This window comes from Dermacentor variabilis, chromosome 2, assembly GCF_050947875.1.
Source record: "Dermacentor variabilis isolate Ectoservices chromosome 2, ASM5094787v1, whole genome shotgun sequence".
In the NCBI taxonomy this organism is placed as follows: Eukaryota; Metazoa; Arthropoda; class Arachnida; order Ixodida; family Ixodidae; genus Dermacentor; species Dermacentor variabilis.
Genome location: NC_134569.1, coordinates 47,917,318 through 47,978,265, shown reverse-complemented (window position 1 = coordinate 47,978,265; position 60,948 = coordinate 47,917,318). Strand labels below are relative to the sequence as shown.

At 46.6% G+C, this 60,948-nt stretch overlaps 1 protein-coding gene across 3 annotated transcripts; it reads right to left on the bottom strand.

Annotated features, from left to right (window-relative positions):
- Positions 1 to 549: 549 nt before the first annotated feature.
- On the bottom strand, positions 550 to 59,587 carry LOC142571794 (aquaporin-9-like). 3 transcript variants are annotated; one of them, XM_075680411.1, is made up of 8 exons: positions 59,181 to 59,587; positions 33,562 to 33,688; positions 32,052 to 32,186; positions 26,445 to 26,563; positions 23,538 to 23,758; positions 20,662 to 20,792; positions 9,520 to 9,606; positions 550 to 3,755 (listed from the first exon to the last, which is right to left on the bottom strand). In XM_075680411.1, the coding sequence occupies exons 1-8, from the start codon at positions 59,244 to 59,246 to the stop codon at positions 3,652 to 3,654; spliced, it is 990 nt and encodes a 329-aa protein (XP_075536526.1). In that variant the 5' UTR covers positions 59,247 to 59,587; the 3' UTR covers positions 550 to 3,651. The 3 variants fall into 3 exon arrangements, with proteins under 3 accessions (XP_075536526.1, XP_075536527.1, XP_075536528.1); XM_075680412.1 differs by lacking the exon at positions 9,520 to 9,606 and having other exon boundaries at positions 59,181 to 59,584; XM_075680413.1 differs by lacking the exons at positions 550 to 3,755; positions 9,520 to 9,606 and adding an exon at positions 13,300 to 14,151 and having other exon boundaries at positions 59,181 to 59,586.
- Positions 59,588 to 60,948: the final 1,361 nt, after the last annotated feature.

Sequence of the window (60,948 nt, the reverse complement as noted above, 5' to 3'; positions counted from 1 at the left end):
CCCCAGGTGGTCAAAATTTCCGGAGTCCTCCACTACGGCGTGCCTCATAATCAGAAAGTGGTTTTGGCACGTAAAACACCAAATATTATTATTATCTAGCATAGCATTTACGCTAACGAAAAGCACGCCAAGTAAAAGGGTGAGATCTGCAAACGTTGAAGTACGTACTGGCTTCTGTAGGGAAGGCTTGCCGACTAAATAGAGAATTCTTAAAACAGCGAGCTTAAGTTCGGGTTAATAACAATTTCTAGAGTCTTTCGCACATACGCGGAAGATTACTCGAACGCTTTACTTATTGTCTGTGTAGACAGGATCCTAGAAATTTTGCAAGCTTCATTTCGGGAGTATAATGGATGCTTTGTTACATTTGATCTCACTTTCGGTGAAAAAATGACGCGTTCAGCAATTGCATCAGATGCGGAATTTTTTTTTCTCGAATCATTCAGATGTACTTAAGGATTCATTCAACCTTTTAGCAGGTATCCTTTTACCAAGTTTTTTTTTTATCCTGAGCGTAATGAAAACGTGACACCATTGACAGGTCCTCTCTTATTCGTTGGTAGACAGTTTTATTACGTGGGTTTACAAAGAATTGGTTTCAGCAAAAATGGGCGCTACAACCACCACCGGTAACAACACTTTGATAAAATAGCACATGAGCATCACCAGCGACGGCTCATTCATCGCTCTGTCGTCCACAAAAGAGAAGACAAACATACTATAAATTCAAAGTAGCAGGCGCTGCACATAACGATAGGCTTGACAAAATTCGCGACACTTGCGACCAAAACGAGTGAAACGCTTTATGACCAAGCTAAATCGTCACCAACAAAGAGGCGAACGCACGGAAAGTCTGCCGGGTCTCGTCGCCCTGCACCTTGCGCTGTCTCACTGTATAGGCAGACACGAGTGAACCAGCCCGAAGCTCATGTTTAACGACACTGTAAGCCTTCGTCATGACGTCATTAAGACACAAACATCATCGCACGCGCAATACACGGTTGGTAACACTCATACACGCACTTAAGTCAAGGGCCACACGCACAACGATGTTCGTGCGTAGGATCGCCTCACGAGGGCCGCCTCGACAGCCAAGTAAACGGGAGTCAAGGCGTCAGCCGAACGCTGCGTCGATCTTACGTACGAAAAAGCTTTCCTAAAGTGGCTTCGGATGTGTGCATGCTGGTGTTCTTGCGCTGTCCTCATTTACATCCCGCAGTTACAATTCAAGAAACAACGTCAGGTGGAACTCACTTGCAGTCTACACTCTTTCTTCAGCCTTCCAAGTGAACACTGTACGCACATTGCGCAACCGGCGTCGTCCAAATGAAGCACAGGACAGCCGTTCATGTAGGGCATGCTCAAAGTTTGTATTGATACAAATGCAATTGATATGTATAAATGCAGTTGATATTTCTTAAGACACAATTCTGGCGTTTCACGCTTCATTTTGGTGTACTAATTTCGGTCTCATTAAGCAGAATCTGATCTCGCTGTCCAAGTCTGTTTCATTTGGACGACATTCATTATCACCTATTCTGGCGAAATGATTTGGCACTTATTCTCTTAACGGCGAGGCTTATCGTAACCTTGAAAGAGCCAGCGCTCACATAGCATTTTTCTTTCTTTGATAACAAACGTTATTTATGTATACCGGTGACACCTCACTGTTCTGCAGTATAGCTCGGATCGCGCTGCCTATTAACCTCACTGTCGATAGGACTTTTTAAACAGACTGTTGCCTAGGGTTGGCAACTACGACAAAACATGTCTTCTATCACATCAATGATGGAACTATTGCAGATTATTGAGAAACTGTAGTTTACTTGAGCACGAGCCTTCCTCACTTATTTCCATGATAACAAACTTATCTATTTGCGAAACTTTCATTACTCTCGCATAAACGTTAATTTACAAAAATCAGAGATCTTCAAACGATACAAGTCTATGAGCATTATTATTGCGCTTTACGAAGTGACCGCTCCGATTTATTAGCATTCTGAGTAACCATTTCCTCTGCTCACGCGTGGAAACCAACCTGACGCTGTCGATTATATAGGAAGCACAGATCCGAGGTATGACTGTACCTATGACTGTACCTCTTCTGCCATTTGCTTTGGCAAATTTATGTAGAATTTCAGCCAGGTTTACGTTTATGAGTTATTACTGATATTGCAGCGCACATAGGCAAATGGTGCTGTAGATCGGCTTTTCCATCAGAATTGTTGGTCAGAGCGGCACCGGCACAATTTTTCAGACCATTTCACCCCTATACACGGTGTCAAGAAGCAAACTTCAAATTTTAGCAGGACCTCGCTTATCCATAATATTGCTGAATTTTACTTAGTCTCCCGCGGTGTTCTATTTAGTTCGCAAAATGCAGTCGTGGTTGTTCTGTATACGCTTTCTATGTTCACTGGTAGCATTGCTTTGTCCGGAGTTCGAGCTGTGCTTGACTACTGCCAAGTTGGAGTAGTCACAAAGCTCTCAACGTACGCCTGCAGAACCTTAATCTCTCTTCAGTCAAGTTATCCTGTTCAACTCTCCAGGCAGTCCACTCACTCTGCAACAGATTGCATGGAGACTGTGCCTTTCTCGCGTGTCGTAAAGAAACAAACGCAATACTCACCGAGAAGCGAAATAGCCTGAGCTGACTTATTACAAACACAAGTATGCATCGACATTTTGCACCAATAAAGCTCACGCGTGATTTGTCAGGCGCTGTAGTTCATAAACCATGTCCGCAGACATTGCCGGTGTGCTCTAGTCCTCCGGCGGAACTTTATTTTCGCTGTGTTTTTCCCAGTCAGACTGGAAAAACAAACCGTCTTTAAGCAAGTACTTACGCACGCATAGTTTCTATATAAAGAAGGGTGAACCAGAGTGAAGGCGCTACAAACAAGCTCGTCAATATTTCCATAGGCGAACCCCATCTTCGTCGAACGCAGCCTTGTTATCCTTGGCGTGTTATATGTTGCTAGTGGAGTTGGCTCCCGTCGCGTCGCTGGAGCCTGCGCCAATCTGCAAATCAAGATTCTCGAGGGGGGGGGGGGGGGGGGGGGGGGGGTTGGAGTTGCTGGTGTGTTGCGCCACTGACACCAAGTGACCTCACTACGATCATCACGTAAAACTAACTCCAAAGATGACGAGGTCACCTTTGAAAAACACCTGTCGAAACGTCGGACAACCCGCCTGCATCGCTTTACCCGATTTATTCCCTTTTTATTCCTAAAGCGTTTCTACCCCTAGCTCTTTTGTTTAGAAGCGTCCGCGATAGTCTTGTGTCACGTAGGGCTCCCAACACTCAAAATACGCGCTGAAAATGCCGGGTGACGTGTACGGGACCAGCAGTCGCGATGACCCTCCTGGCCTAGCTGCAATGCCTCGCGCGCGCACCTCGCGTGTCTTTTCACTTTCCCGTGCCACCGCCAGTTCAGGGGAGTAGCTCTTCGTGACAGGGCCGCCAGGGGTCGTTCGGAAGGATAGCTCGTATGAGTACAAAAGGGGGGCGAACGGCTTGCGTTGTGTCTAGAAGGGAGGAACACCGCCATCGAAGCGACACCTGTTGGCCCACGTGGACCGACAAAGGCGTAACGCTGGCCGTTCGGCGCCACTCCGGCGGTACTGCAGAGCGGAGGCACGCACGAGGTTTCACAGCTTCTGGTGCTGGGTCGGTTCCAGCTCGAGCACCAGCTTGTCGCCGTCGACCTTGTACAGCGTCTCCACCAGCTCTTCCTTGGCCTCCTTGCCGTCTACTGCAAGGAAATTGAGAGAACCAGGTTCGTTCAAACACGAGTTCTGGTGCACAACCTGGTCTTCGACATCATCTCCTATGCTAATCAGAAGGCCACCACCCAAGTATTAGAATGACGGTAATCGATGATGGTGGTGATAAATAGGTGAAATGCAACAAGAATGGCAGAGCATAAGGAAAAAGAAACCGTTTAACCTCAGCACAGGTCTGCATCACATAACCAGGCCTGCACAGGCCTGGTTAGCCTGCACAGCCTGTACTTCATAAATATATTAGTTTCTATCTGATGAGGCGACGTCTGTCACCATGGCTTGCTCACTATAGCAACGGGAGTTTGTTGACCTCGGATTAATGAACTCGTAGCGGCACAGCCATCGACTTCATAGCGTCTGAAAAGACGACGACGAAAACAGAAAGCTCTGAGCGAGGCTCAAGTACCGGCGTCACTGTTCATTTCGCTGAAATTGATATTCCAAAATTCTTTTTAATGTGGTATTTTACCTCTTCTTCGTTACTACCTTTCTCATAATCTTGTTTAGGGTTAGCCTGACTGCTCAATTTCATTTCTTCCCTTTTCAATGCTCTCTTTTGTTGCATTTTTAAAGTTTTTCTTTCAGAATAAATAATCCTCTTAAGCTATTCTTGGCTTATCCCACTTAGTGGGTACGTGTCTTAAATGAAGATCATCATCATCATCATCATCATCATCATCATCATCATAAGCGTCATTTTCAGTCCGCTCTCTCAAGGCTCACCGCGGCCGATCCTGGCCAGACACTTCCATCATAAACGACGTCTCACCGCTTAGAAATAAACAAAGAGCATTCCTCTCAAATTTAACCGCTACGCGACGTGAAAATAACCGTGACGAGAAGTGTGCCAAGTAGCAAGTTTATTTCGCCGTGTATGCTTCCTCCGGCTTAGCTAATTGAGGCGGGCTTGATCGGCTTGGAAGAAGTTCTTTTTTTGCTCCCTTTCCTCGATGCTTTATTATTCGTACCTGCCTCTGAGCACTCTTTACTCGCAACAAACCTCTCCATTGTCGTTTCACGCTTGAGCTTCAATTTCAGCTGGTGTTTCGACGTTCAGACGATTGCTGCCTTGATAGCACCGTCGTGGCTAACGCTCCTTTCGCAACAACACCATGCCGCCAACAGAGCTACAGCGGGCCTTCGCTGCACATATATACTGCTATACTCCGTTCTATACATAGCAGTCAACGTAGTGAAGGTTAGAGAGGCTCCTTACAGTGGCTTCGTTCGTACTTGGATATAGTTTGATGTGTTTTGACCGCAATTGTGCGCGACTGTTCTTTTACATAGGCTCAGTATTGAATGAAACAACTTTTAATCCTTAAAAGAAAACACACTGTATATACGGCCGCTAATGCGCTGTTTTAAATCATTTTAGAACGATAGCTTTGCTACACCAGGTATAAGCTCAGAAAACACCTGGTTTCGTAAATCTGACCTTCAAGCTCAGCCAAGATCAAACTGGGGCTTAGCCTGCCATTACCGGTGGCTGCAGCGTACGCCGCGTGGGCGCCCGTATAATCTTGCAAGCGACCTGCGATGTCAAGAAAGTGCGCGGTCGCGCGGGCCTCGTCTTCGAAGCTATCTGCGATGTTTACAAAGTGCGCCGAGCGCTATTAGCTTCGTATGCGCTGTACTTTCGGCCCTTAGTTCGCGTTGAAGCGAGACGCAGCATGAAGGTCAGTGCGCTCGCTGCTGCTGCCGCACCGGGCAGCGCGTGTGTTGTCTTAAGATGAGGTGGTTGCTGACGGCGCCGAGTAGCGTCTCTGTCCTCTCCCAAAGCCAGCAAAACCGTGCTATCGCTCGACAAACTTGGCTTAACCGCGTTCAACCACGGTAATTTTTTGTTTTGGATGTTCTTTCCGGGTCTTTTATTTGCAACCCGTTGCGAGGAGCATCACGTGTATGATCGTGCGAGCGAACACTTTTGAAGCGCAGCGAAGCATGGACGGAACGCGCAGAGTGATAACTTTTCTTGACCGAACTTCTTGCGCAGCTTCCATAGCGTTGGGTGCTATGTATGGAACGGAGTATAGACAGATTGATTCAGAAGATTTTATGTTTTAATTCGGCCTACTTTAGTTTGAGTTGAGCAGGTCGCATACGCCACCGTATGCCTCTCGGACCGGTGGGCTTTTATATAGGCTGCCTACAGGAACTCGCAATTTCAAGGGATCGTGCCATTAACTCAGTCAAGTTACGTCATCGCTGAAGGGGCCGCAGTGTCCTTTGTCTCAACTGCTTCGCCCGTTCCGTAGCAAACGCAAATATATAACGATATGTTTGTGTATTTGAAGAATATACAACCATAATATAATCAAATGTAGCCCGTTCACGCCGTCAAGCGTCGCTAAAAAGAAACACTAAGCGAATTTTGATGTCGTATAGCGACCTGACAAATCTCTCGTGGCCTTTATTTGCCAGAAAAAAAGATTGTTTAGCGGAGAAACAGAACTTCAATCACTACACTTCTAAATTTAGCGCGAAACAGTTGCACAAATGACATTAGTGCGAGGTCAATGATTTCGTTGCATTTTCGCTTACTTGGGCCAATTTTATACTTTTAAGTTTCCCGAAAGTTGTCTAATTTAGCCCGACAATGACGAATAGGCCTCACGAACTAGAAAATTTGGGAATCTGGGTCCAAATTACGAAACTTTTCGCTCTTACGGACGGTTAGACATTGGCTGGCCACTTTCGCTAAGAATACGTTCTATTGCCGTTGCCTTTTCTTACGAACAGTTCTATCGTACGAACTTTCGTGCGAATGCGTTATGAAAACCGGCCCCGGCAACATGAGGAATTTTATCGCCCCTAATGCCTGATTCTAAGTTTACTGTGAGACGACAACCTTGTCTAGCAATTTTCTCGAATTACACAGGTTGTGCGTCCGCCAAGTAGATTTTGTACGCATGAAAATTAAATTTCCCAATTTCCCTATACTTTGCACAAACCTCTACAGCCATCGACTGTGTTCTTCTTTTTGTGGTATCCGTTCTGTTCTTCTATTAGACTGCATGTTATTCGTGAATTTTATAACCTGTCCAAGTGCGCTTCATTTCATTTCCATTTCATTTTATTACCTTAAAGACCCCGTTCGGGGTATTACATAAGGGGTGGTTAACATGTGAACATAGGAAAAGGCAGGTGTTACATTGAAATACAAGTTTCAACAGTTTCTAGAAATTGTGAATGACATGTGATGGCAGCGACATTAATGGGTAGGTCGTTCCAGTCCTTGGCAGCTCGAGGAAAAAATGATGATTGAAAAGTGACAGTTCGTGTTCGAGGACGAGAAACTTGGAGTTGATGGCTGGTGCGCTGTGACATGCGTGAAGATGATGGCGTGACGTAAGGCGGGCGGCTTAGTGAGCTGTAAAAAAATTTGTGATAAAGAGAGAGCGTGGCGATGCGACGACGAAAAGCAAGAGATGCCAAGCTAGATTGTGCCTTTAAGTGTCATTTAAGCTTCATCTTAATTTCAAGAAGAATATCTATCCGCGTCTACCGCCCACATACTGCCGTAGTCTTCCTAACTATGAATGTAATGCCCATAATTTTCCGTTATATCCCTCGATGCTTGGTCCTTAGTTTAAGATTGTCATGCTCGAAGTTTCAACCTTACAGCTTAGTACCGCCAGAACGCGGTAGTTATATATCTTTCACGCATATTGGCATATCACTGGCATTGGCATAGTCTATGACCTCTGGGTGTCTGCCAAAGTAGCTCCAACACATTTTTATTCTTCTGCATGCTTCCTTCTCGGATCAGAGTCTTCTGCGACTACCTGGCCTAGATAAATGTGCTCCTCCGCTGCTTCAACACAAATGAAAGGGGACATATCCCATGGCGACTTTTCTACGATAAGAGCGATTTTTTTTTTTTAGTGTCGATTAGGCGCAAGCAAAAAGAAAACACCAGGGGCGTTTCTCTTAGCAGGTCAAATATGCATATGCCAGGAGGCCCCTCGTGAAACAAAACGCCCTCCGATTGTCCCTTGTTATCAACCAAAGCTGGGACACAAACAGAATCGGAGACAATGGGATGCGTGTCGGAGCCGCCTTGCAATGATGCGTGGCAGGTACGGAAGTAGCACGTAGTCGCCGAGCTCTCAACCGCTTCATGCGCAGTTGTGAATAACACCAGAGATGCTCGCGGCCTGACGCCGCTATTGCTTTTTTGTTGTTGTTGTTGTTGTTGTAACAGGCGTACCCGTCGAGGCGTAGTTACCTGCGAAGCTGTAGTATTTTACTCTTTTCTTTTCACGCTTTTCGCGCTTGAGTCACGCACTGCTGTGGCTAAAGATGCCGGTTTCCTTTTTGTCGCCTTCGAATTGAACAGTTTTTCCGTGGCCGACGGTTATGGCAGCCAGCCAAAGTACTTTTAAACCACATTGGTTGCGAGACGACTTCTATATCCGTCCATCTCTTATTACCGGTTTTGGGAAGTAAACAACCACCTCTCTCTCTAACCTCTCCCCCTCATCTACACCCCCCCCCCCCCCCCGCCCACACACACATAGCCATCCTTTATGACCGATAATGAATTTGCATATGTCGCGAACAGGCATCGTTTAATGGCGGCAATTTGTTGGTGCTTCATAAATGTGGCTCTACAGTTCTTTGATATATTGATTAACTTTAACAAATAGAAGGTTGCAGTGGCCTCGGTTGCTGCAGCTCGTATGAGGGCACTTCAACCTTCTGTGGTGCGCAGCAGAGTAGTTTATAATTTTATGTGCGACAGCGATCGCTACTCCCAATCGTGACTTAACTACATTATCTGCAGCGTTGTTTCGAGTATAGAGTCACTTACCTTTTGGAGGCAACAATGCACACTATCGAAAGTTTGACACCATTAAAGAAATATGTGTCGTTCGCAAACGCTGTCTGCAGTACCTCTCACAAGACTCGAAAAGGACACACAAAAGGTGTCGTATGGTGCAAAACAGCAAATAACCGTGCGGGTTAGTTTGGGAAGCCACAGCACGCCAAGTGCACGAGGCAAAAGTAAAGCGCATGCGGTTTAGTGTCGCCCGAAAACGGTCAGCAGGCAAATCGCACTCGTGCGCAGAAAACGCATGCGCGTCAGTATTTCAACACAGATAACTTACAAGACTAACGCGAGCTAAATAATATTCGAGGTCGGGCGGCGCGCTGCGTAGCACGAGCTCTCAGCGGGCTGCTGATAACGTAATACTCGCAAGGTTCGTGCCGATATCGGTAGGTCCTCTGCGGTATAGGTCGCTTTACCTATATGCCGGTAGCTCGTGACGCAAATGTGAGTGCGGAAACAAAGCGACCCGACGGAATTAGAACGGCTCCCTTCACCCGCCCTCTTGTGTCGTTGAACCAGCGGTGTGCACGAGCACATGGTCACAAACAAAGTGCTTCTCCAGCAAACATAGACCAGGAAGTGAGAAAGTAAGCTCGAGCAGCACAACGATGCCATGCTTGAAATCACTGGCGCGAAAGAAAATTGTGCTAGTCGAAACTAAACAAATAAATAAGAAATAATGAATAAATAAATAAATAAAAGCTGGAGTGTAATGGAATAACAAGACGAATGAGAATGAGCGCACTTTTCTTGGTTATGTGCGTTGTGCTTCCATTCAGCAGGGATTGACGTGCGATGGAAACCGGGAGCCGGGCCAGCGCGAAGCTTGCGAAGGCAGGTTAGCAGGCGTGTGGCGCTCACACTGTGCTTGTGTTTCTAATGTATGTCATACTTACGGCTGCCCACCACCCTAGAAGTGGACACCTTGCGCATGGGCCAACAGTCCGCGGGTCTCGATCTCCCGGTCGTCGACTCCCCGTTAGCTACAAAGAGATGTGACATTGTCCAGTTCTACGGTAACCGAGGCAGACCATTGCAGAGGTTCAACTTCTTCCCGGCGCTTCTCGCGCGACAGGACAGAGGACGAGCCCGGTTTTCGAAAGCGCCAGCATCTGTTTCAGTGTGTTCTCTTTCAACGACGCTCGAACATGTTTCTGGTTACAGTAAGACAAATTGAGTCCATGCAAGGCCCTTTGTTGTTTCTCTAGAAGAGTTCCAAGCAGAGCGAACATCTAACCGTTGTGGTCAGTTCGAATCGTTGCAGTACTGCGCATTTGAGCAAATGCACGGAGTTTGGAAAACCGATGCCAAACTTCAGGCTGTTCTTGGACGCTTGCAGAAGCATCGGTGCATGGATATTTATAGTGCATTGCTACAAGTATGCGAACGCGGCGACTCACAGGCGGCCTTTTTCATGTCCAGTTCACTAAACGGTTCATAAAAAACCGCACTAGTGTTGTGGTGGCGTGTGAGTAACATAGCGCCTTTTAGTTTTATCGGCCCCGTAAATGTAGTGCCGCGGTTAGTGTCATGTTTTGATAATGTGCAATTTTCCGGCCTGGGCTCTTGGGAAGGCTGAAATTCACGATCAGGCGTTCCCTGCTGCTTCGACGTTCTGGGTGCAAAATGAATCGATTACGAACGACGTTTGCGTTTGTGTTGAATGGGAGCTATTACGCTGCGATTTCTACATGCAACGATGAAAGCAACGGCGCAACGATGAGCATGCGTTTATTTTTTTTTAATGTTGCGGACGGCTCTCTCCAGAGGTGTGGTCTATCAGTCGGTAAGTCACTGCATTGCGAATGTTTTCTATATATGGCATGTATACGACGTGCATTCGCGAAGCCACTGAGAATCAGTATTCGCAATGGAACAGCACGTTCGGTGCGCCCGCGTTTTCTCGCAGTAAAGGAACGTGCGAACGTAATAAAATGCGACTGCCGTCACAACCCGTCGTAAATAAGAGCCGAAAATAGAGCAAGTTGGTTAACATTCGTGGTTGGGAGTAGCACAAGGGCCGAGGACGAAGGACGCGAGACGACAAACACTGTCCCTTCACAGGGACGTCCAGAAAATGAAGTGCAGCGAAAGGCAAGGGTTGACATTTCTCTCGTCAGTGTGACGTCGTTCACTCGATTCCTTTTTTTTGTCTTGTCCTCGTCGGCGAAAGTGGCCGTTATTAGATTAAGAGCACACAATAGCTCCCTAAAGGGATTTCCATACTCGCATCAGTTCACTGCCACGACTGTAGGTGCAAGCCGCCTTTTGAAGGCACCGAGGTTCATGCATCGGAATAAGATGTCTAGTGAAATTATGGAGACCTTTTAGATAAAGAAAAAGGGCTCCATCTGTTTGAGACAGTTATTACTATCATTGCTTGAGTGGGCGGTATCTGTTAGATTTGGAATTATGCCATCTTAGCTTGTACTAATCATTGCTGTACCTTCATAACCTCTCATCACCATTGCTGCCGGCCTTGCTTTCTTTTTTCCGCTTCCTGCCCCTAGCTTTTTATGTAGTGCATCACGTGATGCACTCAGTGTATGTTTTTTTTTTTCGCAGTAAAACCTTCAGTTGCTAGTTAAGCATTGCGGATGTTCGTCTCGCTACCTTCGTCTTCGTCCCTTGCGTCGCCCCCCAGCCGTGCAAGTCGTACGATCTGCTGATCGAAGAGCTAGTACGCCGTTTTCATTACAACGAAGAACTAAAAAGCAAGACAATTTTCCCACGATATAAAATCAAGGACCGAGTCGGTTTCCCTTTGACGGGGCGCTACAATTCATTGTACTTAGCATTCATGAACGCAACTGATCCAAGGTGCTTAACATCGCAAAGCAACAATCGGAGAGATGCCGAAGCGCACGGCTCGAAATTTTAACCACTTGAGGTATCCATTAGCGTGCACCTAAAGCTTGTTAGTCGAGCTTTGTAGCTGCCCCCATTAGAATGTGGCTGCCGTGGTCGTTTATTGAACCCGCGTCCTCATTCGCAGCAGCAGAACAATAGCAAAAGCCTGCGGAACAACGGTAACAGTGTCACCAGACGCCAATATAGTCGTGCAGTATAGTAGTTGTGGCCGAGACGTTCGTTTGCTTGTTTTTACTTTCTTTCTTTGAGTTAGGTATACCGTGTGCTACGCGGATTCGGCACAGTTTACAGCTGGCAATGTAGGCACGCGTGAATGAAACTATAGCAAACGTTAACCCCACACCACTCCAAATCACATTAAAGCAACTTGTTCATATTTATTTCTCGCAATCAAGAGTACATTAGTACAAAAAAGAAAGAAAATTGAGCAAAAATTAGTGAGGTTATAACTGAATAATTTGTTTGCTATACTATTTACAACTGAAATGTTCTCCAGTGTACCGAAAAACGCTACTATGGACTTTCCTTGTACAGCGCTACGCAGCAAGTAGAATTTTGAGGTATCAAATTTACCGTGTCAGAAATGATGTTACGCATTTTTTGTTACGCATCAGCTGCAGGCACAGTCGTACACCTTTCCGTGGCATGCTGTTGGCGAAATGCCAACGAAACGTTGCTGCCGCCATGGCATGCGCAGTGAGAAGACCTTGCCTTCCGCTGACACTCCTCGCGACTAGACGTAGCTTCCGTATTTTTGTTCCGTGTTACTTCATCGCCGTTCACACGGCGACCGCGCTCATTCACGGGAACGGAGAGACGCGCCACCTGAGCAGCTGTGCTACCACAACTCCTTCTTGTTTCGTCTATACCTCACGGCCTCACAATGACGAGTCTCAAATATAGCCCGTATCACAGCGGTGTGCGTGGACTTCTGTCCGCTGCGCATTGAGCGCAGAGCTATTCTGTGCGGTTGCCTCACCATACATGTACGGCTCTGCCCGCAACTCGGAAGGCGAGCTTCAAACCGGTTCAAACAGCAGGCGGGTGTCTGCACGACGCACTTTGCTCTCAGCTGAACCTACACATGCCTTGACGGCCCAGCAGAGAAACTGGACCAACGCCCCTGCTGCATGTCGGTGTCACGCCATGCGCCGCTTGGCTTGAGAGCTGTTTTCGCATACAGCCCGAGCGCTTCTAGATGCGTACCACAAGTTACGATAAGTGCGCTCTTCTGTGAGCTTGGCAGACGTACGATGCCTTGAAAATTCTGCAAAAGCGTTTTCCCCAGCCACATCACTTTACAGAAAAAGTGGCCTTACGGTAAACCTTTCAGTTTAAGCAAAATGTAGCAGGCTCAAGGCGGTGGATTACCGTATGAAACGCGCGGCTGACGTACGGCAACGCCGAAATGCTAATGACTGTGCCGAGAAACATCACGAGAAGTAAGGTTAGCGTGAACTCACTAGTGCTTCTCATGTATGTGCATTCATTTTTTTTACACCTTTAAAGGTGTTTGTTTGTCCCATGGCTAACACACTTAGCCTTAGTGCTATAAAAATTTTATTGTAAACGACAGTGGGCTAAAACCACACCGGCGATGAAGGAGCCCGCAGTTGAAAAGTAATTATTCTGGCGACCTGGTGTGCAACGAAATATCAGACACGAGAGTTTGATGACGGTAGCTATTTGAAGATTATTTCAAGAAATTTCCGTGTTGTCTGTCGCAACTATCATTATGTTCACTTGTCATAAAGGTCATCCCCACTTATCCCGTGCCCCCTCCCCCCACACACATGCATACAACACAAAAATTATTTCTTCTCATTAACGACTCAATCTTACCCGTAAAGAATGAGGTGCATGCTAGCCATGAGACAGACAAAGTACAACATTTATACACCCATAATGGTGTTAAAATATTTATTGTGTAGAGGACGTCAATAAGCCTGTTTTTAGAAGATGACAAGAGGAATTTCTTAAGCATGTCATGGTTAATTTACTTTTTCTTGCGCTGCCTTCAAGGTAAAAATAGCACGGTTTACCCAGACATGCAACACATTTGCAAAACTCTCTGCTCAGCATCCTTTCACTGAGAAAGTTTGATTCAGCAGCAGTTAGGTCAAAGTGCCAAGGCGCACTCCGTGAGGCTCCTCATTCTTTTTATCCTTTGTTTTTTGCGCTAAAAATGCCCACAGCATTAGGGACGCAGCGTTTAAAAAGCGCAGATCTCGTTCACTCGTCTATGCACGTGGTATGAAGCTCCCTTATCAAAGCAGGCGTCTTCGGTGTAATGACGCAGCGGTCCTCAGAGTGGTGATCCCTCACTGCGATGACGAGACTGTTCCGAGTATGACGCAGCAGTTCTGATACTTACGGTCGGCCACTGGGATGACGAGGTCGTAAGCGCCCTCGCCACCGTTGCGCATGCGCATTCGAAGTGATTAGTGAATGACGCAGGTCGGATGCCGAGAAAGTGTTAATGACGATGCTGGTGATGGCAACTTTTCAGTTCGTGAACACAAATAGGGGCATCTCCAAGACCAACGCGGACAAAAAAAAGAAAAGGACAGAGAAAAAAACATCCTGGCTTCACGTCGACTCGGACTAGGCTTCCTTTGCAAGTTGGCCAGGGCTGGGCGATGCAACCAAGTGTTCGGCTGCGGAAGAAACGCGCAGATGCGAAAATGATGGTCAGATGGGCCACGTTATGAGTACATACGCGCGACTTCTAAGTCCGTTTATAGGTGTAGCTTTTCTACGAAACACACCATTAGAGATATTCGTGCGCAAAATGTCTAGAATCTTTTATTCTCTGTGACTGAAGAACTTTTTTTTTCTTCTTCTTTTCTGTGTGCTGGGAAAGCACCAAATCAACAAGGGTGGAATGACTTAAGCCCGGTAACAACGTTTCGCGCAAAAAGCGACGTCGGCGAGACAATCGGATGTGCGCTGAAGGAAAGTATAAATTGCCGATCAAGTTTTCTTGAGTGATATTTCGGACAAATTATGGGGATATAAACTGTACGTATGTATACATTTCTTTCAATGCGGCTAATTAATGCGCGAAAGTCAAGCGGAATGTAAAAAAAAAATTGAAATTGTAACAAAAGATTGCTCCACTTCCGGCTTTTCCCGTCCCTTCGACGCTCGTCGTGTCGCCAACACGGTCATACATGAGACGTCTCAAGCATAAAACGCTGTGGATTTGTCCGTGTACGAGGAACGTCAGCTTAGGTCCGAACCCGCCGAGGTTGCTTAGCGGCTACGGTGTTTCGCTGCTGCGCACGTGGTCGCGGGATCAAATCGCGGCCGCGGCAGCCTAATCTAGATGGGAACGAAATGCAAAAACGCCCGCGTTCCGTTTTAGGGCACGTTAAAGATCACCAGGTCGTCAAAATTAATCCGGAGTCTCCCACGTGCTACGGCGTGCCTGATAATCAAGTCGTGGTTTCGGCACATAAAACCCGAGAATTCAAGTTTAGGCCTGTCTGCGGGTGCGCCTCTACAATGCACTCACGCTCGCCTGCAGTTCTTCTACGACATCTCGCTTGCCTGTCGTGTGCAATCAACTGAGTTCATTTCGTTCATTGCGTTTTGCACTGCCCGTACAACGGTGACAGCACGTAGCCGAAAAAACTCGGAGTCGTGTGATAAGTGAAAGTTGATGGTGTTTTCAAACAAGGTAGAATCACCGACGTGACCTTCGGCGCCGACGTAATGTCCACGTGTATTCCGAGAACCACGCGGCGAGGGGGAGAGAGGGCACGTGTGGAAGGAAGCGAAAACAGAGAAATCGCTCTCTCGCTTTAGAGATCGGAGTGATTTATGGGATGTTTAACTTGAATTTTAAGATCGCTGACGTTGGCTTCGAAACCACGATCGAAGTCGCTGCAGTACGTATTTGTGTGCGGCATAAACTGCCTAAGGACCTTGCATGGTGGCGGCTTAAATTACCAGCCTTAAAGCAATCGTAGCGACACGAGCGGCAAGAAGACGTGACAATGAGACACCCTGTAACGCACAAAAAGGAAGACAACCTTGGCCGTTCCTAGACATAAGGAGAGGAAGAGAGAACATATGCGCACACACACACGCACATACACACGCGCGCACACACACGTCACACACACACGCACATTTCGCGGTGCTTCACTCTCTCGATAACGATTTTCTGACGCTATGCATCATGGAGGTCACGGATTCATTCCGTACCGGTGACATTCCGTTTGAAACTTTTTTATCCCTAGTCTAATAATAAGTTAAAAGGGACACTAAAAAATTATCTTGAACTCTGTCTGTAATTTTCCTTTCTAGAATACTAACAAAGTCACCCTTACCGTAAGCCAGAAAAGGCACAGAAAAAAAAAAAAACGAGAGGCGGGTCTCGAGGCCGCCTTGAAGTTCCCGCACCAGCTCCCCATGTCTTCATAAATACTGATAACGTTTGCTCTAGCCTATTTAGTCTTTTATCGGCAAAGATGGACTGCACCGTATTCTAAAAAAAAAAAGAAAAGGACACCAAAAAGTGAATTTGGCATATTTTAAGAACTTATACTGCGCCACAATGCCCCAAATACGGAGATGGTGTGCAATCCGTGACGTCACACTGACGTACCGGCAATGAGGTTTCGACACAAAAAGAAGAACTATGGCCTTCATTTTCTCCACTACTAATCAACGCATTGCCACCAAATGAACAAAAATTGTGTTCTGGAGGAAAGCTTTGTCACTCTAAACTGATTCAGTGCTTCTATTTATAGTGTCACTGTAAGATTTCTTTATAAAAACCCCGCAATGTTCTTTTATACGAAGCAAAAACAACACCTTCATTTCCATGTGCAGCAACGACTGCTTTCGTTGTCGACTTTTGCTTCACTTGAAGAGCAGCTTCTCTGCTCGAGGATAATTTGCGTATTTTGTCAGGGAGACGACAAGCCGCTGCGTTTGTTTCGGCTGTCCCACCCCTCGAGTTACGTGCGGTGCGATAAAGTATGGTTAGACACCCGTAGACATTGAAAGTATACAATCCCCTCGGCGTGTGCTATAACTCTCTAAAACGGAGTTAATCGTGAAACAAGCATTCATCCTCTCACAAAGGTGTTGTCAGTGCGCCATATATAGTTCTTGGAGTATGAACTATATTACAGGAGTCCGCTATAAGGTCTTAGAGGCGCGGATGCGTTCTTACGTATGACGTCGGATGCGCACATAGATATGGGTCGCTGTCGCTACTGGGTCTTCCTAGGACTGCCGGCCTCGATATCGGACCTCTGAGGAAAGGCAGCCTGAGGCGAAGCCTGTGCTGCAGCAGCAGGAGACGGTGCGGCGTCGGCGGCTGGTTTCTTTCCGCCCACCACGGCCACGTTAGGGACGGGCGACTCCTCTGCGTGGTGCCCAGAGCGCACGGCTCGCGCATTGGAGCGTACGTACACAGGGTGCCTCGTGGGTCACGTGTCGCCGTTTTTGTTTTGTTCTCTTTCTTTTTTTTTTTTCGAGAGAGAGATGGTGCCAGCTTCTCTGACCAGGGGCATGCGTTCGCCACGCGATCTCTGCGGAAGCTGCAGCTGTTCCCCGGGGAGTGCGCGCTGCGATTGGCTGAAGCAGCGGAAGTGGGTGAGCCGTTTCACTTGCGGCGACGAGGGCATCGATTCACCGTCCGTCTGCAATAGCGACGCGTTTTATGGACTCCGAGATTGGGCAACGCGCTGGGGTCTCGGACGCCGGACTTCTGCAACCTCCCTCCGTGAACTTCTTCGACGAAAACTTGCGGGACCGAAAGCGTTTTGGCCGCAGTTCCCATGTCAAGGCAAAGTGGTAAGCGCTCGCAGATTTCGTTCTGATGAAGCTATTCGTTTATGAAGCGATTCGTGGCACTTCCGCAGGGTAACGACTTACGCAATGGCCAGTAGAAGGAACGTCACACAGCGAAACGGTGGTGGTAGAGCATACCGTAGACGCGCCTGCACTTCGTGCCGTGGCCGCCGTAATTGAAGCCATCTTGCCATTTCATCTGCTTCTTTCAATCACAGCGCACTTTCCGGGGTTACCCTTTTTGGGTATCGAGATCAGAACGCACTCCCCATAGCGCGTATTTTAATTAACACTAAATGGAGGTACTAAGTCAGGCAAAAAAAGGCGGACTACTCTGAAAGCTTCCTGTGGACTTCATTCGCAAAGAAATAAACAAAAAAAAAACGGCTTACTAGATGAAAGTTATCGAAGAAGGATCTCCCTTTTTCAACTTTGTTCCCTAGCCGGGTCGTTTATGATCTCAGTGTGGCGTCAAGAATTTTCCGCTCTAATTTTTTTTTTGAAGAAGAAGAAGAACCCTAATTGGTTGCAAATTTGAGTTCTTTTTTTCATATGTAAGCGAATACAATGTAATTGACTTGTTAATAAACGATCAACTACGCTCGACCTAACGTTGCCACAACCTCATGGGAGCTAATGCGAAAACTTCCAGACGGCGTCGCACCGGTCCTCGGCATTGAAATCGTTTTCTCAAATCTTGACAAAAGTGACAAAGAAGGTACGTTAAAGAAATGTCGTATAGAAACCTAGCTTAACGTTTTTTTTAAATAATCATTTAGGGCAAGGCGGCGCGTATGTCGATTGGCACTGCGGTTTTCAAGAGCGACGACAAAGTCGGCCACATATTGCACCGTTCTGTGGCTTGGCTATAGTACACCGCACACACAGACAAGTGCAAGCCAGGAAGAAGGCGCAGAACCGCTTGCTGAAAACAGAAACTCTGAATAACGTCGCACACTTATGGGCTTCAGTCAAAGCATCTGCAGAAACATAAGCCCGGCGGAAGCACAACAGTTGTGCTTTCTCCGAAGAATGATTATACGCTTCTATAGGATTACATTGAGGGCGCGAATACGGTTTTTCCATAGGGTCCACATCGAAAGCCCTAGCCTTTCTAAAATTTGTGCAATATTTAACTACATGTACGACTTTGGCTGCATCCCCTCTTCTTACACCGAAAAAAAAGAAAGAAAGGGAACAACAGGGGACAGTATGAGTTGTTCGCAAGGGCCATCTTTTCGGTGCGAAATCGTTAGACGGTTCCCGAGCTCAAAGAACAGCTGAAAGAACTGCTCTGGCAAGTCCGCGTACACACTCTCAAAAGGGTAACCGGCGAATTTCCGGCGCCAGTTCGTGAAGGGCCTCTCAAAAGTTGTCCGTCACTGTTTAAGAGACACCCTGTACATACGTTCAGCAAAGTGCGAAGGCAATAGTAAGCGAGGAACGATGCTAAGACATTGAAAACTTTTTCTAGAAAAGTAAGAAACAAATCGCAAGGAGCGATAACGAACTTAGCCTCCATCTGTTATAGTGTTGCCACGTGTTTCAGATATTGGAACCTAGTAGAAACTGAACACAACCTATGCAAGTGGTGCGCAGTGCAATGTATGCACGCTTGGACTATATGCGCCAGTTGTGTACGCGTCAACATTTGTGCGCTAACTGTACACTACGGCGTCGTGAAGCGTGCGCGTTTCAACTTTACTGGACGGCGAAACACGAGAGGTGAACCTACACGCCTGCTGCCACTCTACGGGGCTACTTTATGAATATTTCTATTGAATATTATTTGCGTCCAGTGTGAAGAGAAAAGGAGTATAGCGAGTATCAGACGAAGTTGCAACATCCAACAGAAATACATTTCTTAAAAAAAAGGAGAAAACAGTGCCATACACGAAATGGAATTAATTTTTCGCAGCCAAACGAATCAAGGGGGGCACGTAGGCGACCAAGAAACGAGCAGTTTTTTCCTCTATGTGTAGGCTTTAGTGCAGAGTTGAATATGTTTAGCCAAATATGGGTGATTGACTGCCATTACTCAGGCATCCTGCTACCGTTCTTTTTCTGTTCATTCCACTGCTGGGGGAGCGGCAGCGACTGCAGTTCGAATGCGCTAACTATATATCATGCGAATATGTAAACGCGCTCAGCAAGACTTCTGCGTGCACTGTCACGCGTCTGGCACACGGTGCCTGTCCACTAGGTTTTAGGCGTCACATGATATCGATTTAGAAATGGAATCCGGAAGGAACAAAACAGAAACAAAGGCAATACCACTTTCTCATTATTTGGCGCTTACAATATCCTCAGCGATCCACGCATACCGAAAGTGACCAGCTGACCAACGGATTTCTGTACTGCTAGAAATATATCGCGTTAAAGATTTGCATGAGCGTCGGTGCTACACGCAGGCTCAGTCGTACACGGTAGGTTGGACGGTTTTTATGGCGCTAACATGCTCCTCGCTTTGTGGACGTTCGGTCGAAATTCGCGAATAGCGTACATCGCTGCGCAAGCTGTATACTATATGCGAAAGCTTGCAAGACTGTGTGCCTATAAGAAATGTTACGCTGCAATAAGGCCCAGATAGCTTACGGCAACTGCTATGTTTAGCAAGAATCTGTGTACTTCTGCTGCAGGTTACATTGATGAAAGTTAACGTATAACTCGTAACTTATGGGTGCGCAAAAGTGTGAGAATATGTGCCTTTAGTGAACGTTACCGCGAAAGAGTATAATATAGTACAGTTCGGTGTACAGTGCGGGTCAGTTAGCGGTTTACGCGTGGTCTGGTAAAGGCGTCGACACACGTCGCGTGGTTATCGTCGGGGTGAAGCCTGATGTTTCTCCATGAAACGAGATTTTTTTCCTTCTCCTTTGTCTAATTCTTCTTCTTCGTATAAGTGTTGCGAATGACACGGCACTTGTCAACACCGATAGTCAAGCTGACCCGCCAGCTGACGATCGAAGCTGCTTAGGCGAGCGTTTGAGCTCGAGTGACCTTGAGCCGACAAGGCACATAACGCAAGCAATAGACCCAGGTAACCGGTTACCTTCTCTGCAGTAACATCTTCCTCTGCTACTATACTGTCGCAATGTGTGCATCTTTCAATCCAAATGAATACCGTTCGTGTAGATTTGCTTTCAACTGTTGACGCACCATTTCTTCGACACGAAAAGCACCTAGTGCGCTGCGGGTTTCAAGCGTTACTAAACACGAGCGAAAACAGGTTACAAACGGTGAGCAGGGAATCGCGCTAGCTTAGTGCAAGAGGGTAACATTCAAGTGACAGAGGTAGCTTGCACATCGCATGCGTCGTCGATATGCGCATACAGCACGAGCACATTTGCACTTACTTGAGGTGGTTGGCTTCGGCTTGATATCGGGCCAGTGGTCCGCGATAGCCACCTTATACAGCCACGCACCCAAGATGGCGCCGATGTGAGGGCCAACCACGGGAACCCACACGTAGTTCCAGCCGCGGAGACTGTATGGAGGGACGTTCACGCAACGTTTTGTCCAGAAAGTGGCAATGTTTCAAGACGTCCGACTGTTTACGTGCCAAGAAAATAAATAAATAAATAAATAAATAAATAAATAAATAAATAAATAAATAACTGCACACATTGTGTTGCGCCAACCTCGCCTATAGTAGTATTCTCTATAGGCCAACCACTCTCTACAATATCTTAAACGTCACACCGTACGTTTGAAAACACTGAGAGAAGCTTAGTGCGTAAGATTACTCGTCCAAAAGTTTACGTAAGGTACCGCGGTAAAAAGAAAATGGTGCGCGAAAAATGTCGATTATATATAAGAGAAGGAAATGAAGGGCACACTTCACGTGGTTGTAATTAGCATTCTGGCCAAGACATCAGTTACGTCATTGTTACGTCACAACTTTCACCGCTTCCACTACGGTGGCTTAGCGGCTATGGCATTGCGCTGCTAAGCACGAGGTCCCGGGATCAAATACCAGCCGCGGCGGTCGTATTTAGATGGGAGCGAAATGCAAAAAACGCCCGTTTCCCGTGCATTGGGGGTGCGTTAAAGATTCCCTGGTGGTAAAAAAAGCAGGAGTCCCCCAATACGGCGTGCCTCATAATCAAATCGTGGTTCTGGCACGTAAACCCCCAGAATTCAATTCGATTCAACTTCCACGGAGTTTTCGCGCATCTAGGTCTTCTGTTGTGCAAAGAGAAAAACTTCTAGTTTGAATTTTCGTTTTTATTGTAATACAACCATTTCCTCAAGCAGGCAATGCCAACATTTATGACGTCATAGACAGATGACATCAGATATGTCAAAGTGGCGTCGCTTCCCGCTTTTCGCTTTTTGCCCGTTTACTGCCGAATCAGGAGGTCCCATTGCAATCTTTGACTTCGGGACCTCGTTCTGCATATTACCATCCTGCGATCCTTCTATCACAATAAAACCGATTCTGATTCTGATTCAAACTGCTTGTGTACAGACGTTCCCCGGCCTGGCGCCCGGTTTTCTTTCGAGGTGCGGGTCTGGGAGGGGGAGGTCTCGCAAACGCTGCTTTGGGTCTTGAACCTCAGGTTCCGAAAGCCATTCAGCCTGAAAAGGTGGAACTCGGAAAGTGATATATACCGTGATTACACAAGTTCCTTTTTTGTGTATTTGCGTGGTTTGACTTTTGTGTGATTGTGCCTCGAACGCAATGCGCTACAAAACGGTTTTCCTGTAAGCTATCAACGCTGTCCTGGCTAGCCCTGTCTATTACGGCTGTCGGACATGCACAAGAAAAGGAAGCGTGCAGGTCCTATGCCTGCGATTTCCTAACAGGCCGATGTCCTTCCACAGCATTGAGGACACGTATTGACCGAGCACTGTGTCGCGAGCGCACTTCTATACCTATATTTGACCGGTGTGTAATGTTGCGACTCGGAGTCGAGGACGAGAGACGAAGAGACGAAGAGACAAAAAGCCTTATACAGTATGCACGAATACAGCTGGTAATAACATTAAAGTAGGAGTAAGAGCGCACCAGACCGATGGTGTGGCTGGCGGCGACTCTCTCTTGTAACAATGGACCGGTTCCGTCTTAAATCCCTTTGGCGATCCATCGTCGGCAGGAACGAGGCGGAGCGGGTGCTGACGTCAGCCGCGTCGGTCGCAATCCCCTCTCGTCGCGGCAGCAGTCTTGGTGCGGCGCGCTACCAGATTCCTCAGTTCGACCCACGGGAAGGGGTCGGAAGTTTCGTGAAACTTTGGAGGTTCGTACACGTAGTTGGGCGAGTTACGTTGACACGACGATGTCAAGTTTGCCCGCGGATATTTGAAGCTCATCACAAGGGCAACCCCTTCAGAAGAATGAGGGGGGTGTGCCCGTCGCGTCGACGATGGGCACGCAGTGTGGTACAACAGTACCCAGCAGTATTTCGCGTCTGCCTCCCACAACCGCGGTGGACGCTGTACCAGTAGGTAGGCACCGGGCGCACACATATCTCGAAGACTCTACGGGGCCCTCTTTTGAGATAACAACGCCCACAAGAAGTCGAGCACCAGACCGGGGGAAAAAAAAAAGAAAGGTGTTTGCGGCCACAGTAAGGTTCTAACCCAGCGCCTACCGCATACGAGGTGGATGCTCTACAACTAGGCCACCGCTGCGGTCTGCAAGTCTGCACCCACACGTAACCTATGCACGGTGAGACTGACTTCTTGACGATTACCGAAGTGTCATTCACAAGCCTAGTGCATTACTGCGCTTTCGTGTCCCATAACTTTCTAAAAAAACAATATCTGGGTTAATATGAAATTAGACTCAACGATGCAAGGAAGGAGGCTATACCTGGTCGTGCATCGCCTTGTTAACTTATGTTAGCTTAATGATTTAGCACAACAAAGTAAAAGTCGCGTACGGTCGTCGTACACTGCGTTCCCTTTACATGTTACCAGAATAGTGAGCGAAAACACTACTGATTGGGCTTCGTGAGCGTGAACTGTACACGTTTACGGCACGTGGTACAAGGAATACAAACTTCGACGCTTCTTTAAACTATCGTGTGCGGGCTTGTGTACGCGTGTGGATGTGTTAACATTACCACTACCAAAACGTACCAGTGCCATGTAATACGACATATCTTTGTACATGCCTATCCCCGCAGTTCACAAATTTACTCTGACAATGAAAAATAAACTAAGAAAGGTTAACCCGCTATACTGCATTATTCGAGGCACGAAAGCGTTCGTAAGGAAGAGATCGTACGTGAACGTCTCGGGGCCCCATCCGGCCATGAGCGTGAACAGCCGTGGCGAGATGTCCCTGGCGGGGTTGAGCGGGCACATGCAGTTGTAGGCGAAGCTGAAGATGAGAGCCATGATCATGAGGCCCAGGCAGATTGGATGGATGGAAACGGGAATCCCGCCGAAGTTTCGGGGGTCGGTGATCGCCTCCGCGGTCAGCATGAGTATGCCCGTGGAGATGACCTGCGGATAGGGACGATGTTCGAGCACACGAGTACATTCCTCGACATCACGATAGAGCGCAAACGTTTTTTTTTTTTTTTTTGCTTGTGTGCACTTCTCACTTTTTCATCAGAAATAATAACAAACTTGTTGGATTCGGATTCTGAACGCCAGTGCAACTTCACGGAGGCAGAGAGGCCATGAAGTGGTCTGCGATTAAAAACAGCTGAAGAAAGAGAGATTGGGAAAGAGAGAATCTTTGATCAAAGCTTGATATGTTTTGCCCGGCGGCATGTTCAGCATGCTACTTCAAGTGAGTGTGAGGGATGGCAAATGAAACGATATGAACAGGACATGCGACAGTCGCATAACACACAAAGCAGAGAATTAGGCTATCTCTTCAGACCAGTACGTAGGACGAGTAAGTGCGCGCACAGAGGCGACGCGCATAATTTGTCTGTCCTTCTATGTGTAAAATAAATAATAAATATGTAAGCAAGGAAACAAATAAATAAACTGTAGAAGTTTGGGCAAGTTAGTGTATTATTCTTTTTCAACAATGCAAAGGACAAGGACGAGACGTGTGCACGTACGCAGCGCTGAACTTACAACTGGCTTTACTGAGGCTATTTCCACTGCTTAGATACGGTGGCAACCAATCTCAAACGAAAATACACAAAGACACACAAAATTGGCGGGAATGACACTACCTGGGCGCAGGGCTACAGTGACTCATGGACAACTGTGCACGTGTTTCCTTATTTATGAAATCCACAAATGCAAAGACAAATGCGTAAGCGCCGCCTCACTAGTTCTATCAGAAAAAGAACTGCGTTTTCTTGAAGGCAAATAGGAAACGCGTGCACAGCTGTTCATGAGTCACTGTAGCCGCGCGCTCAGGTACTGTCATTCTCTTTGTGTATTTTCATTTGAGATTGGTTCCCACCGTATTCAAGCACTGGAAATAGCCTCAATAAAGCCATTTGTAAGTTCAGCGCTGTGTATGTGCAGTCGCGGCTCGTCCGTGTCCGTTCGCGCTGTTGAAAAAATAAAAACATAAATAAACAACTCCACATTCATCCTCTAGATTCCAAGAAAGCTATGACGCTAAGCACTAATAAGAAGCAATGCACGCTTAGTGCCCTCTTATTTAAGGGAGACAACTATTGCGTCATTTCCGACGTCACGTTCACTTTACAAGGTGTGTAATTGCCAAACCTGGACGATTGCTAAATCAAATTCGGCGTTCTTACGTGACAGTACGCCGGCCCGCCGCAGTGAGGGATACCACATTAATTTTGACCACCTGGGTTTGTTTAACGTGCACCTAATGCACGGTACATGGGCGTTTTACAGCGAAGCTGTTAGCCTTTAGTGGGTCGGGATTTTTTGTGGGCTCGTGCTTACCCAAAAACAGCACCGCCACCTAGTGGCCCCAGTCACTCGGACAGACCTCAAACGGCAGCTGCGTGAAAAGGGTTTTGTCTTTGCGTTTCCCCGTAATAGAATTACGTTTTCTCGTATCTACGAATTGCCATCCGAAGCTATCATGTCTGCAGCTTGTGTTTAAGTCGTACTTTACTAATTTTCCTGCACAATTTACTTTGAAAAACTCAATTAGTTCAATAAGGCACTTGCGCTTGGCGGTGGGCCTAGAAGAATGAGGATGTATGCTACACGTCCGCACATGTGAGTGCACGCGTGACGTATGTCTCTTGGGGTGGTACTTGTCTAACGTCGGCAACAGCTTCTCTGCACATCCACTTTCACAGCGTGTAATAGAGGCGATATATATATATATATATATATATATATATATATATATATATATATATTTGAATTTAACTTTCATGGAAATGCGGCTGCCGCGGCCGGGATTTCATCCTGCGCGCTCGGACTTGGTAGCGCAACGCCATAACCACTACGCCAACATGGTGGTACGTGCGTTTTAAGGCGACAGCGTTAACGGCCCCGTGTCGTATAAAATCTGATGGCGGCGTCGGACGTCGCTTGCCGAAAAATCATTCCGGACTACAACCACGCAGGCCATCCGAGTGGCGCAGAGGCGCCACTGAACTAATTGAATTTGTCAAAGTAACAGGCGTCAGAAAAGTCGTAAAGCACAATCTAAACACAATCTACAGACAGGAGAGCGTCGGATTGGAATTTGAGTATACGAGAAGACATAATTATGTTACGCAGAGACTCAAACACAAACCCCTTTTCCAGCATTTCTACCATGCAAAGGACGGCCACGGCCTCCAAAATTTGCGCGCGCCCCTATCTCGGAGGCCATGCAGCGGCGCTCGTCTCTTTGCAACGTCTCCAGATCGCGCTCGTCTCCGCCGCATCGCGCGCTGTTTCTAACAGAAAGCTCGCCTTCGTGCATAGCCTTCGGCGCCACCATTTCCCGGTAAACAGTACGGTTACATAAGCTGCAGTTGCCGGGAACCGTGCCAAGCAGCCAGGGATCGTTGAATGCTATCGTGTTCCAGTCTTAAAAGCGAAGCTTAAGCGTCCACCCAATTTATTCTTTGGTGCATCATTGCTTCCCTATGGTGACCTTTCCCTGCTAACATCTAATTCATAAAAAGAAAAAGTTATTGTGGCTTTATATATTCTTCAGTTGATGCCTAAGATATTGAATTCTACCGGAGAAACAACGCGTATTGCACATATTTGCGTAATTCGCATTCACGGAACCTACCTGATCGATGAAGCACGTCAAAGTCGAGACGTGTTCTCTCGGGTAAGTAGCGAATATTGCGGCCGTAGCCTTCTTTCCAACCACTGCGCGGACCCCCTGATCGTAATGCTCGATGCAATCTGCAAAGATCAATGAATTATTTCGTCGATTAGTCGTTACCGACTAACGTGAGAACGTGAAAGATATGGCGTGAGCCTCGTGCACAGAACAAGGAACGCCATTATCTGCCTTCCGAAACAACGCGTGGAAGTTTTCCTTCATTCAGTTTCAGTTTAGTCTTCATTCATACAATTAGTTACAAGGAATGATAGACAAGGGTACCATAGTCAGAGACTGCACCGCGACCCTTAATTGTTATATATATATACATAAAAATAAAGCGGAATACAGAGCAGATAAACAAAAAAATCATAGGTAAAGCAATTAATTGTTACCAGGTGAAACACTGAGATTGAATGCAGCAAACAAGCACAAAAGAAAACGAGAAAAAAAAAACACTTTCATCGGCAAGAAAAAAATTCAACAGGCTGTCACTAAAAGAGAAACTCTAAACCAGCTTAGCCTGGTGAACGTTCTTTCAAAATTTTATTAGCGCTTATTCTTTTTGACATCAAATGCATCAGATGATGACGCAGGATTATCACAGTGAAGGTACATATACAAAGAACGACGAAAGGCCCTTTTCGCGGAGTAGTTTGCTCCAGAAGAACGAGATGGCGCTTTCGGCGGCGCACCGCACGTTGCCTCAATCGAAAGCTTCTATTCTATTCTATTCTATTCTATTCTATTCTATTCTATTCTATTCTGACTAATCGAAAGCTTCTATTCCGCCACTGTGGGATAAGGTGATGGAAATACAAACGAGTGATCGCTAACGCACTGTGCTCCACTCATGCTCCAAAATGTGGAACTATAGATGAAATAGGTGTACAGCAGTTGGCTGCAAAAATAGTGACAGGCATATTAAGGAATGGAACGAACCTGTCCGTCCAAATTCGTGGACTGCTGCCACACAAGGACTGCCTTTGTTGCCTGCCCGTCACAACGCACGGTTTTCTTCGAGGATAAAAAAAAATCATTCATCCGCCAACGTTGTACCGCTAACCTCCACTTTGAAGCATCGGCAAGAGAGTATACCGCTCGTCACAGAGTCACAAAGGGAGCAGAGCCGCTTCCTGGAATACTAATTAAATTTCTCGCACATTATCTACACACATCTGCCTCAACCCACACTCAAATTTACGCCTACGCTATCACCCACGTTTCAAGAATATATGAATGGGCGCACTCTTCAATCAGAGCTCCGAAGTATGGGTATACCAGACTACAGCAACAGCACACTAATGTTCGAAGCTGAACGTTTCGTTACTGTCCATAGTAGTAAGCGAGTGACTAGCGATAATTCCAATTTGCTACAAGCTATTACAAAGTACAGAACATCCACGTTACAAGCATTTTGCACGGCAAGAACAAGCTGACATGGAGCTCAGCACACCAGCAAGCAATTAGGCAGAAAATAAGCAATCAGATAGTGACTACGCTGGGGAACGTTACTGAGTCAGAAACATGACAAGCCACCGCTGCAAAATGATATGGCAAATAAAGAACGGAGGACAAAAGACACTGATTCTGATTTAATTCCGAAGCGGAAAGTTTGGACAACTAGGATTCCATTTCTATTCCGGCATCAAATGCAAGTACTAAAAGCATCGTATACGCTGCTCGCACCATGTGCACAAAATGTAACAAGCTCTGAAAGCGCTTACATGTCCCCTGAAGCTGTGACCAAGGCTTCGCGTCGTCCACCCAGTCACTCCCTACGATATCCACCGAAACAAAGTTTGCTGAAGCGCACCGGGGCGTCATGCACATTCATTGTAAACACGGAGGCAACGGAGGCAGCTGAGGCAAGCAATGGAGGCGTCACCACGCGATCAAACATGGCGGCGCCAACGGAATAGCCGCGAAAAGTGTCTATAGTTACAATGTTGATGCGAAGGTGTTTGCAATCGTTAGATGTATGCCATGTGGAGGAATAAGAAAAGAGCGCGTGTTGCATAAAGTGCGTCTAATATCGTGTCAAGTATGTAAACACTTATGTAGAGCCCCGAGCGGACGCTGTCCGAATGCAATGCTTCATGGGGAGCTGCTATGAGAATGCATTTTTTTTAACCGATTATGTATTGTAGTGGCGCGACTATCGCCTCCTGAGCCGCTGAACAAGACGGCTCACGTGCATGTGGCGCGCGAACAGAACACGCTGGCACGCTCAACCTGCGCGGTCGCGGTATCGCCAGCTCCAGAGATAACGCGGCACCTTGGCTAGCCGGCCTAAATAAACCGTGGCCACGGCGGCTACCTCCTCGCGCCGTCTCCCACATGTGTAGAGTTAGCATATGTAAACAAACTAAAGGTTACTATGAAGTCAAGTTAAAGTGATAAAGCAATGCTCTAGAAAGTCTAAGACGTCAATATAATCGCGAACAGAGCTTTAATAACCGAGAAATTGAGGTAAATGCATGACACGATTTGAGACCCCCCAGCGACATTCCGGTACTAGCCCGATGACGAAAGCACTGCTCATCATAATTTATGTCACTAGTATTCAACTACTCGTATTAAAAAGATCATTTCATTAGATTATAAGACGGAAGAAAATGCTACTTGTCTACTTCTATTCGATTCTAAGAAAAAATAACATTCTGACGTTACCCTTGAGTAGTATCGGTGATCGAAAGGTTTCGTTTTCGCTCGACTCTGCGCGCTCGACTTTGCGCCGCGCGCGCTTGGAGTATCAGTTGTTTCTTTATCGCGTCGTGCTGCGGTTGTCCTGCTGGCTCACGAAACTTGCTTCAGAACGCATTTTCTCTTAAAATAAGTCTCTTCTTCGCACGAAACAAGCGTTTCGAGGTTTCTGGGATGGTATTTCAACAGTCCACGTTGACTTAATATTAACCTTTATTGTCCCGTTAAAGATTTTCGACAAACTTTAGAAGAGTGATTCTTTCTCTCTCTCTTCTTTTTTTTAATATACGTGCTTCGGTTCAAGCTTCTTTTTCCATCCTTCAAGTTTTGTAGCATTGTCCGAATAGCCGAAACTTTCGAATCACGAATATAATATTGTTCAATTTGATTCGATCTTCGAATCGAATAGTCGCTGTTCGCAAGTATATATACGAACATTTCCCAAAAGAGCTTTCGAGTATTTTAAATCGTCAACTGCGCGCAATCAAACATAAGCATTGATGTATGTAAATGCGATGAATTTAGTCCCGGCGGTTATAATAGCGTACGTAAAACACAAGAAGCCGCGTATAGTGCAGCACGCCATACATCGCAGCCAGACCTTTTTCGGCTAAAGCGGTATTCCCACGACGCACCAAACTCCGCGAATAAGCACGACGTGGCGTCGCCGACGGCTTATCTGCTTCGTACTTGCGAGCATTGTGATTGAGTAGCGCTGAGTCACGTATAGTTTTAGTACTCACGTGAATACCACATAAACCGCTGTTATTCATGCTAACCTAAAGGGGCTTAGTATACGCGAACAATCTACGTGTTCCTAGTGCTACATTTGTTCCTTATTAAGCAACGCAATATGGAACGTAATGACAGTTAAATTTGCTAACGTTGTGAATATGATACCACCCAAACAGCGTTTTATGTGAATGGAACGGCTGCAAGCCATTTGGAAACTGTAGGAGAAGCATATGAGAGGGAAAAGTTGCCATCCATTTGAATTGTAGCAAGAAGATTTACACAAAGGAAGCATGTATCAGGGTTTCTCAGAAAAAAAAAAAGAAAAGCCTCGCAGTTGAAGAAAAATCCGTCCTGGTCTGGGATTCTTTTCCCTTTCATGTACTTTCCTCCACTTTGCCGGCTTCCGCAAGGTGAAGGATTTGCCGTATGCGAAAAGTATTCGATATTCGATTCGCTACCGGCGCTATTCGGTTCTGTTTACAAATTTCCTGTTCGTCCACCCCAAGGAATTTTTTCCCGAGAACTATTGATTGAAGAGGCTAACAAGGAAGAGAAAGCGGAGTGCTGGGTTATTTCGAGCGCTCTTCTTGCTGACGCTCTGCGTATGCACGCACCCTTTGTTTACAAACATACAGCGCAGATGCTTGCTCCCTGCATAGAGCTTAAAGCTGCTCCCGAGGCGGTCGGGTAGACAAGCCTCCTTGTGCGCTGCTGAGGAAGCCAAAACAAACGAGCTCGGTGTCGCGAGCGACTAAGCCTGTAATAACACCTGCCGCAAGCGTCGAACGTGGACGTGGCCTCCCGCTGCACCTTTCCAAGATGGACCAATTAGCGCTCAAGAAAGAAAAAAAATGTAATGAAAGAGTTTATGGCAGGTACGAGATGTCTGGATTCGAGAGAGGAGATAATGAGAACATCTTGCACATGCCCTTTTTTTTTTTTTAAATCTTGCGAGCTGTCTTACCAAATGCCTTTTCGTTCTTCGTGTTTTAGTTTTTTCTTTTTCTTTCTCGTTTTTTCCCGCCGCATTCTTCTTGGCAGTGTGTCAAGGATGCGCTCGAAATCATTCCGCCGACCTTGCTTGCTTCTTCCTCGGAACGCGTCAATTTGCGCGCGTAATCCGATAAGCGTGGCCACTTTCCTGTCGCGTCGTGACGAGACGGGGTGCGTGAGTGTTGGCGGATTTGCTTACCTCCGTGCCAGTACACCGGAGGCACAAATAATCGTCCGCGCCACCATAGCACGCGGATCCATTCCGCGAGCTTGCACTCTTTCAACCCGTCATCACGCCAGTCATCACGCCTGATTTGAGATGTCCAGTTAATAAAGGCCAAGCGATTATGTTTTTTCCCGATCCCACATTTCAAACCGAGTGCCTTAGTGCGCTTGGAAGATATCACGCTAATACGAGGAGGCAATTATGCCCCGACAGCATATCTCGACGTCAGCAATGCACGTACGCGAATTGTACGTGATCTTGCTCCGCAGTCGTCGCGGACTCACACTTGCTGTCTCGGAGGCTTCGCCGAGAAGGATAAATCAATGGTGCCATCAATGGCCAGTGATAATGAAAGTCTAAGGGCTGTTTTTCGCATTTCGCAATGAAATTGAGGAGAAAGCAGCTTTCTCCTCATGACATCAAAAGGAAGGAAGGAAAAAAAATATGTTCACCAGGATTTCATGTGGAGATATTGAAACAAAACGTTTCAACATGAACACATCAAGCAATTTGCCCAGACTGTAGCGGGTATCCAAGCGAATCGGCTAAAAGCGCTCGATAATCTTTGCACGGTGTCCCTCTTTGTGTGTGTGTGTGTTTTTCTTAATCGGCATAGTTTAAATGCTCTTATTGAAACAACGCCGTGACAGGTCGGTCATATTACGCAACTGACGCAATATGAACACCGATGAAAAAAAAATCTTATTGGGTCCGGTATCTGGTGACGTAACCCATACGTACATTACGATGGACCGACTGATATTAGCCTATGGCGAGAAAGGCGCCTAACGCGTAGGCGAACAGAGATTTCGACGGGATAGACGTTGAATCCCTATGACTGGCATAGATCCGCGATTGATGCGAGGAGGCATAAGGTTTCACGTCTGCATCATGCACAGTGCACCCACCTTTGTACGTGACGAAGACGAGAGCCGCGCCGACGAAGGCACCCAGGTACTGTGCCGCGAAGTAAAGTGGCACCTTGGCGATCGGGAACTTGCGCACCGACGCCAGGGCCAGCGTTACGGCAGGGTTCAGATGTGCTGCAAAGCAAGGGTGGTGTCGGTATTATTACTTTTTTTCCCCTCCCTTTATTTGCTAAGCAATGCATACGTAGGTATTGCCATTGAGACTCGACAACAGGTGGGGGTTATAGCCTCGAGGCTGAGCCCTGACTCCTTTAGGCGCAGCAGCAGTCGTTTCACACAACATCAGTCCTGGGGAGGGGGTGTGGAGTATTCTGTAAGTCTCGACCCAGTGGGGATGTCCATTTCATCTGCTTCTGAAGGGCTGATTGGCTGAGTGGGTCTGTCTCCTTGATAATCCCAGTTGCAGTCAATCAGAACTTTACCAGCCGACGAAATGGACATGTCCACTTGGTGGACACTTACAGAATAGGACCCCCCCCCCCCAGTTTTTTTTTATTTACAATGAGAGATTATAAATACCAGCGAAGTAGCAAACCCATGAATGTCATACGATCACAAAGCATACAAACGCAAACTGCAGTAACAGCTCAACTCAGGCCACGTAAGGTGCGAAAGAAAGCTATGTAATACGAAAGGTTACTTAGATAAAACATGATTAATTGACTTATTGAAGTTTAATGCGCCGCAGCAACACAGCGGCTGCGAGAAACGATGCAGTCGTGGGCCGAGGTTTAGTTTTGGCCAAACGGGGTCCTTCAACTAGCACCCAACGCTCGCTTACTGCGCGTTAGGTCGCTAATGCGCGTTGGGCGGAATGAAAAATTTAAATAAATAAAATGTGTACCTCCAAGCGACGGCAAACAACATTGCCTTGGTTCTGTCCAGCTACGTGGCATTCGCATATCTTGAAACTCTGGCTAAAGTTAGCCGGGACACCCTGCATTATATAGTTGCGAGGCGTGTTTTTCGCCGGTCGCTATTATCGCTCTTTAGAACGCACGGGCTCTCCCGCGAGAGCTTTCGAGTGCCCCAAAAAGGTTTACAAGCTGTCGTAAAGCATTCGAGAAGGACTGTTTGTCCCGCAGCCACTTCCCATCAGACCACGAGACGCAGGGACTAAAGGGGCAAACTGTAGTAAACCTACCCCTGTCTTTGGCGTCCTTATACTTCTGCCATCACGCACCTCTCATCGCAATCCTGCTCACAATTAGGGCCCAGCGAAAAACATATCAGTCTTGGTACTGGCGCACTTGACGTAGCAAGTCAATGCCCTATACAATATCCGATTATGGGACCATACACAAGTTATAAAGAGATGAAACGAAAACGATTTTGTTTGGACACGAGTTTGGACAGGTATACCGACACGTACAACACAAAACAATACGAAGACTCAAGAACGATAGTGATAATAATAAGCTGCGGCGCTACGCGCGAAAACTCCGTTGTTGAAGATGACGCTGTGCAGACAAGCAAAACGGCAACCGACCTGTGACGCCTCCGGCGATCTGGACGGCCACGTAGATGGCGACGCCCCAGCCCAGCGGCCCCACGACAGCGGCGATTGGCTCGTTCTCACCCGCGATGATGACGGCCAAGACGGAATCGCCGATTAACTGCGCCAACGCCACACACAGTGAGGATTAAGACATTGCAGCAACACGTGCATTGCGTGTTGTTGTTTGAACAATTTTTTATGCTTCACCTGGAGCCCATGGTGCAATTTGGGCCTGATGAGGTGGCTTACCTGAAGAGCCGGGCGCTACTTGCACGATAAACCGCAATGTCCTGGCGGTTAATAAATAGGTTCGCTAATTAAATTCGTAACATTTAACTTTAGGACGCATGTTTTAACTGCATAGTTGAAATCAACTAGTAATGAAGTCTGCCTACGTGAAATCCTAAGACTACATAGCACCATTTTCCAGCTACCCGTCCCCAAATTGTGCTGAAGTAATATTTGGCGTTACAGTTACGATCCCCCTGTACTACTTGATGCCACACGGGAAACTGTTAACCGCAAATACTGTGCATTTCGGAGCAGCACTTTAAGGCAGGATGTCTCGAAAGTGGTGTTATATACTTGTAATTTCTGCTAAGCTTCCGCGGTTTTCTCTGCAGCGCCCATCATTTCCCGTTCCCTCGGTCGTTGCGTGCTCCTTTGCTTCCATTGTTAAAAAAAGAAAGAAAAAAATGGCGCAGTTCTCATGTGTCACAGGCCCATCATCATGAACAGGGCGCAGCTGTGCTGCTCTCACCCGACACGTTGTCCACATGAAAATGCTTCTGACTGTGTTAGTTTAGGGCCAGTACCCTCTCCTTTGTTCAACTAATCGCGGTGCTTCAGTGGCTGTGAGGTTATGCTGCTGAGATCAAGGTTGCGCGTTTGACTCCTGGCCGAGGCGGCCGTATTTCGATGGAGGGATTGTCCAAAAAACGTTCATGTACTTAGGTGCACGAACCCCTGGTGGTCAAAATTATTCCGGTACTTTCCGCAACGGCGTCTCCCTTTACAGTAGCTTTGGGACGAATCCAATGAATGAATGAATGAATGAATGAATGAATGACTTTTGTTCAATCCATTACGCTGAGAGGACGAACTCATAAAACGTTTTTCCTTTTAAGAGCGGTTTGTCGTTGGCCGGTCACTTTCATTAATGACTTATCCAATATGACGATTGGGCATGGCAGCTGTCCGTAAGAATAGTTCTTGCTAAGAACTTCCTTTCAATTGCGGGCTTTGATTCACAAAAGCTCCTGGAAAGCTGGGCAAGTTGCCTTCCTTGCCTCGTAACGTTGGAGTGTTTCAGTGCTTTACTCTTGAATTACTGTTCTGTTTTCTTATACCTTTACTCTTTCCAAGCGGAATGATTGAATGAATGTGATTGACTGATTGATTAAAAACCGTGCGCTTATCATAAAAAAAAAAAACCCTCGCTCGTGCCACAGCAGGGGGCGCTTGAACTCGAATGCGTGCTGCGACTTGCACATGAACAGTGTGTACCCGTACAACCGTGCCAGCGATCATCGTCGTCTGCTGACGTCCGTTTCACGGCGCCGCATAACTGGGAAGTGCTGCTCTCATTTGCCTTCTGCGTACGTGCGGGTCAGCACGTTTCGTCTGCTTTTAATCCGTGACAGCGAACCGTGTTACTGGGGGACGTCCAGTGGCCCGCAACGTTACGTGAGACGCGTGCGAGGTCAGGACGATTGGCTCGCCCCGGCACCAATCGTACGTTAAAGTTAACGGCGCGTCCCGGTCACGTTTCATTTGACAGATGGAGAGAGGAGGAGGAGCCTGGGAGTGCCGGAAGTCTCGTAACTGCGGGTCGCGCAGATGCGCCCCGTCTTCGCGAGCATTCGGGTCAGCTCGGCCATTATCGCCACTTAGCGGCCGTTAAGAGGCAGGCGGCCCCCAAATAACTTGACGTCGCGCAGCAGTGGTTAACTGCATAATAGGTCTCTTGCGTGCGAATGTGAGGCCAGAAAAGGACGCGTCCTCCGTTAACGTAAAAGAAGAATTTTTTTTCAATTGTTACTTTTTTTTAAGCGAGTCGGTGAGGTAAATGTCACCCATCAATTGACTATGGAGAAACACAAGAGTTGCGGCCTCTACGAGGGCAAGTCGAAGTGAGTCCAGATCAACGATATTTAAATTACGGCGCCTCCAACCGGCGCCTTCCAGATTTAGCAGAAGCACTGCATGGCTGTGACTTTGATGTTATCTATATTGAAAAGCCAACACATTCCCGTTGAAGCTATCCTATGGCTGTCGCCTTCTTCAATTTGTCTTCGTTCTTTTATTCTGAAAGAAAGGGATGAGCGAGATCATGGCCTTGACTGATGCTTGCATTCATATCGCATTTATTGCCTCCAGTTCAGCGGGACCATTTCTAAGCGTGGTAGCACCTCCTGATGAAACGCGCCCATGGGTCCCGGCCTATACGTTGACGTCATGCTTAATGCGCGCAAGTTTTGTTCTTTTCTTTCTTTTTTTTAATCAGGAGGTGTTGATTCAATGGCTATTGCATGTCCTCGGTTATCTCGGCCATTTCCGACGACAACGTCGTGTGCAGTATAGTACCGGTTGCACTCGCACATGTGTTGCAGACAGTAACCACAGCTGCGATGAAGTCATCGTTCCTGTGGGCGCCCGGACATTTGACGTCGCTACTACGGCAGTCGCAATAAGTTACATGACTCAGACTCCTGTTTCAACTTTCGGTACAACTTTGCAGAAGCAGGCAAGTTTCACTTTCCTATGAAACGTGTTTGGAAGCGGGCTCTGATAACCGTACGCTGGTGGACATTACGGCACGACAAGGTCCAATATTCAATGGCAGGTGTGACGCGACGTGGGCTTTTCGTATTTCTTTTTTTTTTGTGTGTGTGTGTGTGTTGTAACAGCGCGAACGATGACAGACGGGACAGAGAACACAAATATGCGCCACAGCATATGTGTAGGTTTTTGTTTTGTATCTATTAAATACTCGCACGAACGAGTTCATATTGCTGTCGTGCTGCTTTTTGTGATTTGTAGTTATCGAGATGATGAAGGCATGAGAATGAAACGCGATGTCGTGGGCTGCAACGCTTACTATACGTCGTGTGATCTGTTTTTAATTCTTAGGAATTTTCGGTGGCATACAGCGCAATTCCGTCACATCAGCTAATTGCTTGAACAGGCAGATATATATATATATACTTGCGTAACAAGTCGTGGTTATGACGTAAGCAAATTAACCGAGTTTCAATAATTAACCTTGTAAAGCACGCCAAGAGAAGTAACGACGTCAAATCCACTTATTTGAAATCCAGTGCTTATCACCAGTTTCGAGAAACGCGTCCTCGATTTCTGTGTCGAAATGCACCGATGTACAACTTACATAAGCACACGTTCTTGTTATGCACTTACGTACTTACTTAACATGTTCGTCGTGTTTTACATAACGCACACTCTTTCCTAATTAAATTTTATTTGAAAGTAAAATAAAATCTAGTGTTCATCGTCTCATGAATATCAGCCAACAATCCCAGACATTTTTGAAGGGACTGTCGCCCTCTGTGTTTCGGAAGAACGGTAATTCGCCGGAATCCAATTCCCTAAAGAAATCCGCAAAGCTGGATGTTATGTATACTGGTATCTTACATAAGCTAAAGTACATTTTATCTCTGCTTTCAGAAAGAGTCATGCTAACGAGACACTATTTTTTAGTCTCCCTGTATCCCTCCATTTCAATACCTCGAAAAGAAACAAACTGCTGATATATAACTTTACGCATTTTTCTTTCTTTCCTTAATTATAGATTACGTGCACGGACCTGACTAACGTCAATACCGTCTCGATCACGCGTTTCATAAATTTGGCATTCTTAGGTAATTCAGCAGCTGAGGCCCGAGGTATGCGTCAGCGTGGACGAAACGTGGACGTATCGAATTGTGCACGCACGCACGTGCGATGATCAGCGAATATTTTTCAGTCTTTCTCCGGGCGGTCCGGAGTAAGCGAATTCAAGCAGTGGCGTTGATGAAGCCTAATGAATACGCTGTTGCGATAACCGGAAGAATAAGGACTTGGAAATAAAAAGTAGGAAACGATAGGTAGAGCGCTGGAAGTCGCGGGGCTCCCGGTTAATTAGAGTGGAAATATCCCCAACACAACGCGCAAAAAAAATAAAATAAAATAATAATAATCGTTCGGTAGGTGCACACGCTTCCGTTGTTGAATCGGTTCAGAATTTCACTGTGGAGACACCGCTGCTTTGCTATCGTTTGCCTCGCGACGTCAAAACAACATCGCTCATTTCATTTGCACGTGGAACGGTGCAGCAGCTGCGTATCGCAGCACACTTGGCGTTGCCGCTAGCCAACAGTGCCTGTCCCGCTAACAACTCTCTATGTATTGTATTCAGTCGCCCACATGCATATATATATATATATATATATATACATATATATATATATATATATATGTATGTATGTATGTATGTTGTCCCATTGTTGTCCTTGGTGTCAGTGTTTGTTGGCTTCTTATGATATGACTATATATATATATATATATATATATATATATATATATATATATATATATATATATATATATATATATATATATATATATATATGAGAATCACAAAAACACAAAAGTTAAATCATGAACGCCTGACGAGTCTTCGTAAACGACCGTTTGGGGAATGTTCGAACGCATAACCTGTACGCATAAGAGCGTTCTAGCACACCGTTAGCGATAACCGTTACCATATAACCACCGTCACCATATAGTTGTGCGCCTGTTTACTTGTGCATATAGCCGTGTATACGGAGGTGAATGGAAACAGTCGGTGGTGATAATTCTAGCGGCAGAACAGTGAACTCGAAGGATAAATGTACTGTTTTTTTCTTTAAAAACGGCGCATCGTGGTATAATCGTGAGCTGCCGTCTGCTGCGCCAGTTCAGAAGGCTTCTCGCTTGTACGTATACCGGCTCCCGTCGTCAGGAAGTTTTTTCTTTTTTTTTAATAGCACACGCAGGTTGCATTTGTGGCAGCAGTGATATTTGATTCATGGTATAGTCAAGCACGACTATTACGAAAGGAGATACACATAATTATGCTTTATATCAACAAATCAAAAGTTCATGAACGCTATCAATGTAAAATACATCGAATGAATCAAACCATAAACATTTCATATTGCATTAGCCATTCTCTCATAGTCCGCTTTTCTTGCATGCTGTGCCCAGTGAAAGGAAGCGGTTTTTAAAATTGTGACGATTTTTTTTTTAGGTTTGCAACGAGATCTGACGTTGCCATCTGTCCATAGAATCTAGAACCGCGCAAGCTCTGCGGAAGCCTGCAAGTGTTCTTCATTTGATCATTTCTACAGCCTTTAAGTGCTGTGAAAAGCACATTACCCGTTCTGCTTTTGCTTTAATACACATCCGTTCAAACTAACAAAATTGTGGTTCATAACAACATCAGGCGGCAGCCTGCTCATAAAAAGCTGCTCAATGTTGCGTTTTTTTTTGCCACTGTTCCTACCTCGTAACTAAGCGAAAGAAAGAACAATCTTTTTTTTTAAATTTTGAGTTAGAGTACATCAAATGGATCGTAACGGTATAAGCACGGCTTAGACTTCGCGCATACGGTGCAGATACGTAATATTATCGAGCTCATAATCATAAGAGCGTGGACGAAGCTTCGTGGACTAAACTTGCTGTCCCAGTTGCTCGGCCCCGTTTCGGAATGGAAACATGATAATCTAGGGATGCTAGCAAGGCGAAATTTTCCAACTCATTCAAATACGAATATTCGAGAAAAACGGCCGTCGAATATTGAAGTGAACACGGAATATTCCCGATTTAAAAAATAATTGAGAAGAAAAATTTTGTGGGGTTTGCTTGGCAACAAAAATGTTTACATTATTTGATACATGCAGTGCATTTAATTACCGAATTTCAGGTCAACTGAGAGCCTTGTAATTAAGGAAGAAAGAAAAGTACGATCACCTCCGGTGCCCGGTTACAATGACGGCAATGAAAAGAAAAAAAAAGACAGCAGCACATACCACACGCATGATGCAGCGTCGTGTTCGTTGAATAAGCTAAGCGCGATACTAAAGCATCACGTATTGTTTCGAAGGAATCCAAACATATTGAGATGGGTCAAATAATAAATTGCTTTGCCAAAATAGAGACATCGAAATCGCAGGCTGCCTAAGGCGAGACATGCTCAAGCAACGGCTGGTAATTATACTGTGCATAAGTTATCTCCTCTATGTGTTTGTTCAGAGACTGGATCGCCTTCGCAACAACGAGTTTCGATTCGCGTCGGTCTTTCTTCCTGTAGACTGGGAAAACCGTTGTCGTCTCTTGTGCAGTATACGAATAAAATAAGTATTCGACGTCTTCGAATAGTGAAATCTCGGATCGAACACGAATCGAATAAAACAAAAAATACTATTTGATTCATATTCAAAGTTTTGTATATTCGAACTGTTAAATTGATAACGTTACAGTGAACGCATGTGCCTCTTACGTTCTTCTTTTTTGTTAATAGCAGCTTCATCAATTTGGATCCCACCAGCTCTGACTTGAGTGTGACTGGCCGGGTTTACCCACACAATAATTTATCTAGACAGCCTATAGTTAATATGTCGCTGTGTTCCTCCGAAGAGTTTTGATAGAATGATAGAAATAATATCGAACCAAATTTCAAAATACGCATAGGCAACCACTCCACTACCACCAAAGTTACTCATATCTTGTATTTCACTGTTTACAAAGTTATTCCTCGGAATTTTCAAAACGGAAAACTGCAAAAAAATGAAATTAAAAAGAAAAAACGTCGACAGCGCATATCCTATTGTTAACGCTTCTCAGACTGAAATACTAAAAGGGCGAAACAATAACAGGAGATCGAGCCACGCAAGCTGCCGCGTTTCTATCAGAAAGCTCGCCTTTGTGCATAGCGTTCGCAGCCAGCGTTTTCCGGTAAACGTTACGGTGACGTAAGCAGCAGTTGCCGGGAAGCATGAAAAGCAGCAAGTGGTCTTTGAATTCTATCGCGTTCCACTCTTAAAGGCGAAGCTTAAGCGTGCTCCAAATTTTTATGGAATGTTTAAAGATCGCCTGCGAAAGATAACATCATTCTTGTCCTTGACCTCGATTACTCGAAAAGGCGGACATTACTAACAAGAGAAATCAAAATACATAGTCAAATAATTAACGAATTTCACTAATTAACTGCCAAATAATTAAGTTACGGCACATATTCGAATTTAAGAATTGTAAACGGTGACCTTGCAAGACGTATCCACTTGAAATGAAATTTCCACGATGACACCAGTGTTGAGATATTATTTCCCAAACTGCAGGACCGTATACAACGGCGTTCCAGTTACTTCTGTGCTTCAATACGTAAAAGAGCGGTCTGTTAAAAAAGTTAGTGGAATAAATTGCATTTTACGGTCAATTTGATGGCGCATATCTACAAATTGGCGTCATTCTGGAAACTCCTTCCGAGTGGATAAGCCTTGCAAACTCACCGGGTACGATTCGTAAAGTGCAATATGTTCTGTACTGTAATTAATTCATAAGATACTTAATGCATTTTTTTGTGAATTAGTTGAATATATGTTTCACTTTCTCGTTCAAGTAATGTCCACCTCTCCGAATAATCCAGCTCAAGGACTAGAATTATGCTATCTGCAACATATAATCCTTAAAAATTCCTTAGTGCTTAAAAATGATCACTCCGTATACTACACCTTAGAGTTGTATGAAAGATACAAAGTGAAGTAGCGCGCTAATCGAAGTGTGAATTTGCAAGTAGATGCATGGTGCCTATAGAGTGTGCCAACAGTGGTGTACAGCCTTGTAATGCCCAACTTATCACATGTGCTGCACCGAATTCGATGCTTCGAAATGCTGTTGTAAGTGCGGGAACTGAACTATACAAGCTCATAGTTGCGTTTCTAATATGTTGGAGGGAAGTTTCAGCTGCGGGAGCCGTTCAACACAAAGTTAATTAATTCACTAATTTAGCAGTAAATCAAATAACATTATTATTCTTTTTGTGCAAACGTACTCTTCATGGTCAGAAATAAAAATAAACAATTTGTTCCCATTTTCCTTGATGTAGAACTCTATTTGGACATTACAGGAATATGAGAAGCACACCCTATTCAGAACCATATGCGTGCATTGTTTTTTGCAAGCTTAGTTAAAAAAGTGCAGTGCGGACTTCGTCTGCGAGCTACATATCCTGTTTTGAAGCCGGCAACTGATATTCTCGAATGCAAGCGTTGCAATTCGATGACAATTGGCGTATAGAGCACGTGTTACGAACGACCCGCAGATAAGCGAAGTGAGCCGCGCGCTCTGATTGTGACGTCATCACCGGAGCTACCTCTGAAAACAACTTTTCGATAAGAAAAAAGAAAGAAAGAAAAAGGAAATGTGTCGATCCAGCTAGGCGTCTCCCGCTCTGCACCCACTGGAGAGTACGCGTTGTCGTCCTCATCGCTTGATGTCGTGGTTGAAACCGCAAGGCCTTTCTATTGCATCTTTCAAGCGTGGTGTTGCTCGCGAGCGGTCAACTGATGGTTTTCGGGAGCGCATTTTCAGTAAATATTCCGTGTCACGTCATAATACAGGGTTTCAGCTTAGCGCGATACGTTCCCGCGATTCGGGAGGCCTTCTGCAGCATGCGCGTTGCGTATCGTGGACCACCGTGGCGGTATGAATACATTAAACTCCGGGGTTTCGCATGCCAAAAACCCCGGTCTGATTGTGAGGCACGCCGTATTGGAAGACTTCGGAAATATTTTGACCACCTGGGGTTCTTTGACGTGGACGCAATGCACGGCACAAGGGCATTTTCGCGTTTCGTCCCCTATCGGAATGCGGCCGCCGCGGCCGTAATTTGATGCGGCGACGTCCTGCGAAGCTGGCGGTTACCACCGGTTACCGTGGGTGCGCAACGAGACGGCAGCACCGAGACCGGCAGCTTCGATCCGAATTCGCGTATGCTACTTTCTCTTTCTCCTGACAGCAAGCAGCAAATGGTGAAATTAGCCATCGCTTAGACTCATGTCACGCCTAGGACAAAGTACATTAGCTATGTTTTATCGTTTCATTGAGATTAGCAGTTTGTTTTAATACTGCTGGAACTGAAGGGACCGTACGGAGCCGGGAAAGTTGTTTGATTTCTTACTTGATGCTCTGAAGATGTGGAATGCTCTATATAGTTAATGAATGCATCATCAATTTAACATTTCGCTTTAGCGCAGTACGCAATGACGGTATGCTAAAACATTGATCTCTCAGCATGTTTATACCGTGGCAAGGCGATGAAGATGCACAATTGGCCTAGCCTACGTATACCACGTACCGTGGTAGCGTATCATGTTTCCCGCAAAGCTATAAACCTCTCAACCGTTTGCTCTCCTACTGCTCTGCGGCCGTACTTTGTAACGACGTGTTTCTTTTCTTTTTTAAGCTCCTTACGCCCTTCTTCAGTGATGCAGACTTCGCCGCACCGCCGTTTTCGGCCATTTGGCGCGATGGATGACAATTACGATGGAAAAGGAAGTAGACCGTTAGAAAACACGGTCCCCAAGTTTAGCTTTCATTAAAAACTCAGCTATACCGTATCGCTCAACGATGCGATTCTCGTACTAGCCACCGGAGTCAGCGCCTAGGCGCCATCGACCGAAACCGGAACGATCTATAAAGGGCAAACGGGCGTGTTGCATGTCTGGCTGTCGGCTGCTTCCGATTCCAGCGCCCAGTATCCCGCCGTCGCATTCATCCTCCCTGTTGTTCCCCACGTGCCGACGCGGCCGCTTTTCGCGGACATATCCACCGGCATCTCTCGCCAACAATGCGAGGTCACCTTGGAGAGAATACGCGCCGGAACGGGCTGCTCCGTTCACAGGGACGGCGCAGCTGTGCCGACGGCACAGCAGCTGGGATTACGACAACTGCTGACGCATCGTGTGGCACACACTGCGGGCGCACAGCCTGATCATGTGTCGCCATAGGTACCTCCTAGGTACCACCAAGCATTTCCGACGCCAGGTGGTTGGATTTACCGGAAATATGAGACGACATTCTGAACGACAAGATAACTTGACTCATCGCCCGCCTGTAGGTTCCACAAATGAAGCTTTTGCCGAGCCCTTGGCAACGCTAGAATGTAATGTTCCCGGTTTCCCGTTCGTACACGAGCTACCATGCTCGCTCATGCAAGACAGGTGCAGTTGTGCAGTTGCGGAATACGAACGTCCTCGTTTAGAGATAAGCGCTGCCATATCGCGTTAACATATGTTTAGCGCGACCCTCTAATTTCGCTTCCTCCGTGATATGTTCCGGTGTGTCGTCGCTGTGGATAGCTTTCGCGTCCGATACTCGTAGAAGTAGAGGCCCTAAACATTTCACCGTTACTCAGAAATATGTCGTGCAGTCACAACTTTATTTAGTGAGGAGCTGTCTCTGCTATGCAGACCGTGTCGATGGGTGGGTGCTTTGCGCCAGACCTGAAATCCCTACATTTACAAGGGATCCCTGTATATATACGTTCGTCGTGCGTGCAAGAGTGCCTACGGTACACTCACGAACGCTAAAGTGCAGCCGGATACCGCAGTGTTGCAGAATTCACGTAAGATCAAACGCCGATATTGCCACGCCGATGCGAAGGAAACCACCAGAATGCGATTGTTATATATGGCACTCTTCACTATACAACGAAGGTTGCGATACGTATAGGTCCGCTTCAGATGCAGGGGATTGTCGTCCAGGGGAGGTATTCTGTAAGAGTCCACCTAGTGGACTGTCCATTTCGGGAGTTCCTGATTGGCTAGGGTCACTCGTCTTCTCCTCGCTAGTACTGCTGCATCCAATCAGGAGCAGCCGAAATGGACAGACCACTAGGTGGACTCTTACGGAATACCACCCCAGACCACATTGATGAATAACAAGACGTCTACGAAAGCGTTTTGAACTAACATAACAAATGACCTTCCCGCCTTCCAGTGGCATAAGCACGTTTCCTGGTCAGAGATTTTCATGCGTTTATCTGGATTATAAGACCGCTGCTGAGAAGCAGGTGCACGGAGCCTATATGGGTAAGGTATAATCGAGCGAATCGGCGTTGCTTTGGAGGTTCCAGCGTTCTAACTTTGGCACAAAGTAGACGAAGATGGTAGAATCCCGACAAACTGAGTGTTACACATGGGCAGCGCACGTACACGTAGTCTCGTAAATTTGCTCGCGCCAACTGCAGCTTATAGCACGACGTCATGGGTTCGATTGCCGGTCTCTGCGGCCACATTCCGATAGGGGCGGCATCCAAAACCCTCGTATCCACAGCTTAGATGTACGTTAAACAAACACATAAGTTATACAATACATACTACATATACAATATATACTAATACATATGCAATACATATTTGTATATACAAATATACAAGTCGCATTCGCATTTACGTGACATAAGTTTACGTTATAAACTTGATTTTCCATCTCGTATACTCTTTCTGCCCTCTTTTCGTCATCTTCCGTCTTTCCCTCCAGTAGCCCGGGGAGAGTTGAGATGTCCATCGTAGTAACGCGAGACAAATGCGTATCGCGCGCGGCTACCGCTTTCGTTTTCTCTCAGGCGGCGTGCGCTAATGCGCAGACTGCTTTTGTTGGGCTGGCTTGCGCGGCGTCTTCCGCTGCCTCGACGCTATCTGCTCGCCTGTGGCATCGCAGAGCGCGCGTCGACCTTGACAGTTTGTTCCCCCTTGCCGCGGGTTGGGGTCCGGAGTGCGTGCCATGGCTGCGGACCTGCAGCTGTCTGCTATCAAGAAGTTGTGGCGCGTTGCTTGGCGCGGGGAGCGCGGGTCTATTTCGGGCGGGCCACGCCGCGTTCGTGCGGAGGCTGACGCGACCGCCGGCCGTTTCCGCGGGAGGAAGAGAAAAACGCTCGTCCGCTCAATCGGAGCTCTGGCGCTTAGAGAACGGGGGAAATGCCCGCAAAACACAGAGCCAAGGGCTTAGCGACAACGGTATACGTGACACCGTCGACCCCTGTAGCGTCACGGCACATTACGGCCGGCGCCCGAGACGCCAATCAGTCGAACGCGTCGCACGCGTTCGTATTCGCTGCTCGCGCAGACCGCGCGCGTTTCCGAATTGTTGCATCAACCTTCGGCCACTGGTGCGGAATTGCGTGAAGCTCAATTGAAGACAATGCAAATGGCTTGCGTCGGACACCAGTTACACCAGGACACCAGCTTGGTACAGTTACGCCTTCTGCCGCTACCGTGTGAACAGCCTACGGAGGATTGCGAGCTTAAGCAACGTTTGTTTTGTCTTTCTTTTTCTTTAGCAAAGCTATATGCAGAGAACACGTACAGACCAAAGCTCTGTCTTCAAAGTACACTAGCTTAAAAACAACAAAAACATACGTCGGCTTTTCTATAGTCTCCGCAGAGTGTTTACTTACGGGCATTGTCTAACAAACGCAATGACACAGTTACACCTTTGTGTAACTGCTCAAATGGGCACTTCACATCACGTTCGAAGCGTTCTTACAAACTAGCCTATAGGCTTTGTTTTCTGTTCCGTTGCCACCTATATGCGATTTGCAAGGTCCCTCGTCCCTGCTTCCAAAGCGGCAAGCTTAGTTTCCGTCGTTCACAGTTTAACCTGAAACTAAGGGTGTCAATGCTTTCTTAGAATATGAAAACTTTCATCGCACCAGCGGTGTCACGATGTGTTGGCAATTATTAGGAAAGCTTTTCGCCTTTAGGTGAGCCTATATACTGAGGAGCACGACGCCTGTTTCCGACCAAATTTTACAAGTTGTCGCCACTGACCAATTTAAAGAACAGTTGATTTCGTACAAAGTAGGTATCGTTTTTTAGACTATCCTGTGTTTAGTTGTTTTTATGCTACCCTGTGTACATCCTTCCTTCGTCCTCGGTAGCGCACAGACTCGTGAAAATAGCCATAACTTCCACATGAAAAGGCAGTCAACGTTCACCATATACACCACATGTTTCCATTGCCAAGGCCGAAAAACAGCAACGCACGTTTAATATCATGAAATCGGAACGGAGAGAGACTTCGTGTGCTGAGGTCCCTGCGGAACGAATCGTGTTGCAGCCCCAGGGCTCTACGAATGAATCTGCGCTCTAGCGTCACATAGATTACATTTAAAATGTAGCAGTTGAAGGTCATGCTGATACGTGATAGAAATAGGACGTCCTTGATCGCCGCTGCAGAGCTGCCGCTTATTCCATGCCTTTGTGAACGTTACCTTCCTCGTATACATAGTCTATGGCCTTCGTTGTATCACACTTTCCTGACAACAATGTTATAAACTTACCAGCCAACAGTTGTCTCCTGGAAATGAGTTCCCTGTGAGCTGAAGCAAAATTAATACTTTATATTGTGTTAAGCTATTAAAAGCGTTTCTTCACTAACACTTTCACAGAATCATTTATGTTATTTGTGTAGCACTATTCTTTGTGTACCGTTTCATAAAGTCGTGTAATTTGCCCGATTGTGTCAAAGGCGTTGCGATGGTCAAGGTGCCTTGACGCGGCTTTTACCCCGTCTTACACGGCACATCTTGTGCGTCTGTATAGAACTTGTTGCGGCAAATAAGCTCAAATTCACACAGACGGTTGTTGTCTCTTTCGAACAAAGAGATAATCTCGAGCATGGCGTCATTCCAAGAACGAGACGAGCACGACAAACCTTGACCGAAAACATATACTGGATAACGAAAAAAAAAGAACATAAGAAATAAAGCGAGTGGAGGTAGAGCAGAACGCGGAAGAACCCGATTAGACCCCTAGCTCTTGTTTAAAGAAAGTACGAGATTACGGTTATATTATGGCTGCTTCTCATACAGCGCTAAAGTATTGTTGAAGGTTTATGTTGCCTAATGGGCTTCCCGGCTGATGAGTGGTTGGTAATTTCACAACAAGCGCTCGCACAGAGAAACTTTTCATTTCCGTACATGGTGCAACTAACAACTGCCGCATTTAATGGAAAATGTGTTATAGGTCAACTGTAACGAAATTTGTTAAAAGACGGCTAGTATGTGTCACCAAAGAAACTGTGTTAAAGCCGAGATGTCAGTATCCACACATATTTCTAATTACCCTTGTTCCAGATTGTCCTGCAGCAGACGGCAGACGCCAGTAGCGGTGTGCCGCACAGATACACAGTAAAGCGAATATGACGTGAATTCCAGAATCCCATGAACACGGGGTGTGTGGCGGGAGCTTCCCGTCGGTATCTTTTGGCTTTAAGGTGTGAAAGAACGCCTTGGAAGTGCAGCAGTTCACAGCATATAACATCTATGTGAAAGAGGCAGGAGGAAAATCTCATTCGGGAAAAGCCAAGTCTGGATTTTGCGTCACTTCCAGTGAGCTTTACAGTAATATTATGGCGATAAGTGCGACGGGCTCAGTTTTCCAGTCGTTTTGAAGTCCGCCGGTGTTGGCGGTGACCTTTCGCTGGAATCAGAACGCTTTGCCAAGCTTTTATAAAGAAAAACAGAAAGAAATCGCAGTGCCACGCGACGATTCGAACACCGTACTCACAGGTTGTCACTCGACCACTCCGCCGATGCTAAAACAGAGTACTGCGCTGGCACAGTACTGCGCGTGGCTTCTCGAGCGCTCGGTGAAATGATTGGCTGTCGCCGCGCTCTACAGCTTATCTTTAGACCAGCGCCAATATAAACGAAGCCAGTGGCAAGACGCGAAGGGCAAGATGGTGAAGTGGAGGAAGAGTCATGTCTCTCTACTTTCTTCACTAGGGTTACTGTATATGCTACAAAAGTCGGCATATACAGTAACTCTGTTCTCCGTCACCGGGTAGTGCCAACTACACAAACGAAGTCTACCCGGACGAGAGGCATCACTGACTAAAGTGGTCTTTTTGAAAAGAGATTGCTCGAGCTCATATGTGAATGTTTACTCGAAACGATACCGCGTAAGACAGTGCAAGACTCACTGCGCATAATATTGCGCTATAGCTATCGCGTCACTGCTTCCAACTATGTGTGCAACAGCATCTTTAGTCTTACCACTATGGATACGACAAAAAATAATATTTTACGCGTTTCAGGTAAAAGCGTTCGCATGCACTTCGCACGCAAAATTTTGCGCTGAGCCTTCTCTCGCACTGCCACTACAGACATTCTTCTACGCTAGCGAAGTTTCGCTGAGGTTGACCTTTCAATCCTATCCGTGCATTCCAAAGCGGAATGCGTTATCTCTGCACACGCAGTGCACGTGATTCTCTGTTTACAAACCGCATCAAACCGACCGCAAACGCAACGTCAATCGCCAAACATTTTCCGAAGCGCCAATGAATAATGGGAACGACAGTTGGGAGAACAGTGGTTGGAAAAAGAAAAAGAAAGTTAAACTTTACAGAGTGTACGCTATCCGTTATAATTCTGCAATCCTAGGATCACGAGACACGTTCGAAATTCACAGTACTGTCACCCCATCCATCTTATGGCGGCAACGCTGGTGACGCCGGGGAAATATATTTGTACTGAACTGATCCGAAACTTGGAAGCGAGCACGTGCTTTCGTGGAGGAGAATTTCGGAGCAGGCAGTCGACTGCGCATACTTACAGTTGTCTTTAGCTACTTCTGTTAAGTTATGTGGTTTAACTTCCTGAAGCAGCATACATACTATATATGGGAGGCGCCGTAGTGTGGTGCTGCTGCATAATTTCGAGCCCCTGGTGTTCTTTAACATGCTCCGAAAACACGGTGCACGAGCATGTTATTTTTTTCGCCGCCAAAAGAATTAATGCGGCCGCCACTGCCGGGGATCGAACCGGAGACCTCGTTCTCAGCAGCACGACGCCTTAGCCACATCGGCGGATTTTACCACAACCTGCTTCTGGGGTGATTAAAATGGGTCGTAACCGAGCGACGAGCACTTTTCGCTTTGACTCGGATGTTCGCTTTTGTCTTGGGCATCGTTACGTAAGTCGCGAGGTTCGCTGAACAGCGCCCCCCCCTTTCCCTCCCCCCTCCTTGCCCCCTGCCCTTCGGGCCTCCCACAATTTTGGCAACCAGCTCTAGTCGGCCAGTGAGCGGTGCCAAAAGACAAACCTATCTGCCCTAATCGTATTGCGACTAAAGAAAGAAAGACACCAAGAACAATATAAAGCGCCCACGAAAGAGAACACGAGCGAAAATATTGCTATAAGAACAGGTTCTGAGCTGACAGTGCAGCAGCCAAGACTGGGTCGTCGTGAAAGCAGCTCATGCACGAGTCCTGTGCGAAAGGTAGATTACCTATTGTGGAGAGACTGCGAAGGTTTTTCTTTTTTTAATCTTCTTCTCGCATGGTGCAAAGTCCTAAAAAGTCTCTCCACCAACGATATGCGCATTACTCGAGCGGCGCCTGCCATAATTCAAGTCTTGGTCAACCAGGCGTCGGCTTAACCGTTCGGTCGACACGGACACCGCTATGCGTTACACGATCCCGGCGGTGGAAACGGCAAAAAACATAAGCCTCTGTGGTTCGCTGTTTCCCACTTGGTTAGGCTGACCATTAGGGTCAGTGTGAAGGGATGGTCGCGCATCTTCAGGCGTCATTCGCTTGCGCAGGTCATATGAAAAAAAAAAAAAAGGAAGAAAAAAATCATTTTCACGGAGTCGGTACAAGACAGATGCACAGAGTGTAAGCACGTCATTTGTAGACGTTAAACCTTGAATGATCACCCTTTTCTTTCGCTGCCGAGAGCGAAGATAGCACCGTTTCGGCGCGTGTGCTCTGTGGTCTTCATAAACGCATTGTTAACGACGGCATGCAACGTACCTCTCGCTAAACGGAGTCCCACATTAAACAAAACAAAGAACTTGAACAGCACGCTCGCTTCTCTCCTTTCTCCCATCTGTCAGCCAATGCAGAGCCAGAGCTGAAGGGCGATGGAAGAGAGCGAAGCAGCTTCCATAAACTTCGACCACGAACTCCTTTGCCGCACTCTGAGCCGAAAGATATTGCTGCGTTCAAACTTCCTGTGCAGCTTAAGCCGTCCGTTCACCTCTCCCCAAGTTGCCTTCTGCCGCGCCCACGTGCTGCGCTTACTAACCCGCTGACGCCCTTCTGGCGTCCTCCAACACATATGCCTCCTCGCGAGCAATTTCCTCTCCGAGCGAGTAATATCCCCGGTTCCACTTGGAGCGAAGGGAAATAAGGGAGAGTACCCGGCCTGCGTAAAGCTAGGTGGTGTTGGCTTGCGGTTGTCATGCCAACGAGGACTCGCTTCGCCCTGCCCCTCTGCATACGTCACAGGCGACGTAAAGGGTTCCCAATGTCTGCGGGCGCGCGCAGCCGCCTGGTGACGTAACGCAATTGATCGCCCGCGGCTGACGACACTGACCGTGCGCAGACAGACGCAGAGTGCACGTGCGCGTCTGCTTTTAGCAGACCCACCAACGCAACGTGCCGGGCGGCACGTTGAAAGCGGCGAGCAGACGGCGACGCGAAACGACGCCGGTGACCCACATTTGGCGGCCCCTCGTGGGGCGCAGCTTGGCTCGTGGCGACACGCGCGAAGAAACACTCAGACCACCAGCACGCGTATATATAAACACGGGGCCCGCGCCCTGGGTTAGTGGGACTTGGTTTGATGCGCGCTAGAGGCACGGTGTTCCGAGCTAAGGTTTCCGGGAAAAACAATGAACATCGAATGGCAGAAACCGTGCTCGCGGGCGCATACCTACTGCTTTGCGAGAGAAAATACGTTTGACCTTGCCTGCTCTTTTCCTTTCACAGTCGTTTTCGATATGGATGCCAGAACCGGGAAGACAAACAACTTGAAGGGGTTTTAACCATTGTAACTGCTTCCGTAGGGACCCCCTGCAACTTCATGCGCTGGCGCCTGCAAACGCTATGTTATATAAAACTTGAGAAGAGCTTAAAGAGCTACGAGGTTCAGGATAAATACGTAGAGCTCCAAATAATAGAAGGTTTTCTTTTCGCAGGCTCAGATGGAGATGATAATATATTAATTAACCCTGTCAATCGTCAACCATTTGCGCTATTTACCGTGAGGCAAAGCTCTCTGGCAGAAAGAGAAATTTCAGTGTATCCAGCTCGCTGCATGATTCGTTTGCCAATCGTCACACTGGAAGCCGAGCCACGCCGCAAGTTACTTTCGGTGCCGCTTCGCCTAACAAGTGCCGCTACGTGATGAAAAAAATAAATGCACGTTCTTTTAAATACATACTCACAGCTGTCGGTAAAATTATTTTTGTTTGGAGAAATGCCATCGACCTTCAGTGAAGAGGTGATAGAAGAATATAGAGAAGCTGCGCCTATGTGCGTTTCATCTATTTTCTTTCTTTCTTTTCAAATTTGCATTTTGGATAGCCAACTGTATTATTTCAGCGAGGCTTGAATGCGGGATATATAGTTGCAGCATAGCTTAGCGGAATCTGTGCACTGCAGGTGTATACAAGTAAGGAAGCGAACACGGAGCACAGTGGCCGAGGAAAGCGTTCTGCTTTGTTCTCGTGGTCTGTACGTCTGCTCGTTTAATTTAGTTTCTACTTTTGCAGCAGTACGATTAGGAAAACCACCGCGTGAAAAACGAAGATGGTCATGGAAGATCCAACCAATGCTCGCTGAAATGAGAAAAGAGCTTGCGTGACTCTGCCGTGTGCTTTTGAGGACGCGTACGGGCATTGCGGCTATCGATTTTTCGCGTGTGGTTATGACGAAACCACGTTCATTGTTGCGTCGGGGTCTCGCCCTGCACTCTTGACGAGTCCATCCACCGAGTAAAGCTCAAGGAGTGTGCACGCTAGTAGCAATTATGTCGTAAATGAAGTGTTTTCGAGAGCATTGCCAGAGCGTTTGGGACTCCTGTTTACCACTTGGTTGCATGATCATCGGCTAGCTAGCAAATGTAGTAGCAGAGCGAGACTCACTATCGTTTATTATAAGGAGGATCCTTTCGTTTTGTAAACACAGACTATCATCCGCAGGAATTAGTGGCAGCCAATAAAACGGTTCCCGTGGTCGTACGAGGTGATGAGCTGCCGCAGGACGAGAACCGCACTAGAAAAGCAACGACTTTCATCGCGGCCTTCACGAAGGTCTTCCCTGCAGCACAAGGATATTTACCGCGTTGAAGCAACTTCGCCTCATTGATAATGTCTACACTTCGTCTTCACACGCACGTAATCATATTACAACGTTTTGCGGTAACCTCTCGAACAGTACATTGCCATGACCGAGGTCGAATTCGGTCATAAATGGTCTTGACCATGTCTGGACTATATGTATATGTGTATATATATATATATATATATATATATATATATATATATATATATATATATATATATATATATATATATATATATATATATATATATATATATATATATATATATATATATATAGGCGCGACTTGTACAAGAAATACTAGCAGTGTTATTATGTTTGTAGAGACGAACAATTCGCATAAACCCCATGTCACCTTTATTTATAGTTCTGAAATTATCCTTCGGAATTCATTGACACAGCGTCTATGCTTGACGGCAGTGGCCACGTTTTCAAGATGGAAATATATATATTGGGGGAGAGATAACAGAACAAAGGTCCTCCCGTAATATATTATGCTTTGTTGCTAATTTGCTACTGTTAGAATGCAACTGGATGTTCTGCTTAATTGTCGTCGGCCTGGCAGACCGTCCCCGATACTAGTGGCTGCTCTGGGTAGTATATAATTATGCAGAATAGTGTCATCGTTCTACCGTTACCTCCACAGCTGGATGCCATCTGCGTGGATGACATCCGGTAACGTCAACTGTAGAGCGGCGATGAGCTAAAACGTTCTAATCAAGAAGGACGAAAAGAAACATTTAAAAAATTTTTTAGCGGGTTAAAGGGGAGGCTACACTCAATCTCGGAAATGATGGGCGCTATATCGGGAAGAATGTGATTAATTGTCACTAGCCTGAAATGTTTATCCCAGCACATCTGCGGTTTATTTATTTATTTATTTATTTGTTTATTTATTTACGTTCAGTCACTGTCAGAACGTGCCAGCCACGGCGGTAGTTCAAACCCGTGACCTAACTAGCCAACGCTCAGCAGCAGAGCGCCACAGTGGGTGAGCAACCGCGGTGGGAATTCGTGGAACACAACGTCGGTGTTGATCCTGTGCCAGTACACCACGGTTACGTTTCGTCTCTATCTGGAACTGACTCGTTCACACCGTTTGCCACCGTCCTTGGTCTTGGCGGCGACCTCGGTCCTCGTTTTATATCGCCAGTATCGGCCGATCCGCACGGGCGTATCAAGTTCTAATCCTCAGTACGAAATCCCCCTCCGCGACAGTCTCCTTAAAGGGCACATGGTCTTGCGTGAGAGCCGCGCTAATCCAATCGAGCGCGGTTCGTTCACTGAGTAGACTTAAGCTGGCAGTCGCGCTGTTCTCCAGAAAGCGGGAATGGAAAAAGAAGACAGTGCGTAGAAAGGGAGGGGAGGGGGGGGGGGGTGCAAGGATGAGTATTGCGTTGGCGTCACAGTATAGAAAAACTTGGCGCACTCGTCGACGCCGGCAGTGGCGGCTTAGCTGTCATTTATAAACGCGGTGCCGCCCTTCAATTGACCTTGAGGGGGCCCAGCTGGAGTCGATTCGAAGATTCTGCCAAGACGCCCCTTGAGCTCGCATGAGTCGCACAATGAGCGTCAATGCGACCTAATTGCTGTATATATGGCCTAAAGACGCGAGCTCAAGCTTATTTAGACGAACCCTGGCACGGGCGCACGTTCTTGAGGCGGCGGGCTCGTTAAACGCAAAACAAAAGCCAAGCTCCACGCATATATCGTTCACTTGCTGAACCGAGCGCCTCAGAGGTTGCGAGGAACAATTATGTGGCGATGTGCGATTAATCGCCGCACACAATAGGGGGCTGAGCTCCGGTTAGCGAACGATGACAGTATGCGATACGGCCTCTGCGCTATCATCATCAGCCTTTTTTTTTTCTTTATGTTCACTGCAGGGTGAAAGTCTCTCCCTGCAATCTCCGATTACCCCTGTCTTGGGCTTGCTGATTCCAACTTGCGCCTGCAAATTTCCTAATTTCATCACCCCACCTTATTTTCGGCCGTCCTCGACTGCGCTTCCCTTCTCTTGGCACCCATTCTGCAATTCTAATGGTTCACCGATTACCTAGACTACGCATTACATGGCCTGCCTAGTTCATTTCTTTTTCTCTTTATGCCAACTGGAATATCGGCAACAACCGTTTGCTCTCTGATCCACACCGCGCTCTTCCTGTCTCCGCTATATACATTAGTATGTATAGGGATGAGCCATCTGGAAATTTTAGTAATAACGTTACCAAAAGTTAGCGTACGATATCCAACCTACTTACGTACGCAAGTGCTCAAGTTGAGCATGGGTTGTGTTGACGGGAATTGCCGCTGGTGCTCTTTCTCGAGTACGCTGATAGCCGCTTGCGTCAGCGTTTCTTTTATTTATCTCACTGAATCTGTACTGACGGCGAGTAGTCATGGCAAATAAGACGTGTTCTCTCACAGCTTTTTAATTATACCATATATATATATATATATATATATATATATATATATATATATATATATATATATATATATATATATATATACTGACTTGATTGAAAGGGAATGTTAACAGCATAAGCAAACATACACCTCCTTGTCAAGCGCAATAATTACTATTACTCTCGACGGTATCTTTCCGGATAGACGCAAGAACAAACAGCGTGGTCGCTGAAGCGGCGTAAAGTGAACGCTTAGTCTTTTTTTTTTTTTCAGAATACTTCGGCGATCGCATTTGGTCGTACTTTACGCCCGGGCATTTCAGTGTGAATATCCTGAAAACCCTCCTGCAGTATAACACCATAGCTTTAACATGTAATTAGTGAGGGTCCTCGTCTCTTGTAACATATAGCCGAAGGTACGCTCCCGAAATGGAAAGCCCTGTTTTCATCACCCGTCCTTTACTCAGGTCAACCAGCGGCGTCATAGTTTAGGAGGGAGTATAAGTTTCTCTTGTGTTGGCCTTGCAACGTAATTATCATTCTGTGAAACCCGTCGGCCCCCTTATCCTGTGGATAACAATTGTGACGACACGAATGTTTCGGCAACGCGGAAAATATTTCATCATCATCATCATCATCATCATCATCATCATCATCATCATCATCATCATCATCATCATCATCATGATCATCATCATCATCATGATCATCATGATCATCATCATCATGATCATCATCATGATCATGATCATCATCAGCCTGGTTACGCCCACTGCAGGGCAAAGGCCTCTCCCATACTTCCCCAACTACCCCGGTCTTTTACTAATAGTGGCCATGTTGTCCCTGCAAACTTCTTAATCTCCTCCGCCCACCTAACTTTCTGCCGCCCTCTGCTATGCTTCCCTTCCCTTGGAATCCATTGCGTAACTCTTAATGACCATCGGTTATCTTCCCTCCTCATTACGTGTCCTGTCCATGCCCCCATTTCTTTTTCTTGATTTCAACTAAGATATCATTGACTCGCGTTTGTTCCCTCACCCAATCTGCTCTTTTCTTATCCCTTAACGTTACACCTATCATTCTTCTTTCCATAGCTCGTTGCGTCGTCCTCAATTTAAGTAGAACCCTTTTCGTAAGCCTCCAGGTTTCTGTCCCGTACGTGAGTACTGGTAAGACACAGCTGGTTATAAACTTTTCTCTTGAGGGATAATGGCAACCTGCTGTTCATGATCTGAGAATGCTTGCCAAACGCACCCCAGCCCATTCTTATTCTTCTGATTATTTCATTCTCATGATCCGGATCCGCAGTCACTACCTGCCCTAAGTATGTGTATTCCCTAAAATATTTACACCTTCCAAAATAAAGTCGCTATCGCTTGAAAGAAACCTAGAAACCAACTCCTGCTGTATTTGAAATGATCAGAGTTTGTCGCATGGATGTATATTGAGGTGATGTTCATTGCAAATATTCTGAAAGTCTGTCCGCGCAGAAAATGAATAGCTGTTGTATGGTCAGTTTTTAGCGACACCGCCGATGCCGTACCTTACAGCTGTCGTCACCAGTCAGTTTGCAGCGGCCTGGCGAGCTGAAGACATACATGGAACGCTGCTCAACGCGCTACCTTGAAGGAGTGTAGAACACTCCCCCTCGCCCCCCCCCTTTTTTTTGTGACACAGTCAAGCACGCTGGTTCGGTCTTGTCTTTAGGGTTCAGAAAATTCTACATCCAAGGCTGTCGACTTCTCAAAAATTTTGTTACCAGTGGTATGCATTGACGTTTACTAGTGAATAGGCTAGCATTATGATAACTCTTGGGAAACGAGCACTTGAGAGAACCCGAGGCGCTTCTGAGAATCTCTCTCTGGTTAATGACTGAAAGAGCATCGTTCCCGGCACCTGAGCCTTTATCGTTGATTTTCTTTTTTTTTTTCAAGATAGTTAGAAGATGCTGCAGAAACCTTACGTCTGGCATTCCAAGATGCCTTCTTCTTCCTACGGCCGAGGTCTGAGTAGGAGGCGGGAGTATTTGCATTAACGTGTTCTGACGTTCACTAATGATTTATAATTCTGTCTCCTGGAATACAAGTGCTCTAGAGATTCTCGGATGAGTTCACGAGACCGTGCGGCGTTTTAGTGAACGTTGTTTGACCGTCGGTGCAGTTACAACGCAGGTTGCTTTTACTTTCCTATGATCTTAGTTTTGTTTGTCAGAAATATCACATTGCAACCTTTCTTTTCTTTATTTTACTTTTCTATTTATTTACTTTTGCTGGTTCCAGGCTTGACGTTCGTTAATGATCAGCACATATACTGGAATACAAGCGGGTTTGCGAGAATTTCTGTACATCTGTTGTATGCATATCGTCCATGTCGGAGTATTTCCATCCGAAGGTTCTGTGTTTCTTGTTCTATTTCACGCTTTAACTTCTGAAATTTGAAATCAAATCCTTCGAAAAGCTTTCTTCTTTCTCCTCCAGAGATAAGGAATTTTGAAATTTGAGAGTCACGTAATCATCGCGTATCTCCCGGTAGACAACGGATATCAACAGAGATTTCTTTTTTTCGTCCATACAATACATCATTTTCAGTTTTTATTGTCTTTTTAACTGTCATCGTTTAGGGTAAAGTGTACAGTGCAAGAGCGTTCGTAATAGAAAAAATTACAGGGGAATACCATGCAGTAAAAAAAAAAAGTTTCCTGTCACAACGCGATAAGGCTGCATATCTAAAAGGGGATAAAGAAAATAACGCCATATGGTATATAAATTCAGCTTTAAAAATTTCTTAAGTTTAGGAGGTGGGAGAAGTCCACCTCTGCACATAAATTATGGGGTCAGGGGGACACAAAGTGAGATGATAATTGTCGCCGTCAGCAACCTGATTAACTAAAATCGCTTGATGACCATTTTGGTGACTGCAGTAGGCGGCCATGCTTGTATTGGAATCTTAGAGGCAGTCGTGTCCCTGAACAGTTTCATTTGGTGGAATTCTTCTAGCATGCCCGTGTTCCGAGATATTCTGCCTGCAAATTTTCATCTCAGTTCGCATACCCGTATTACGCTCGCAATACTTTCAGGATCGGCGCAAAGCACATATTCCCGGTGTGACGCAGATATTGCATCACACCCCGGCCCCGTAGCTTATGTTTTAATTTCAATTTCAATTTAATAAACCTGGAAAGCAGAATTTTGATCACTCCGTATATGGCCCACTCCCATTTAAATATGTTCATATTCCTCGGTAATGACGAATCCAAGACGCGGATGTTCCTTTCAGGAGTTCTACAACTCATCGTCAATACAATATGCAAGACGCGCGCAAGTTGTTATTTCAACGCAGCTTACAGTAAAAGTAACACTGGATGCATTAACGCAGGTACCGGTTCCATTACGTAACAATGCCTCAGCTTTGTCCTGATTAGTTTTCACACAGCGCTGTCAAAGCTTTAGAAAGGTATCGTCAAGTTAAAGAAAAGCGACCGGTCACCAGAAACATAAAGGATGCATAAACATAATATCTCCTTCCGTATGTCGACGCAATCTCCGATACAATAAATACAATTAAATTTTAACTCGCAAACGTCGCAATTTCAGCTGCGATAGGCGAAGGCGATTTCGTGAGGGTGCCGAGCACACTACGACTGCGCGTCCCCTTCACTGACCTTGAGCTATCGAGCAGTCCGGTGCATCTTTCTTACAGGTATGCCTGACGTGTATGCCTGACTTGTATGCTTGACGAGTATGGCTCAGGTATTCCTTACAAGTAACGCCAAAGCGCGAGAAAGCACAAAACAGTCCCTGAACACGCTACGCATCCCTAAATTCTCCGAAGCAAGAATCGAAGTTTAGTTTATGAGTCGAGTCGCTAATAATGCGAATAAGAAAAAAAAAAGGGGGGAACGAAATAATAAAGGTGACAGCTCAAGCCTCCTGTTGCATCCTGCGCTCAGGCACGGCGTGACTCTGTCATTCGCTGCAGGTTATGTGCAGACAGCCACGATCGAAGAGAAAGGTGAGTAGCGCAACTTACAACCAGCACCAGCGTTCCGATGAACTCGTTGATGAGTTGCCGCACTAGCAGGTTCTCGATCTTCATCTTGGAGCGTGTCGTCGAGCTCTCACGACCTATCTGTCAAGACGATCCGAACCGCGCGGCCTCCCGAGTGCTTCACCGGTGACGGGCTTCCCTGCAGTGACGACAGCGTCAAGCCGGTCCTCACCGTCGAGCATCAGCACTGACGAGCATCGCTGCTGTGCAGCTGCCGTCCGCCTCCCTCGCCGACACAGCCGACGATATTTTCTTTCTTTTCTTCCTCGCCTTTAGGAACGGTGGCGCCGGCACAGGCTCGGGCTCGAGACCTCACGCGAGACCCTAGCTCGAGGCCAGCTTGATGATGCCAGCAGCTTTTCCCGGCTTCTGCGATGGGGCTGCAGCATTTTTATACGCACCGGCTTGCCGAGCGAAACGATGGGAGGCGCTTTCGGTTTTGTTTTCCTAGACTCCCACTCACTGCAGCAGATGGCGCCACCATCCTACAAAACCAGAATGAAAGGCGAGTGGGTAGCGTTTACCTTTCGATGGCTTCATCTAGAGGGGGTTACCATCAGTAACGGTAAATGAAGGGGTAAAAGCAGGGAGGAAAGAAAGGAGGCCTCACCTCTGTCACGTGCACATGTAGGGCGGGGGCGGGTGTTTTGAAGAGAAAATGTGCATCTGCGCTTGATCCACCGCGTCTGAATGGCACTCAAAGGCGCTCGATAAGGCGCTCAAAGCCACGAATGCAGAAGAGTTGGTCGCCGCGTTCAGTTCCACCAATTGAAATATTGGAGTGGAAATAAAGCGGTGCAAGGCCCATCTGACTACCAATATCTTAAGGCAAGTTATGTAATGTAGGTGGTGGTGGTAACATCTTTATTGAGATTCTGCTCAATTATGATTTGGCAGGCTCGAGTCCTAGGATGGCCCCTCACGAGGAGCGACTCTTTCGGCCCAGGCAACGAGGGCTTTTTGTAGTTTTTGATCCGGCGTTCTGAGCAGCTCCTCCCACGTCTGTTGTGAGGGAGCTGGCAAGAGCGACCTGGGACGGGGTAAGCCCTCGCACACCCAAAGAATGGGATTTTGGGTAGCCAATGTTTGATTTGTGCAGTATTGACATATTGGGTTCCATTGCCCGTTGGTAATTATGGCTAGCTAATATGGGCTGGGGAACGGCTTAGTTTGGATTCGACGCCGGACCGAGGCTTGCGCTCGCGTGATGCTTGCGTTTGGAGGCGGGTAGAGACGTCGCCTTTTTTGCTTGTGGTAGTTTGTTATCTCGTTTAATGTCTTCGGTGCCTCATCCATGGGATCCGAGTCTAAGGGGAACACCTCCCGGTTGATTAGACCTCGGGCTGCCCAGTGCGCCTCCTCATTCCCTTGATTCCCCGAATGGGCAGGGACCCATACGAGTTCAACAGTATTTTCATTTGTAAAGTCCCGTAGGACTCGCACTGCACAGACGCCTATGCTGCCTCTCGAAAAGTTGACGATTGCCCTTTTGGAGTCGCTTACGATAGTTTGCATAGAGGGATTCATGATGGCCAAAGCAATGGCAGTGGCAGTCAATGGCCACGGCGGACGCTGTTTTTGTGGTCGCCGCGTTAAGGATATTTCTCTCTCCGGTCACGACGCTCACTACATAAGTTTGGTGATTTCGCTTTGCTGCATCGACATAAGCGGTGTGCTGGTTGCTTTGGTAACTTTCTTGAAGGGCCTTGGCTCTGGCAGACCGCCTCTTGTCGTGTCTCCCAGGGAGCAT

What these genes read in the sequence shown, in the direction of transcription:
- LOC142571794 (XM_075680411.1), bottom strand. Translation starts at nt 59,246, where the DNA reads ATGAAGATCGAGAACCTGCTAGTGCGGCAACTCATCAACGAGTTCATC. An exon ending in CGTCTTCGTCACGTACAAAG is followed by an intron (nt 26,564 to 32,051) that starts GTGGGTGCACTG and finishes TGATCTTTGCAG; the next exon opens with ATTGCATCGAGCATTACGAT. An exon ending in TGGGGCCCCGAGACGTTCAC is followed by an intron (nt 20,793 to 23,537) that starts GTACGATCTCTT and finishes CCCTCCATACAG; the next exon opens with TCTCCGCGGCTGGAACTACG.